The 72,089-nt window shown below is 37.4% G+C and overlaps 1 protein-coding gene and 1 long non-coding RNA gene across 2 annotated transcripts; both read left to right on the top strand.

The window, feature by feature from the left end:
- Positions 1 to 33,835: 33,835 nt before the first annotated feature.
- On the top strand, positions 33,836 to 41,531 carry LOC103428267 (type I inositol polyphosphate 5-phosphatase 5). Its single transcript, XM_008366362.4, has 10 exons — positions 33,836 to 34,129; positions 34,245 to 34,341; positions 34,434 to 34,508; positions 36,994 to 37,081; positions 37,233 to 37,337; positions 37,504 to 38,095; positions 38,477 to 38,670; positions 39,888 to 39,996; positions 40,606 to 40,754; positions 40,998 to 41,531. Exons 1-10 carry the CDS (start codon positions 34,034 to 34,036, stop codon positions 41,218 to 41,220), a joined length of 1,728 nt encoding a protein of 575 aa, XP_008364584.1. The 5' UTR covers positions 33,836 to 34,033; the 3' UTR covers positions 41,221 to 41,531.
- Positions 41,532 to 67,269: 25,738 nt separating this feature from the next.
- On the top strand, positions 67,270 to 69,773 carry LOC139192084 (uncharacterized). The gene is made up of 5 exons (XR_011575888.1): positions 67,270 to 67,473; positions 67,557 to 67,716; positions 67,822 to 67,890; positions 68,589 to 68,647; positions 69,586 to 69,773. It is a non-coding gene; the product is annotated as an uncharacterized lncRNA (long non-coding RNA).
- The last annotated feature ends 2,316 nt before the right edge of the window (positions 69,774 to 72,089 follow it).

Genomic DNA, 72,089 nt, shown 5'->3' with positions numbered 1-72,089 from the left:
AGAAGGGAAGCGTGAAGCTCGCAGACGTGGGGAGGGAGAGAGGTCAGGAGGTCAGCTCGCAGAGGCAGGAGAGGAGATAGACACGGGGAGAAGGGAGACTGACGGGCACAGTGAGAAGAAAATTAGAGGCTTCACTCCATTTCTCTCGGTTAAATCTTTTCAAACTTCTATTTTATTTTTGTTTTAATAATGTGTAATTAAATTTATTTTGGCTAGACGTTAATTCAAAGCCATGAATATATTTGTAATATGAATTGATTATCTTCGGTTGTGATTTCATAAGTTGTGATTTCAATTTACTTATCCGTTCGTATAAAAACTGATTTGTGTATGTTGGTTGAGAGTGCACGCTTAATTTACATGCATGAATTTGATGCTAGAATATAAGTGAATTTCACCTAATCGTTATGAACTTATTTTCACAAGTAGTAAAGGTTGCTAGTCACAATCACGTTAAGTAAATTCTTGGCAAGAGTATCATGCTTTTCATAGTTACGAATGCCTCGTCAATGCTTATAGTTTTCACAAAGTTTAATGATCTTTGATTGTATCTCTATTGTGCTTTTCACGTAGGGGACTTTTGAAGAATGTTTTGAATTGTTGTATGCGTTTTTCCGTCCAATTCAATAATTTAAGGAAAACTTGAAGATTAAAAAAGTGCTGTTCACGGTTAATCTGGAGTATTGAGATTCACAATTTATTGAAAGAACAACTGAAAATCAATTTAGGTTGCATATGTGTCATGTGTGGAGAAGAACCCTTTAGCCAGTCCGTCATTTATCATTTTACCTTAATTTTATGTTTTTGTCAATTCTGTAATTTAGTTAAGTTTAATTTACTTTTCATCAAAACCAAACACCCATCCATTATTAAATTATATTATTTAGTTAGTTTTCTTTATTGTTAGTCTTTTAATTTAATTTCCGTCCATTTCAGTTCCTAGTGTTTAATTTAATTGTTTTCATTATTTTGAGTCATTCTAAGTGTGTTTCGGGTTATTAGAGTTTTTAGCCTAGTTTTGTGTCCTTGAGTCTTATTTAATATATTTAAATTAATTGAGAATAGATTAGCAATCCCTCCTAATCCCCGGCCTAGAACGATACCCTACTTACATCTATACTACAATTGTCAAAAAGAGGGTTTAATTTGTGTGCTTATATATTTCGCATCAGCCGTGCACTCCTTATTGAAGTCAAATGCCACATCTTTTTGAAGGAGACGGTAAAGAGGTTGGGAAACCTTTGAGAAATCTTTGATAAATCTTCGATAGAAACCTCCATGTCCAAGAAAAGAACGAACCTCTCTAACCGAAGTAGGAGAGGGTAAGTGATGTACAAGATCGATCTTTGATTTATCAACCTCCATTCCTTTTTCAGAGATGATATGTCCTAAAACTATGCCTTGTTTAACCATGAAATGACATTTTTCCCAATTAAGAACAAGGTTAGTTTGAACACATCGTTTTAAGATCAAACTGAGATTATGCAAACAACCATCAAATGAATCACCAAAAACGCTGAAATCATCCATAAAAACTTCAATAATTTTCTCAACATAATCAGAAAATATGCTCATCATGCATCTTTGAAATGTAGCAGGTGCATTACATAAACCAAATGGCATGCGGCGATAAGCAAATGTACCAAAGGGGCATGTGAAAGTGGTTTTTTCTTGGTCATCGGGTGTTATGACAATTTGATTATAACCAGAATAACCATCAAGAATACAATAGAAAGCATAACTCGCTAACCTCTCAAGCATTTGATCAATGAATGGCAAAGGGAAGTGGTCTTTCCTAGTGGTGGCGTTTAACTTCCTGTAATCGATACACACCCTCCAAACTGTTTGGATTCGAGTAGGCACAAGCTTATTTTCAGCATTTGTCACCACAGTTACTCTGGATTTCTTTGGGACACATTGAACAGGCGAAACCCAACGACTATCGGAAATAGGATAGATCACTCTACAATCTAAAAGCTTGATTATGCTTCTTCACAACTTCCATCATCGGAGGGTTGAGTCGGCGTTCAGCTTCTCGAGATGTTTTAGACCCCTCATCTAAAAGTATGTGATGCATGCAAGTGGTGGGACTGATTCCTTTTATGTCGGCCAATGTCCACCCAATTGCTGTTTTGTACTCCCTTAGCACCCTTACCAACTTGTCCTCCTCTTGTGTCGTGAGTGTGCTTGAGATGATGACGGGCAACGTCTCATCATCGCCCAAGAAAACATACTTTAAATGGCTTGGCAATGGCTTAAGTTCAAGTGTAGGTGGCTGCACAATTGAAGGAAGTAACTTATTAGTCAGAACTGAAATGGATATTGGGTCCAAAAACTTACCAGATTATAGTGGCAATGATTCGAGGGCAGCCACCATCTCAATCACGTCTTCATTAGGGGGCATGGCAAGGGAAAAATCATTCATGCCGTAGGGATGTTTGGTTACTGCTTCATTGTTTTGAATGTCCATTCCTCGTGCAATGACCAATTCAAGTGCATCGTCATTCAATTGTTCAAAATGGTCCTGCGCCAAAGAAGCAAATACATCAATAGAAAAACATGAGTGATCCTCACTAGGATACTTGATAGAATCAGAAAGATTGAAATTGATAACTTCCCCATCAAATCCATCGTCAAAGTTCCATTAAACACATCAATCTTAGTACGGGCAATTTTCATGTATGGCCGTCCAAGAAGGATGGGTAATGTAGGGGAGTGGTCCGACTCGTCCATTTCAAGCACGTAGAAATCCGCCGGAAAGATTAAGTGATTGACCTGCACTAAAACATCTTCCAAAACTCCCTTTGGATAGGCATTAGATTTATCGGCCAATTGTATAATCACACCATCCTTTTTCAATTTGCCTAAGTGCATAGATGGATAGATTGAATAAGGCATGACATTTATAGATGCACCTAAGTCTAACATGGCAGATTCAAAACGAGTATTCCCAATTACACAAGGAATGGTAAAACTACCCGGATCTTTGCATTTAGTGGGCAGTTTACGCTGTAAAACAGCTGAGACATTTTCACTTACCTTGACAACCTCCTTGCTTGAAATTCTCTTCCTAGTTGTGCAAAGTTCTTTCAAAAACTTGGCATACCTTGGAACTTGCTTAATTGCATCCAAAAGTGGTATATTGACTTGAACTTTTCTAAACATTTCCAAAATATCCTTTTTAGCCTCCTCCTTCTTTGATTGCGTAAACCTACGAGGAAAGGGTACATTTGGAGGAACAACGTTAGAATTAATCAAAATTGGAACTTTTTACCTTTGTTGGCCAATTTGGATGGTTTAGGAGCTTTTGGGGCCTGCGGCAAAGATGTTTCCACCCTTTCCGTGGGGGTGCTTTGCTCCTCCTCTTCAATTATCAACTTTTCAACCTCGTTAGAACCTGAATTAAGTTGGGGATCAGATCCAACTTGTTTTCCACTTCACAAACTCATGGCTTTTGCAGATTCAAATCCTCCATTCGGGTTAACAACGGTCGAACTAGGCAACTTACCTTGCTCTTTGAATTGTCCTACAAACTCCGTAATCTGCCCAATTTGCTTCTCCATTTGGTCCACCATTTTGTCTTGGTTTTGCATTGCTTTGGCTTGATTTTCTTGCCCCTAAGACAAATTGGTGAGTAACTTAAGAAGTGTCTCATTATCTAAAGATGTACCTGAGGTGTTTTGGGCAGGTTGTTGTGGGGCTTGTGTTGGTGCGTATTGCTTGGTATAGAAGCCCGGAGGTTGCTGCCTAAAGCCTCCTTGTTGTTGGGGTTGTTGGGGCTCCCTCCACTTGAAATTTGGATGGTCTCTCCAACCTGGATTATATGTATTAGAATATGGATCGTTCTTTGGATCGTTCCTTATACGTATTAGAATATGGATCTTTCCCATCCACCATTTTCAATCAATTGAGGGCACTTTTCAGCGGCATGTCCTTGGATAGAACACACCACATACACTTGGTTCTTTCATCCTCATTCCTTCGGCCATCTGAGACACAATGGAAGTAAGATTAGCTAATTGCGATTAAATGTCGGATGTGGAACTTACCTCATTCACTTGCTACTGTGGGGTGTCCCTTTGACCAACGCCTTCATATTGTTGAGCATTCAACGCTCGGTTAGCAATTAAGGTCTTGGCAGCCATGGGTGTTTTGTCCACCAAAGCTCCTCCCGCTGAGGCGTCTAACATTTGGCGTTCAATTGGTAGAAGCCCTTCGTAGAAATATTGAAGAAGAAGCTCCTCATTCATCTGGTGCTGTGGACATGAAGCAACAAGGGTTTTAAAACGCTCATAGTAAGTGGGAAATGATTCACCTTGGTTTTGTTGAATGCTACTAATCCTTTTGTGTAATAGAATGACTCGAGAAGTTGGAAAAACTTCTCCAAAAATGCCCGTTTCATACTCTCCCATGATGTGACAGTTCTAGGGGCTAGCTCATACAACCAATCTTTAGCCTTTTCTAAGAGAGAAAAAGGAAAAGCCTTCATTTTCAGAATGTTCCCATCCCGTGGAACTTAGGAATGTGATGCAACAAACTTGATTTCAATTCGAACTCGTCCGTCTTCCCTAGGGTAGCCGGGGGTATTGGATGCATAGGGGAGCAGCATTGTCCAATCCTGAAGTGGAAAGCTCCTTGATTGTTCGATTGTCCGCTGCCATGTTGGGATCTTCCTCTACAACTTGTGCCGTGGGCTCATCTTGCTCTTCTACTTTGTCTTCTCCAAGATTTGGTGTAGGTTGAGATGGTTGCGGTTCTTGTTGATTCCTTGCTCGTCTCAAAGTTCGTTCAAAATCGTCGTCAAAGTCATGGATGTGCTTATGAATAGGTTGTGAACTTCGAGTCATAAACCACCTAAAACAAGAAAACAAGTAAAGTCAGCAACTAGGAACAAAAACACATGAAAATAAACAAAAAGAAATAACAAGGGATTAGCAAGCTTGCTAATCACCGGCAACGGCGCCAAAAATTTGATGCGAAAATTATCTTAACACACAAATTAAACCCTCTTGTTGTCAATTGTAGTAAAGAATGTAAGTAGGGATCGTTCTAGGCCAGGGATTATGAGAGATTGCTAAAACACTTGAAACTGACTTAAAAATGTAAAATTAAGTTTAAAACACCAAACTAGACTCAAAAGATGCAATACAAACTAAAAAGACTCAAAACTAGTTTAAAAGACTCAAAACTGCTTAAAACAATGAATTAGACTCTAAACTGACTCTAGGGATGGTTTTGGACGAAATTAGGTTCTAACTTGACTCAAGATAAAAAACACAAATCAAAACAGATTTTTACTAATAAAACACTTTAAAGTAAAGGGGGATTTGATTTTGACGAATTTGAAAACAAAACAAATAGATTGTAAACTAAAACAGATTTTGGACGAATTTGGGTAAACTATGGATGATGGGCTAGCTAGAGGGTTCTTCTCCACACATGACACACTTGCACATAAACCAATTTTCAGTTGTTCTTTCGATAAATCATGAAACTCAACACCCCAGGTTAATTAAGTCCACTTAAATTAACCTTCAAGTTCTCCTTAAGTTATTGAATTGGATGGGAAAGCGCATACAACAATTCAAGCATTCTTCAAAAGTCCTTTACATGAACATCACAATAAAGATACAATCAAAGATCATTAAGCATTATGAAAACTATAAGTATTCATGAGGCATTCGTTACTATGATGAGCATGAAACTTATGCCAATAATTCATTTAACACGATCGTTTATAAGCGACCTCCACTACTTGTGAATATAAGTTTGTAACTATTAGGTGAAACTCCCTTATACTCTAGCATTATATTCATGCATGCAAACTAAGTGTGCACTCTTAATAAACATACACGAATAAGTTATCAATCAAGCAGTTACCTTTCATCACCTTTCATCACCTGGTTGGTGACACCAGGGTGAGTTCCTTTATTACCTTTCATCACATTTCATCACCTGGTTGGTGACACAAGGATGAGTTCCTTCTTCCCCTGGTTGGTGGCATGAATGGCAAGTTGCCAAATGATATTAGAGTACGAGTTATACATTTCATCACCTGGTTGGTGGCATGAAGGAGAGTACAGGTTGTACATTTCATCACCTGGTTGGTGGCATGAAAATGAGTTCTTTCTTCACCTGGTTGGTGGCATGAGTGGCAAGTTGCCAAATGATATTAGAGTACGAGTTGTATATTTCATCACCTAGTTGGTGGCATGAATGAGAGTACGGGTTGTACATTTCATCATCTGGTTGGTGGCATGAATGGCAAGTTGCCAAATGATATTAAAGTACGGGTTGTACATTTCATCACCTGGTTGGTGGCATGAAGGAGAGTACGGGTTGTACATTTCATCACCTGGTTGGTGGCATGAAGATGAGTTCCTTCTTCACATTTCATCACCTGGTTGGTGAGAATAAGGGCAAGGTGTTTAAGCACATTGTAACAAGTGTCGAATGACACAAAATATGTTGAACCCTTTCAAAGCATAGTTGGCTTATGTATGAATGTGTTGGAATGTATGATTGAACGAATATACTGTGAAGCTGTTTGTTTATTTGTATAGTTTTGTTGACATGCACTTAGACTTTGTTTCATGTTGGAAGCATTCATGTTGAAGCTTTGAACCCGAGTGTTTCATTGCTAGGAATGTAAGAGGATTAGGATCAAGTTGTCTAAATCACCTCTTTATTGAATTCATGCCAAATAGTCTTCGTTACATAGGATGCCGAACGGCTGAAGTGTAACACTTGTACAATGTGAGTTTACTTGTAATAGTACTTCAAGTGATCAGCGTTCCATGGATGGCCAAAGGTCTTGCCATCGGAGCTTCTAAGCTTGTAAGAGCCAGGGCGACTGATGCCAACAACTTCAAACGGTCCATCCCAGTTTGGACTAAGTGTTCATTCACTTGGAACTCTGTTGTAGAGTAATCTTTTCTTCAATACCCAGTCCCCCACTTTGAAAGAACGAGGTTTGACCCTTGAGTCATAGTAGTTGGAGATGCGCTGCTTGTAGGCGACATTCCTCAAGTGAGCCTGGTTTCTGTGTTCCTCGACTAGATCTAAGTTGAGGGTAAGTTGTTTGTCATTTTCGCTTTGCACGTAGTTCTGGACTTAGAACGTTGCTTGCTCAAGCTCAACTGGGACAACTGCCTCTGTACCAAAGGCAAGTGAGAATGGGGTTTCTCCTGTTGATGTCCGATACGAAGTACGGTATGACCAAAGAACTTGGGGTACAAATTCTGGCCAACAACCTTTAGCCTTGTCCAAGCTAGTTTTCAAAGTTTGCTTGATTATTTTGTTGATGGCTTCAACTTGTCCATTAGACTGGGGATGAGCTGGGGAGGCAAAACATAAGTTGATGTTGAACTTAGAGCAGAACATCTTGAACTTATTATTGTCAAACTGTCGCTCGTTGTCAGTGACTATCGCATTGGGAATGCCGAATCTGCAAAGGATGTTCTTCCATACGAAGTCTTCTATTTTTGCCTCAGTAATGGTTGCCAAGGGTTCTACTTCGGCCCATTTTGTGAAGTAGTCAACTGCAATGATTGCATAGCGAACATTGCCCTTCCCTGTAGGCATTGGGCCGATCAAATCAAGTCCCCATTAGGCAAAGGGCCAAGGGCTGATCATAGGAGTGAGCGGCTCGGAATGAGAGTGAGGAATAATTGCGTAGCGTTGACACTTATCACATGAGCGGGATATTCTGATGGCATCTTGGTGGAGTGTTGGCCAGTAATATCCTTGGCAAACATAAGCCTGCTAGGAGGGCTTCATATTCGGCCTCATTGTTCGACACCTTGAATTTGAAACGAAGAGCATACTCCATCGCCACTTTGTCAGGGGTCGTAAGGACTAGTCCTGCTCTACAACCCTGTTGGTTGGACGAGCCATCAACATATAGACTCCATGTTGGGGCTATTGGTTCTATTTTCTGAGCTTCTGAGGGTAATGAAACCACTTCTTTAAGCATAGAAACAATGTCAACAGGATATATGAAGTCTGCCACTGCTTGGCCATTTTCAGCTGGCTTTGGTTGGTAGGAGATGTCAAACTCACCCAATGCTATCGCCCATTTGATCATTTGCCCGGAAGTGTCAGGACTTTGGAGTATCTGTCGAAGAGGATGATTGGTAAACACGATGATGTAGTGTGCTTGGAAGTAAGGGCGAAGTTTTCAAGCAAACATGACCAATGCTAGAGCCAATTTCTCAATGTTGGAGTATCGTGTCTCCGCATCTTGTGAGGCCTTGCTAGCGTAGTAGACATGCCGTTCGACATTACCATCCTTTCGAATGAGAATGAAACTTACTGCTGAAGCTGATACTGACAAATAGATAATGAAAGTGTCACCAACCTCAGGTTTGGAGAGCAAAGGGGCTTTACTCATGTAGTCTTTGAGGTTCTTGAATGCCTCAGCACATTCATCAGTCCATGTAATGTACTTTTTACTTCCCTTAAGTGCTTTGAAGAAAAGAGCACATCTGTCGGTGACCTTAGAGATGAACCTAGTTAAGGCTGCCACCTTACCAGTAAGGCTTTGGATGTCTTTTGAAGTTACCGGTTCCTTCATGTTGAGGATTGCTTTGATCTTCTCGGGATTAGCCTCAATGCCTCGTTGGCTTATCATGAAGCCTAAGAATTTGCCAGAGCCTACGTCGAAGGCACATTTGTTGGGGTTCAACCCCATTCGATACCTCTTCAGAATGGTGAAAGTTTCAGATAGGTTGGTGATGTGTTGGTCAGCATGTTTTCTCTTGACTAGCATATCATCAACGTAAACTTCCATGCTCTTCCCAATTTGTTCGGCGAACATTGAATTGACCAGTCTCTGATAAGTCACTCCTGCATTCTTTAGGCCGAAGGGCATGACTTTATAGCAATATAGTCCCATGTCAGTAGTGAAGGCTGTGTGTTCTTGGTCCAGAGGGTTCATAAGGATTTGGTTGTATCCTAAGTAAGCATCCATGAAGCTCAGGAGTTCACACCCTGCCGTAGAGTCTATAAGTCTGTCTATGAGAGAAAGAGGAAAGATATCATTCGGGTATCCTTTGTTTAGGTCGGTGTAATCGACACACATTCTCCACAAGACCTTTTGGAGTAGGAGATTTTCCTTGGTCAGATTCTTCTTAACAAGGACAATATTTGTTACCCACGTTGGATAATTGACTTCGCGGACGAAGCCTATGCCTTTGAGTTTTTCAACTTCTGCCTTAATTGCCTCGTACCGTTCAGCGTCATAAGATCTTCGCTTCTGTCTCACTGGCTTAGTCTTGGGGTCAATACTTAAGCGATGACAGATGATATCGGGAGAGATGCCTGGCATGTCCTCGTATGACCAGGCAAAGACCTCAGTGTTCTCTTGCAAAAATGAGATTAATGCCAACCGAATGGGTGGTGACAAGGTGGTGCCAATCTTCACCATGCGATCTGGATAATCTTTTAATATAGAGACTTTCTCCAACTCTTCAGCGAGTTGTGCTTGCTAGGTGAAAGAGTCATCTCGAGGATCATCGGGTTGACCATTGCCACCGTGAAGATCCAAGTTGGCTTCGTCTGGGTTGGTATTTATGACTTGGTCATGTATAGAAAGGGTTTCCTTGGGCACAGGCAGGTGTTGTTGCTTGACCGAAGTGTTGTAACATGATTGTGCACTAAGTTGATCTCCTCTGATGTAACCATTGCCGTAAGGGTTGGAAATTTCATCAACAACATATGTGTGGATACCATGGCCTTGAGATCATTGATGCATGTGCGTCCGAAGATGACATTGTATGCCGTTGAGCAATCAACCACTAGGAAGTTAGTGGTAATGGTAACTGTGTAAGGGTCTGTACCAATGGTGAAAGGTAAGTGTATGCTCCCCAAAGGTTGCACGATATCACCGGAAAAGCTTATCAGAGGGAAAATCGAGCTATCGAGCAAGTGTTCAGCTACATTAAGTGCCCTGAAATCTTCAGCAAACATGATATTGACCGAAGCCCCTGTGTCTACCAAGATTCGTCGTACTTCAAAGTTGGCTATGTGAGCTTCCACGATCAGTGGGTCATTGTGAGGGTAGATGATACCTCTTTCTTCCTCAGGGTAGAAACATATTGGATCCTGAAGGGAAATTTATGAGATTCATGTGGGATTTCTAATGACTAGCATGCATATACAATTCAAAATTTATATACGAAAGCAATGGAAGCATGTTATCAAATAATATCAAAGCTATAGTCATGCAAATCCCCTTCAAGGTTTATAGGTTTATATATAATGCATCAAAACATTTAAGTAAAGAACAAAGTGTAGGAATAGATCTATACCTCTTGATCTAGATTTTAGACCAAGGATGGACCACCTCCAAGCCCTTTGTTCCTTGAACTCCTTGAGCCTAGCCTCCCTTCTTGCCTCCTCCACTTTGTTAGTATGAGTGATAATTTGGTTCTCCTTTAGTCTCCAAAGTAGAAGACCTCTAAAGATCCACACCCACTAGTGTAGTGAGATGGATGCAGGAATGACCAAAAGGGTGAAAAGATGATAAGCTAAAATCATCCTTAAGGTGGCCGGCCTTTGGTGTTGAAGAGAGAGTAATTTTCTTTTTCTCTTTAGTTGTTTTGAACACACAAAAACCCTAAAGAAAATTATCTCTATAAAGTTCCTTATATAGACAAAAAGAAACCTAGTCAACAACTTGACTTTCACTCTCTCCCTTTCCCTTTAAGTGGCCGGCCTTTAATGTTTGGTTTGGGCTTTGGGCTTTTATTATTTCAAGTCATCCTATGCTTGAATAAAAGCCCAATGGGCCCGATTAACCCTGAACGTTTCTTTAAGCCCAAAACGATCTTATATCGCTTTTATGATTTCATTAGACTTTCTAATTAATCACAACACTTAATTAATCCAATTAATTATTTCCATCATCCATTAGTTGTATCACTACAAGAGTGTATCGGTGTACAATCATTTTAGGTTCTAATTAGCAAGGCAGTGAGGTGATTGGCACCAATCCATTTGATTATATTTAATCCAATCACTTAGTCAATTAAAACTTCCTTTTAATTCACCTTCTTCTTTGACTACTACATTTAATCATCTAGAAGAACTCACAAGCCATGAGTGACATCTAACCATATATCATGGCTACCCAAGCTAATGTAGAATTTGTTCGGAGAACCTATTCAGTTGGAATTACAATGTAATTCGATCATTCTCTAAAACAATACTCTCGATCACATCATTAGGGTATGGATATATTATGTCAAACCCCTAATGTGATTATTCCTTCTTATATGATTCAATTGAGTCGTATAGGAACGCTTTCCTTTATTACGCTCGATACTTCGGCCGAAGATTCCAGAATCATATCTTAGAGTATTCTTCCTCTCTTAACGAAGATTAGAGATTCCTTGTTGCGCATTCACTTGCCTTCATGACTAAGTGGCTTAACCCCAACTATGCCGTGGACACCCGCGAATGGGGTGACTTTGACATAATCAAAGATCAAGTACTTAACCACAAGACAACGACGATGCCTTAGGTCAAAGGACTACTTACATTATTCCAACCATAAGAGTTACTTGCTTGACATGTGAGTAGACCTCCATGCAAGTACTCTCGTTCGATTGTGTTCAGTGAACTCATTCCCTTAATGAGCACCTACATACTTGTCTTAGTGTCACTACACGAATGGGATGAGACTTTCCATCCTTCCAATTGAAGCGGACATAGTACGTACCGGTCTATGCATTGTTAGTTTCCTTCCGACAATCCTATGACCAGGAACCTTTTGGACATGATGATTATGTGAAGAAGGTCTCTGTAGTCTAACATTATTAGATTACTTCTTCAATCGATCCATTGTCCATGGATTCACTATTTAGGACATATATCGTTCATTGAGATAGTCCTAATTAGTATCTTTGCCATTTGATGTATAAGAGTCATCTATACATCCATTCATTTGTCCTGAAAGGTTTCTTCCAAAGATTGACTTTCAGGGCATATTTCCAACAGATCCCAGTTAGGCTTTTGATACTTACCTCCCCTGATGTCTTCCACGTGAAACACTTGGTGGCCAGACCTTAAAACTCGTTCACTATTTTTCATGGCCCTGTTGGAAGATTTAGATATGGGTGTGCCACCACTTATGGAATATATCACATTTACCTAGCGTTGGTTACAATTACCCCTTGAAGGGTGAAGGAGGAATTGATCAATTTTTCCTTCACATGCCAAAGCTTCAATATGATCATGAATGGTAACACACTTCTCACCGTCATGGCCGTTATGCTCATGGTAGCAGGAAAATGTGCCCGTGTTCTTTGTGGGCTAGTAATCCGGGTGCCTCGGCTTTGGCTTCGGTATCAAGTGTGCTATGCTGGGGTAAATGGCCACGCATGTGGTGTTCAAAGGTATGTATGCCTCATACCTCGGGGTAGGGGCTGTCTTAACACGTGCTTGACCCACTGTGTTGACTGCCTGGGGTTGGGGATTATCATGGCGATACCCTTGGTTATCGCGGTAGTGTCCCTTACTCCTTTTACTAAAATGAGACTGGTGAGGATGGAAATCTTTCCTTTTGCCCTGAGATTGATATGTATGTTGACTTGGCAAAGTATTAAGTAAGCCAGGGGGAGGCACCGCTGCCGTTTGGAATGTCGAGGTCTTCTTATTTGGTTGGATCTGGCTTCCACTCCCTACTTGCTGATAAGGGGTGGTTGTGGGGGGTTTCCCTTGATATGTCCTTGCCTCGGCGGAGGCATGGTTGTAAGCATGTGCCATCACCTCAGAGTAAGTCTTCCAAGTGTTGGCATTGATCATGTACTTAAAGAAACAATCACGTAGGCCTACCGTGAAGGCCTTGAAGGCGATCTTGTCATCTGCCTCAGCGCAACGAGAATATTCATGGCTAAAATGACCAGCATACTCTCGTAGTGACTCGTCCGGCTTTTGGCGAATAGTGTACAAGTCATCTGCAGAATGCAAGCAATCGGTCTGGACGATGTGTTGAGAGACAAACAATTTCCTCAGTTCCTCAAATGAGTCTACTGTCTTAGGTGGAAGACGGCAATACCAGTTTAGAGCTCCGCCAGAGAGGGTGGAGGGGAAGAGAAGACATCGTTCTTCGTCAGTGTGCATCTGATATGCCATGGTGGACTCAAAGAGATTAAGGTGTTCAATTAGGTTCTCCCTTCCAATATAGAGTTGTAAACCAAGCTTTTGTTTTGTCTTCGCTTGAAAGGGGGTGTCGATGATCCTCCTTGTGAGAGGGCCAGGCCTGGGTTGGTTCCAGTCAGGTATCTCGGCCTGACGTTCGGCCTTCAACTTGTTTACTTCCTTAAGGAGTTGTAGGACAAGAGGGTCTTGAGTGGAGTCATGAACCACTGGGATTTTCTTTTGTAATTCTCCATCGCCTCTTGGAAGTAGGAAAGTTTGAGCAAGGGCGTGTGATTTTTCCTTGGACTCGCCGTACTGACTTCTAAGGCGAGTCTGTCGGAATACCTCAGAGTCTCCTGTACCTTCATGTTCCTCTAGGACATGTCGTTCCTTCCCTAGATTGGCAGCTGGCTTGGGTCGTGGGAGGGGACCAAGTCTTTCATTAACCCTTGGGTCATTGATCTTCGAGCATATGTGGAAGGGATTCTCTCGACGTTGCTTTAGGAAGTCTCGGCAGTCACGATAAACAACTTTCGATCCTTCCAACCCTTCTGCAATGAGGTGTCTTCCTCCATTTCTCCTGCTTCGGGTCGAAGCAGCTGGGTTGAGAGAAGTCTCATGTTGATCAATGTTTTGATGATTAGCTCGCTCCTCATCAGGGATATCCATGTCGAATGAAGGTGACCCTCCATGTTAGGGGGCACCCAGATGATGGTTGATGTCCATAAGGGCAACAAGCTTGCGTGTTTGAGTACGCATAGTTTCATGGAGCGTCTCAAAGAGCTTCTCATACTGCTCCTGGAGGACCTTATTCTTCATTGCTATCTTGTTGTTTTGAGCTTCTAGCTCATCGACTTTAGCTTAAAGAGCAACCCTCTTTCCTTCATTCTTTCGTTGCTTCGCACTAGGTGCAAGAGGGGTGTCATTCTGTGTGATGTGGCTTCCTTCGCTCCCCATGTTGGTGTTGGAAATGTGCCCTAAAGCCAATCATGTGATGATACTTTACGGACATTTCACATGTTAAACTAATCTAGTTTTACATATAAAGGGCAAAAATTATTGTTTGAGCCGTCTTATATAAATGTTATATGCTTAAACGATAAAGTCCAAGGAATATGTGATTGGGAGAATGTAATCTAATGAAGTTAGATTCATGAGACCATTCTTTCGTAGACACATCCTAAACGTTCCTGATCATAGGATTGCCAATTGGGCATTGACAGTCCGTTAAGATCAGTACGTACTATGTCTTCTCTCAGGGAGAGTGATCAGTCTCGAATCATTGGTGTGTGTGACATCAAGACAAGTACGGTAGGTGCTCAATAGAGAATGAGTTCACTGAACGCGATCAACGAAGAGTTCTCATATTCCATGTCACATGAGAACTCATGGTTGGGATAATGCAAAGTAGTCCTTTGACCTGAGGCATCATAGTTGTCTTGTGGTTAAGTCCTTGATCTTTGATTATGTCAAAGTCACTCCATCAGGAGGGTGTCCACGGCATCGTTGGGGTCAAGCCACTTAGCTATGGAGACAAGTGAATGCGCAACAAGGGATCTCTAACCTTCAAATCGTTTGAGGGAGAATACTCTATGATATGATTTGAATCTCTGGCCAGAGTATGAATGAGATTTGGGAATGCGTTCCTAATCACATTCAAGGTAATCATATAAGCACAAGACACACATTGGATAGTAGACATGAGAAAATAAACTATCAAACCAAACAATGTGGTCAAGAGTATTAGATTAGAGAAAGACCGTATTGCATTTGTAATCCCGAACTGAATAGGTTCTCTAACCTCTTCTGATTAGCTTGGGTAACCATGATATGCTGCTAGGTGTCACTCATGGTTTGTGGAAGCCCTAAACGTGTGTAATCACTAAAGGGAGAATTGAAAATAGTTTCAATTCACAATCGATGTAAAATGGTTTTAATCGCCCACTACCTCGCTAAAAGGAACCTAATGGATCGCACACCATAAAAGGTAGAGATTGGAGATTAAACGGAAATGAGTAAGAATGATTAAATGGTTTAATCATTTATTTATGGCAAGGATTAATTAATATGTTAATTAATCAAACGAATAAGTTCGTTAAATGACTTCGGGATAGTTTTGGACCTTAAGGCCCAATGGGCTTCGAACGTCAAGCCCATTAACTTAAGTTGTATGACAATTTAATGAATAAAGATTCATTAAAGCCCAAAAGCCCAAAAATCCCTAAATGGCCAGCCATATGGAATGAATTAGGGTTTTGGTTATTTAGGTCACTTAAAGAAGTGACTATATAAATGACTTTATAGCCAAATATTCATTAAGGATTAAAAAAGGGTTTATTTTTGGGGAAAATTGGTGAGAATTGTCTCTCCATTTCTCTCTAAAGAGGCCAACACCTTGGAGGGTACATCTAGCAATCCTACTACTCCAAGGTCACTCATTTCTTCTACAATCTAACCTTGGTGAAGAGACTTAGAGGTTCTCAATTTTGGGAACTTAGAGAACCTATTCTTCCATCCAAATCCATGGATCTAAGAAGCAAGGAATGAAGGCCCTATCTCTTTGGGTGATTAGCCTTTGCTTATGCAAAGAGGAATCTACAAAGGTATTAATTTTAACTCACTTTGTTTTGAGTTGATTATTGGTTCACCAATCTACTAGGCTTTGAATTTCATGGTAATGTTTTGTTTTTGAGTGCATACAAGCATGATTCCGCCTTTAATTGTTAATTGCATGCTATATGATGTTGCTCAAATGAACATGTTTTCACAAAATAATTCCTTCAGTTGGAGAGGGATGCCTGGTCAAAAAAGAGTGTACGAATGGTGGAAACTAGCTTGACAAAGTTGAAGAGAGTGGGAATAAGTGTCGTTTCCCACAGACGGCGCCAAATGTTGATGCACAAAATCAGTGAGGACTTTGGTACAACAGAAAATGTTAAGTTTGTGACCTTCGCTAGATTGCTCTGGCCACTAGTGTGAATAAGTATGTAAATGGATAGGGACAGGGAAGCAAACATAAGATGTACGTGGTTCACCCAGATTGGCTACGTCCACGGAGTAGAGAAGTTCTCATTAATTGTGAAGGGTTTACATAAGTACATAGGTTCAAGCTCTCCTTTAGTGAGTACTAGTGAATGATTTAGTACAAATGACATTAGGAAATATTGTGAGAGAATGATCTCTATTTATAGAAGAGAGTTTCTAGTTTCATTCTGACATTGACACGTGTCATGTTGTGATTGGCTTCTGATGTTGACACGTGTCGTGCTATGATTGGTTTCTGATGTCGACACGTGTCGCGCTGTGATTGGCCTCCTGGTTGGAGGGAAACTCTTCTGGGTTCTGAACGGTATAACGTTGACCGGTGTTCAGTAGTTTCGGGATTGGTCAAGTATGGTACAAACAATATGATTTATACAAAGTCATTTACAATATTAACGGTTTCAATGATAAACACGAAGTTTTGTAAATCGGTCATAGAAGTATTTTGAGAAACTCCTCTTCGTCCTTTAAGTAGCCAAGTTAATTCCTTATAAATCTCACTTTGTTATATCGTAAATCTTGCTTTGGAGTGAATGTTTTAGGGAAGTTTTGTACGTACTGCTGGATAAGAAAATATTATCTGAACAGAAGCATAGTGTTAATTAATGTGTTTGGTATGTAGTTTAGTGATCAGTTATGTCAATAACTAATAAGCTAAATGTTACATCTCTCTAGAATCTATGGATGAGTTTTTTCAAACTGAATGGGACACCCTTCAAGCGTATGTGCTTGAAAAACTCTATGTTTACAAAAGCCAAAGCTTTTTCTTTTGATCAAAGAAAGCCAAAGCTTACGCTTGAAAAATAGACAATGTCATGGGAGGTGATTTTCACATATTCATTTCAGTTTCTCACATATCTCTTTTAATTTATGATCATTGAATTAAATATCAAACGAAAGTAATAGACATAATTTAATAGGGCCGTAGGAGAAGTTAAAATGAGTGTGTGTTTTTTGTGGCTTATTTAACTGACAAAGAATAGAGGGGTGCGGCAAAAGAGAGAGAGAGAGTGGGGATTTTTCTACGTGTGATGATCTTGTTGGAAGTTTTGAGACTCTTGTCCCATATTGGTGAAAACAAGATTCCAAAGTACCTTTATATACTTTTTGTCTTCTACAATATTAGTTATGTGTTGGACCACTTGGAATGGGAATTGAGGCTTGGGCCACCATTTCTGTGGATTGGGCTTGATGATTATACCATAATATTAATATTAATTAATCAAGACAAGGGCCTTGGGCCTTGGGGCCTAAGAATTAAAATTAATCTGATCAATTAGTTTTAATTTCGAATTAAGTTTTTAATTAAATTAATTAAAAACGTTTTGATTAAAGATACAACCTTTTGTAAAGAGTTGTAAAGCTTCAGATACATCCAAAAGGTATTTGAAGAGGTATGAAAGAGCCTATATAACTGGAGTCCTCAGTTCATCATCTATAATCCTTTCTTCTTCCTTTTCTTCCGTACAAACTTTCCAGAGAGAGTAAACACACAAAGCAATTCGCTAGAATTCTATAATCCAGTGTGGGTTGTAGGATTAGGTAGTTGTATCCTGGTCGAGCAGACGTTGTAGAACCACAAGCACAAGAGTGGGACAGAATTACTGTTCGAAGGACATAGCTTTTACGCTAGCCTCTACCTTCTGTAATCAAGTTAGTACTTTTGATATTCTCATATTTAATTTTCTGTAGTCGTTGTGTATCATTCTGTATTGCAAGTATTTTTTAGTAATAAAGTATAAATATTTCAAGTTCTGTATTTCTGTTTCTAAATTGTTCTCCAACAATCTTCGAACAGTATGGAACAATCTGGAACTAAACCTATTTCTGAGAAGCCTGAGAAATTTAAGGGCGGAGACTTCAAACGATGGCAGCAGAAAATGCTGTTTTATCTGACAACCTTAAATTTGGCTAATGTTATGCACCAGACTGAACCTACTGCAGATGGAGAAAATATTTTTTCTGCAGAAACTTTGACGGCTATAGATGCCTGGAAACATAATGATTTCCTCTGCAGAAACTATATTCTTAATGCATTAGATGATTCATTGTATGATGTCTACGTGGTGTGCAAAACAGCCAAGGAACTGTGGGAATCACTTGAGAAAAAATATAAAACCGAGGATGCTGGTTCAAAGAAATTTGTCGTGGGCAAATTTTTGGACTACAAAATGGTGGATTCCAAGTCCGTTGTCTCTCAAACTGAAGATCTCCAGAAAATCATCCATGACATTCATGTTGAAGGGATGGTAATCAATGAGTCTTTCCAAGTGGCGTCCATTATCGAAAAACTGCCACCTTCTTGGAAAGAGTTCAAGAGTTATCTCAAGCACAAACGAAAGGAGATGACCCTTGAGGATCTCATTGTAAGGCTGAGAATTGAGGAAGATAACAGAAAGAATGAGAAGGGCCTGGTTTCGAGTATGAAAGCCAAGGCGAATGTTGTTGAAGGAAGTTCATCAAAGCAAAGGCCAAAATTCCAGAAAACTAAGAAGAAGGAAAGCCACTTTATCCCTGGTGCGAAAGGCAAAGACTTCAAGAAAATCAAGGGAAGTTGCTGGGTTTGTGGAAAGCAAGGCCATAGGGCTCAAGAATGTCGCCATCGAAGGGATCAAGGTCCTGGAAATCAAGGCAACAACAACCGCGCAAACCTGATTCAAAACAATGTGGATGCCCTGGGTGCAATGATTTCTGAAATCAACCTTGTATCTGACCATGCTGATTGGTGGATAAATACCGGTGCAACTCGCCATGTTTGTGGTGACAGAAATATGTTCTCTTCGTACCAGAAAATAGAGGGAAACGAGCAGCTGTTTATGGGAAATGCATCCTCATCTGTTGTGGCTGGAATAGGGAAGTGTGTTCTGAAATTCACTTCTGGAAAGGAATTGACCCTTCTTGACGTACTGCATGTCCCCGATATAAGGAAGAATCTTGTTTCTGGTCCTATCCTTAGTAATAAAGGATTCAAACTAGTTTTTGAGTCCAATAAGTTTGTATTAACGAAAGGGGGAATGTTTGTGGGAAAGGGTTACCTTGCTGATGGATTATTCAAACTCAATGTACTTGCTAATGCTATGAATGAAATAAATAATGCTTCTGCTTATATTGTTGATTCGTCTAATTTATGGCACTCTAGGTTAGGACATGTAAATTTTCGTTCTCTTTTTAGAATGCATAATTTAGGTTTGCTGCCCAAAATTGATTATCTAGATAATGCTAAATGTGAAACTTGTACAGAATCGAAATTTGCAAGTCAAAGCTTTAAATCGGTGCATGAAAAATCCAATGATTTGTTAGATTTAATTCATAGTGACTTGTGTGATTTTAGATCATATCCAACTCGTGGTGGAAAGAATTATTATGTAACATTTATAGATGATTTTAGTAAGTATTGTTATGTTTATTTACTTCATAGCAAAGATGAGACCTTGGATATGTTTAAGACATATAAGGCAGAAGTTGAAAATCAACTTAACAAGAAGATTAAAGTCTTAAGGTCCGATAGGGGAGGAGAATATGAGTCTCATGCTTTTGCTGAATTTTGTGCCACACATGGCATAATTCATCAAACAACAGCCCCCTATACACCACAACAAAACGGTGTTGCCGAAAGGAAAAATAGGACTTTTAAAGACATGATTGTTGGAAATATGCCCTGAAAGTCAATGTTTGGAAGAAATCTTTCAGGACAAATGAATCGATGTATGGATGATTCTTATACATCAAATGGCAAAGACACGAATTAGGACTATCTCAATTAACGATATATGTCCTAAATAGTGTATCCATGGACAATGGATCGATTGAAGAAGTAATCTAATGATGTTAGACTACAGAGACCTTCTTCACATAACCATTGTGTCCAAAAGGTTCCTGGTCGTTGGATTGTCAGAGGGATACTGACAATGCGTAGACCGGTACATACTATGTCTGCTTCAATTCGAAGGATGGAAAGTCTCATCCCATTCGTGTTGTGACACTAAGACAAGTATGTAGGTGCTCATTAGGGGAATGAGTTCACTGAACACAATCGAACGAGAGTACTTGCATGGAGGTCTACTCACATGTCAAGCAAGTAACTCTAATGGTTGGAAAGATGTAAGTAATCCTTAGACCTGAGGCATCGTCGTTGTCTTGTGGTTAAGTACTTAATCTTTGATTATGTCAAAGTCTCCCCATTCGAGGGTGTCCACGGCATAATTGGGGTTAAGCCACTTAGTCATGAAGGCAAGTGTATGCGTAACAAGGAATCTCTAATCCTCGATAAGAGAGGAAGAATACTCTAAGATATGATTCGGGAATCTTCGGCCGAAGTATCGAGCGTATTGAATGGAAAGCGTTCCTATACGACTCAAATGAATCATATATGAAGGAATAATCACATTAGGGGTTTGACATGATATATCCATACCCTAATGATGTGATTGAGAGTATTGTATTAGAGAATGATTGAATTACATTGTAATTCCAACTGACTAGGTTCTTCGAATAAACTTCTACATTAGCTTGGGTAGCTATGACATATGGTTAGATGTCACTCATAGCTTGTGAGTTCTTCTAGATGATTAAATGTAGTCGTCAAAGAAGAAAGGTGAATTAAAATGAAGTTTTAATTCACTAAGTGATTGAATTAAATATAAGCAATTGGATTGATGCCAATCACCTCACTGCCTTGCTAATTAGAACCTAAAAGATTGTTCACCAAAACACTATTGTGGTGAGTAACTAATGGATGATGGAAACAATTAATTGGATTAATTATGTGTTGTGATTAATTTAGAAAAGTCTAAAGAAATCATAAAAGCGATAAAGATCGTTTTGGGCTTAAAGAAACGTTCGGGTTTAATTGGGCCCATTGGGCTTTTATTCAAGCATTGGATGACTTGAAATAAATGAAAGCCCAAAGCCCAAACAACACAAAGAGGGCCGGCCATATTATGTGGGGAAGGAGAGATATTTAGTCAAGTGTTGACTAGGTTTTCTTTTGTCTATATAAGGAACTTTATAGTGATAAAGTTCATTAGGGTTTTTGAAGTGTTTAAACAACAAAGAGGCAAAAGAAAAAGCTCTCTAACACATCAAAAGGCCGGCCACCATTGGGGTGTTTTAGCTAACAATCTTTCACCCTTTTGGTTATTCCTTCATCCTTCTCACTACACTAGTGGGTGAGGATCTTTAGAGGTTTCCTACTTTGGAAACTTGAAGAGAACCTAGGAGCACTCATTCTTTCAAAGTGGAGGAGACAAGGAGGGAAGCTAGGCTCAAGGATTTCAAGGAGCAAAGGGATTGGAGGTGGTCCATCCTTGGTCTCAAGTCTAGATCAAGAGGTATAAGACTAACCTTCACTTTGTTCTTAATTATATAATTTGTTTTGATGCATTATATATAAACCTATGAACCTTGAAGGGGATTTGCATGACTATAGCTTTGATAATATGTTATAAATGCTTCCGCTGCTTTCGTATATCATAATTGTTTTGGATATGCATGATAGTCATTTAGAAATCCCATACATGAATCTCATAGATTTCCCTTCAATGATCAATTCTATGTTGAATAGTTCTGGACTTCCACACAATTTGTGGGGTGAAGCTTTACTTACTGCAAATAAAATTTTGAATCGAATTCCACCTAAAACGAGAAAGGAGTCACCATATGAATTATGGAAAGGAAGAACCCCTACGTTTAAATTGCTTAAAGTGTGGGGTTGTCTGGCAAAAGTACAAGTCCCATTGCCAAAGAGAACAAAATTAGGGCCTAAAACTATAGATTGTGTTTTTATTGGTTTTGCATCTAATAGTTCAGCTTATAGATTCTTAGTTTTTCATTCCGAAGTAAGTGATATACATGTTAATACTATTATAGAATCTATAAATGCAATATTTTTTGAGGATGTTTTTCCATACAAAATAGGCAAGTCTAATTTATTGAAAAAGAGAATACATGATGATGTATCTGAGGTTATAAATGAACCTAGAGAACATGATGATGGTTCAACTTCGTCTAGAGTTCAAGAAGAAGAAGAACTTGAACCTAGAAGAAGTAAAAGGACAAAAATCCGAAAGGACTTTGGGCCTGATTTTGTGACTTTATTAACCGAGACAGAACCTTAATCATTCAAGGAGGCCATGTCCACTCCTGAAGCTCCATTTTGGAAGGATGCAGTTAACAGTGAGATAGATTCCATTATGCAAAATCATACATGGGAATTAGTCGATTTGCCCCCTGGCAATAAGCCAATTGGGTACAAATGGATCTTTAAGAAGAAATTAAAACCAGATGGTACAATTGACAAATATAAGGCTCGTTTGGTAGCTAAAGGATACCGTCAAAAACATGGTTTGGATTTCTTTGATACATACTCACCTGTAACGAGAATTACTTCAATAAGATTATTGATTGCTATAGCTGCACTCCATAACATGGAAATACATCAAATGGATGTAAAAACTGCATTCTTAAATGGAAACTTAGATGAGGAAATATATATGGAACAACCCGAGGGGTTTGTAGTTAAAGGTAAAGAACACAAAGTGTGTAAACTTGTGAAATCGCTATATGGGCTTAAACAAGCTCCAAAGCAATGGCATGAAAAATTTGACCATGTTCTGATCACACACGGTTTTAAGATAAATGAGTGTGATAAGTGTGTCTACACAAAAACTCAAAATAATGCTTGCGTTATGTTGTGTTTATATGTAGATGATATGCTTATAATGGGAACTAACAAAGAGATAATACATTGGACCAAGAAGATATTGAAATCAAGTTTCGATATGAAAGATCTTGGTCTAGCTGATGTGATTCTTGGTATAAAAATCAAAAGAAACCAAGAAGGTTATATTCTTACGCAATCCCATTATATAGAAGCAACACTTAGAAAGTATGGTCATTTGGAAAGTAAAGATGCAATTACTCCTTATGATGCCAATAGCAAACTAAAGAAAAATAGTGGTGATGCTATATCTCAACGTGAATATTCACAAGTCATTGGAAGCCTTATGTACATTATGAATTGTACAAGGCCTGATATAGCTTACTCAGTAAGTAGACTGAGTAGATATACATGCAATCCTGGGCATGATCATTGGGAAGCTTTAATTCGAGTATTGAGATACTTAAAGCATACAATAAATTATGGATTGCATTATACAAGGTATCCTCCTGTGCTTGAAGGATTTACTGATGCGAATTGGATATCGGATAGCAGTGATACGAAATCCACAAGTGGATATGTATTTACTTTAGGAGGAGCAGCAATATCTTGGAAATCCTCCAAACAAACGTGCATAGCCCGATCAACAATGGAATCGGAATTTATAGCCCTCGATATGGCTGGAGGAGAAGCTGAGTGGCTAAGAGATTTTTTGGAAGATGTTCCCATATGGCCTAAACCTGTAACGGCAATATGTATACACTGTGATAGTTTAGCTGCACAATATCGAGCTAAAAATAGTGTATACAATGGGAAGTCTAGACAAATTAGACGAAGACATAACACAATAAAGCAATGGCTCTCTAGTGGTGTAATTTCTATTGACTATGTCAAGTCAAAAGATAATATTGCGGATCCGCTTACTAAAGGCTTATCTAGAGAGCAAGTTAAGCATACATCGAGGGGAATGGGTTTAAAGCCAATAGAGTAAAATGAAACTGCCAAATGGAAACCTAACCTAGTTGATTGGAGATCCCATGGTCTAGGTTCAATAGGCCAACTGGTTTGGCTAGATTCAAGAAGAAACACACTTACATACCCATTCCTATGATGGAAGAAGTGTGGTGACTGCTGATGAGTATAGGATACATTAGTTTAATGATATTGATACTTGTAAGTCAAGTGGAATAGTAGCAGCCTATTCTTAATCAATATCACCTATATGAGAGAAAATGTGGGGTCGCATTTATGAGAATTATATGGCTACATTCTCTAAAGCTCTCATGAATCCAGGATTTGTTCAGGACCAAAATGAACACAAACGTATGAATTTGCGATGTGTTGGTGTGGCATATGTTTTGCTTATTGTCTTAGTTTACTGGGGAGATGAACAGTTCAAGATTTTATATTCACTGCGTCATCTAGTAAATCCGATAAGTATATACTAAGGTAGATTCAAGTCCAAAAGACACCTTTCCTGATGTATGTCACATCTATTGTTTACTCTCGTATCTTAGTTTCTCTAAGACTAAATAGTCGTCTCAAAATGTGGGGTATTGTTGGAAGTTTTGAGACTCTTGTCCCACATTGGTGAAAACAAGATTCCAAAGTACCTTTATATACTTTTTGTCTTCTACAATATTAGTTATGTGTTGGACCACTTGGAATGGGAATTGAGGCTTGGGCCACCATTTCTGTGGATTGGGCTTGATGATTATACCATAATATTAATATTAATTAATATTAATTAATCAAGACAAGGGCCTTGGGCCTTGGGGCCTAAGAATTAAAATTAATCTGATCAATTAGTTTTAATTTCGAATTAAGTTTTTAATTAAATTAATTAAAAACGTTTTGATTAAAGATACAACCTTTTGTAAAGAGTTGTAAAGCTTCAGATACATCCAAAAGGTATTTGAAGAGGTATGAAAGAGCCTATATAACTGGAGTCCTCAGTTCATCATCTATAATCCTTTCTTCTTCCTTTTCTTCCGTACAAACTTTCCAGAGAGAGTAAACACACAAAGCAATTCGCTAGAATTCTATAATCCAGTGCAGGTTGTAGGATTAGGTAGTTGTTTCCTGGTCGAGCAGACGTTATAGAACCACAAGCACAAGAGTGGGACGGAATTACTGTTCGAAGGACATAGCTTTTACGCTAGCCTCTACCTTCTGTAATCAAGTTAGTACTTTTGATATTCTCATATTTAATTTTCTGTAGTCGTTGTGTATCATTCTGTATTGCAAGTATTTTTGAGTAATAAAGTATAAATATTTCAAGTTCTGTATTTCTGTTATTTCTGTTTCTAAATTGTTCTCCAACAGATCTCCCTACACAGGCTAAATGCAAGACATTGTTGTAGTGCACAGGCTTAGAAAAGCGAGAAAAAACAGATCATATGTATACCGTTGAAGCTTGAAATTTGTATGTTCGAATGTGGGCGTGTTGAAGGGGTTACAAAGGACATGTTATTGCTGCTATTTCTTAAGTTTTAATCAGTGTTAGGAAGTGGTTGACAAACATTTGAATCGCCTGGGAACCTTGGTTGAATGGCATGATTATCCACCATGGCCTCATTGGGTTGAAGGTTGAACGTCGTAACTCGTAATCTATTTTTTTGAGTTCAGATGTTTAATTTCCAGAAGTCGAAGAGGAGCAATTTTCGTTTTATGTACTTATCTTTTGTATTGTCAAAATGGTAGCAGCAATTTATATTTTAGTTCCTTCCACTCTTCAGTTCCTTTAATGTAGATAATATCGTTTAGTGTACGTTTTATGTACAATATTGCAAACTTATTATGAGGTTAAGCCTACCCACTTACTTTAGTGTAAATAATATCGTTTGTTTCAAAAAAAAAAAAAATACACAACTACCTTATCTGTTTTTTAAGTGCTACTTTATAAACAGAAAAATGAACCACCGAATCAATGTAAGAGTTTCTCCTCAATGAGGCCCAAGTAGGCGCCTGTCTTTATCGACCCCATGAAGAAAATTATTAGATCCGCCATTGGCCTCTAGTTACCTTATAATTACCATTGATTATCAATAAGCAAATCAGGCTTCTAATCGTCTCTTGGACAATGAGGGTGGAGCTTTGAGAATTGGGTTTCTAAATAGAATAATGCTGCTACTCATGCTTGACGAGGAGCTCATCCTCAAAACATTTTATACCCGATGCACAAAACTTTTGTTTATAATCGGAATCAGTCATGATTTAATCGCTTTAAAATATTAATTGTGCAAAAAAAAAAAAATCAATTAAAACTAAGATTTTTTTTTTTTGTAACAAATAGATGTACGGTTTGTAATGCTTTTGATGAGTAGATTTTATATTATATATTTTACCCTAATCTTAGTATATTTTGGTTAATATTTTGGAAGAATTTTGATACTTTGAATTGTATTTTCAATATAGGACTTTCGATTTCCTCTGGAGCAAAACAGGATCAAATGGATGAATTTTGGAGTAATTCTAGTTGGAGGACGTTCGTGAGTCACTTAGCTTGATCGTATCAAAATTTGGGATTTTTCCACCAAGCGGTTATTTTCTGACGATAAAATAAATGAGCGATATGCGGTGCTGGAAAATGACGTTTCTGGGCTTAAATTGCGCTTTTGGAGCCCAAGATGACCTCAGATGGGTTTGTGGCCTTCTGGAGAAGTGTTCAGAATATTCTAAACATTAAATCCACCTATATTGGGCCAGTTTTAGAGCAGCTTATGGGTCCAAAATGTGGCTGTTTAGATTTTAGGCGAATTTTACCATTTAATTTAGGATTATGTTTCCTATTTTATTTGATTATTAATTTTAGTTTCCTAGGGGAATAAAGGACCTGTTTTTAGGGTTTGTGTGGGGGCTTGACAGATTTATTGCTTGGCCATCTACCATATTTCTCTACGCTTTATTTTATGCAATTTTGGAGACAGAGAAAATTATTAGGGTTTTGGAGATTTTCTACTTGAATATGTTTTCAATCATTTTCTTAATAATATTTTCTATGATTTCAATTATAAATATGCGTAACTAATTTCTTTTGCTAGGGTGAAGCCTTGAGCCTTAGCATGAATATGTGATTTTTATTTAATTGCTTATGATTGATTGCATGCATACTTTGAATTGTTAATCACCGGGATAAAAACTATATAATTATCTTAATGCCTGATCACCATTAGGATCTTTAGAAAAGTAATTTGATGCAATTTTGGTGGAAGGTTCCCTGAAATTGACGCTGGCTTCTTGTGATTAATAATTGTAATTTCACTTAGGATGAACATCACGTCTTAAGGGTTGCATGGTTTTTCAGGGTTTTCATAAAGCATAATGAGTCTTTCATGTTCAGATTTGATCCGAACGTCCGGACGGGCTGCATGTTAGATATACGTTATATGTTGGAGGTTCCAAGTAGATTATAAATTAGGAAAACCTAACCTTCAAAGTAGCATGTGTAGATCATAAGTAATTGGTAAAAGTTCATAGGATTGCTAGGTGATGGTGGAACCCTAGTGCTTTCTTAATTTGATTTCTCCCAAAACTGTTTTCTTTTCCCTCTAGTTTTAATATTGCAGATTGTCTTATCTTTAATAGTTAAATTCGTTTTTAATTTAAGTAGGTTATAAAATTAATCATCTCAATTTCTACTTTACAATAATTAATTGGAATTTGATATGTTTTGAATTATTTAATAATCCCTGTGGAGAACGACCTTGCGAGATTTGTTTATACTACAACAACCTTGTGATTCTTGCAAGTATAATAGGAGTTTTTAGCCCGTTCACATGAGTAGTAAAATCCGTATCAGCTTTTATCGAATCCGTCCATTTGTTTTTATACAATTAAAAAACTAAATGATCTCACTGATATGATCTATTCAAAGTGATTTACATTATTAATGATTTCAATGATAAATACAAAATTTCGTAAATCGATCTCCTGTTTAGATCATATCCAAAGTTAATTCCTTGTAAATAAACTCCCACTCCCTCACTTTTTTATATCTTAAATCTTGCTTTGGAGTGAATGTTTTAGAGAAGTTTTGTCCGTACGGTTTGATAAGAAAACAATATGTGAACAGAAGCATAGTGTTAATTTTATACGTGTTTAATTAATGTGTTTGGCATATAGTTTAGTTATCAGTCATGTCAATAACTAACAATCTATGGATGAGTTTTTTCAAACCGAATGGGACGCCCTCCAAGCGTAAGTGCTTGAAAAAACTATATTTTTACTAGGGCCAGGGCCGGCCCAGGCCCAGTGCAGAAGGGGCGACCGTCCAGGGCCCAAAAAAATTAGGGGCATCAAAATTATTAGGACGATATATTTATATATGTTTTTATAAGAGTATAAATTTATAAAATTTGATTCAAAGACAGAGAAATTTAACTAGAAGTGGTGGTTTGTCATTTGAAAATAATAAGGAGGTCATGTGTTCAAAACACCATGTGTGCTTATTTACTTTCTTTTTTTTCACAAATTTCGTTTTATAAGAGTATAAATTTAGAAAATTTGGTTAAAGGATAAAGAAGTTTAATTAGAAACAATGATTTTTGTTGTTTAAAATTAACAAGAGGTCCTAAGTTCGAAATGCTATGTGCATGTTTATTCTTTTCAATTTTTACAAATTTTTGTTTGGTTGGTAATTTATTTTTAGTTACTATCTAGTAACTATGTGGGTTGTTATTTTTAAATATTCGTTTTAATTCAAGTCTAATATTCAACAAAGAATAATACGTAGACCAAATTTGCAAATTATATGACGTGTCATCAAAATGTTTAATTTAGTAAAACTCGAAAACATCATTATTTTTTAGTCCCATATTGACAAGGTTAGTAAATAAGAAAAAAACAATTTATTCAAAAACACATTCAAAGTTCAAATGGAAAACAAAACTCATCATCTATCTTCTTGTAAGCCCGAAGTTTTTTTGTTTCCCTCTCTCAATACAAAATAAATTAGTTTTTCTATGTTTCTAAATTATTGAGTTTGAAGTGTTTTTCTAAGTATAATTTTTTCGATGTCTTATGTGTGAAAATAAATAATTTTCTTACATGAAGTTAGGGTACTTTTTTTTACGTCGTCCCGGGCCTCAAAAGTCTCTAGACCGACCCTGACTAGGGCCAAAGCTTAATGTTTGAAAAATAGACAATGTTCCCTGAAGGTGAAGGGTGATTTTCACACATTTATTTTTTGGTTTTCACACATTTTTTTTTTTTAAATTTATGATCATTGAATTGAATAAATCTAATGAAGTTAGACATAATTAAACAGGAGTGTGTGAAAAGCTAAAATGAGTTTTTTGTGGCCTATTTTACTGACAAGGAATAGAGGGGTGTGGCAAAAGAGAGATTGGAGAAAGTGTAGATATTTATGTGTGTAATATTCTCTTACACAGTGCTTTTATTTATAGTAGTAAACAGGAGAGCAACTACTTATCCTCCAAGTAAATACAATCCTATAGAGAAAGAATAATTATTAACCAAATCTATTAGGATGTACACAATCACTGACACACCCCGACCCAGGATGTCCACTAGGATTCCAAATCAAGTTGTGTTGGCCGACACCTGGAAGGAAACGAAGCCATAAAGTATGATTATGTGGAAAAATGTGAATACATTTAAACCTAAGAGTGCCTAAAAACCAGAGTGCGCTGGTGAGCGGGAATGAACCAATTTCACATGTGATGTTAGAGCATAAGTAAGTACAGTAGAGTGGTTTAAGAATCATACCCTCGAAAGAAGTCTCCAATACTAAGATTTGTCACGAATCCTCGACGATAAGAAAGCTCAGCTAATAAAACCTGGAGGGTGAAAACAAAACAAGGGTGAGCGGCCCTAGAAATAAATTTTAATAGAAGCCTTCTAAAACGTTATAACCCCATAATGCAACACCTGTATAGTTTCCAGAAAATCATATCACGTATCAATGTGAAATAAAAAATATATCAACAGTAATTCCACGAATATACCACGACACAGCAACTCATCAATAATATAAATAATCATGTGCTCAATAATCTATATTAGCATGCAAGTCGGAGTCACCTAATGTGACCTGTACGACTGCACCCATATCTCATCAATCAACGCTAGCACATAAGTTGGAGTCACCTATAGTGACCTGTAAGACTTATCCATATCTCATCAATCAACGCTAGCACATAAGTCGGAGTCACCTATAGTGACTTGTACGACTTATCCATATCTCATCAGTCAATATCCCAGTAATGGGTCAGCCAGATCCACTTCTTATGGTTTGTACGGCTAAACCCATAGCTCGTTACATATCCCTGCACACGAGTCGGAACCACCTTTTGTGGTCTGTACGATAGGCTGGGTGTAAATAATTACACTCAAGTGCTACGATCACGTGAAGGTTATGAGAAATATCGCAAGTCACCTACGAGTCGGAACCACCTAATATGGTTTGTACGACAAGTTGGCACCTACCTTGAATCCAAGGTGAGCGTATGGTGCGGGAGGTGAACAATCATGTGAAGGCTAGGCCATGTCCTCGGGCGAGAACACTAACACCGGGGTGCAGGGTTATGAGCTCTAAATGTATCTAATATGGCATGTACTACTTATAGACAACCTGTACGACAATGTCGGAGTTGCTTAAAACATAAATATAGACATGCCATCACTAAATCATTCCAAATAAAATGTAATCATAACCATGCATCCCACATTTCACAACATATACTCACCTGAACTTATCTGTGCATCATGCGTTCACCTTCGTACTTTGAAGCATTCACAATAATTATGCTCAATAATATACTTATGGACATGCCCTGATGCAATCCAAAACTTAACCATATTGTAGTGCTTCCAAATATATATATTTATATCTATATATAAATATCAATAACGTGGCGTAAAACGCACAATCTATAACACCCTACTCCCAAACTATTAATTGTCGGGAATAATTATCGGTGACAAGCTCAACTAAACACTAATTTGACTAACTATCAATACTTATGATTCTTTACTTCAATTTCTTGATCCTTCACACAATGATTTATGATCAACATCCAATCACCAAGTCATAAGGTTAAATCTCACATTTTCCACCAATGTCCCTCGCATTGCACAATTTCCCAAACAAGGCTATTGTCTCAATTATTTAGTCTCATTTATGGTATGGCTGCATCTAACGTCTCGTTAGACTTCCTACGTATCCTCAACAGGGATCAAGCCATTCGTAGTTCGCATTAGTACTTCAAAGCATTCACAATAATTATATGCAATAATCAATTTATAATCGTTTGTGGAATTATCAATCATGTATATATATATATATATACACACACACACACACACATACGATAGAAAGAAAAAGACCCACTCACCTAAGGTCGGCGCTACGACTCCCTAACACGCATATTGAGACATCACAAACCATCGTCGCCTAGAACAATTATCTAATCACATCTCAAAGTTCTTACCAATAGAATACATAATTTACATAAAACATATCCCTACGTAATTCAATTCAGAAGATCTGCATCATAGATTTCTGATCCGTTACTTCCAAAGATCCACATTATACTTCTAGAAACAACATCCTAAAGTTCTATTACGATCCAACGGTCGGATCTCCGTCAATTGCCAAAACCAAGTGGTGGTTAATCTTTTATTTTACGAACTTACAAATGAAATTCAGGAAGATCCGTATATCAGATTCCTGATCAGTAAGTTCCTATTGTCCTCAAATATTACGTACTATAACATATTAAAGTTTGGTGACGGTCCAACGGTCGGATCGTCGATTCATATCTTTACCAAGTAACGTATCCTAATGAGTTTAGGTCCAAACGATCAACCTACGATATACAATTGCCAAAAATGACCTCAAGAAATCTAATTTAGCCTAAGGATAACATCGACGGTCCCCTGACCACGCGCCGCCGCGGGTGGTGATCGGCCGCCCCAACTCGCCGGAAAATCCAACTATTTCAAAAAATTATCAAAATTTACAGGAATAAAGATCTCAATAAGTAGAGTAACTTTTATACCTATGAACAAGGCCAAATAGGCCGGGAAGAGCTTCAATTTTATTAAAACCCGTCTGAAACCCTATACTTATGTGCGCTCGATTCGACCTCCAAACTTGCTCCGACGCCTCTACCACTGCCTGGGCTTTGTTCCTGGGTTCTAGGAGAGTGCTCTAGTGGTGGTAATTGGCTGAGTTAGCTTCACGTTTTGTAGATTGCCGTTGTACACCTACACCCACCACCGGTGCATTTTTCCTAAATTTACCACCAAATCCCTTCTAATTTTGGATGGAAATGGAATATGGAAGTCTAGGAAGTTGTTTCTAGGTGGTGGTTTTCTTTGATTTGCCGGAAAATGACCGAATTTGACTGTGGTGCTTGTCGGGTCGAGCGGGTCAATGGGAAACCCGGTTTTCCCCTTCATTTTCTTCTCCCTCCTTCCCTCCTTTCCCCATTCTCTGGTTGGTTACCTTCAATTTGGGACGGGTTGTCACAATCACTCTTCAATATAATATCTACAATGTATTTATCATTTCATATATTCATTCATAAAGAATAATTATTAACCAAATCTATTAGGATGTTCACAATCACGCTTTAATATAATATCTACAATATATTTATCATTTCATATATTCATTCATAAAGAATTATTATTAACCAAATCTATTAGGATGTTCACAATCACGCTTTAATATAATATCTACAATATATATATCATTTTTCATATATTCATTTATTTTTGTAATCGTACATGTGTCCTCATTAAAACTTGAAGACCAATTTCTTTCCCTACGGAGATAGAGTACTTTTAGTGGGAAAGAGATCCTCTCCAGATCTCTTTCATCAAGGCCACTAGATCAAGTGATTCGGACCTTTGAAATTTGATCTAACGGCTAAAAACAGGGGCCCCCTTTAAAATGTATAATAACTTTAGTCATTGGATCAAATTTCAAAGGCCCGGATCACTTGATCCGGTGGCCTTAGTGGAAGCGATCCAGAAATGATCTCTTTCCCTTTTAGTGGGACCTTTGTGGTGAAATTGTTAATTAAAGACCTATGATGAACCCCATCGAGAGTTTTTTATTTTTTGAATTTTTTTTTGAATTTTTTTAAATTTCCGTTAATCCTATGTTAAAAAGGGGTTAAAATTGTTATTTTAAACAATTGATTTAACTCGAAACCGCAAACATGAGGATCGTTTCCATCGGCATGATCACAACTAAGGAGCTTTTGAATTGTATAGACTTGTTTCTATGCTCCAGAGCAAGTGTTTGCATTAGACATGGCAATTTCTTTCATAACCAGCCCAATACGAAAATAACATCAACACGTTAACTAATCGGATCGTTATCGGATCACCCGTTTAGTCTCCGTTCTTGTAAGAAACAAGCCAAACCTATTCGAGCTCAAAAAAAATTTAACAAATCAAACTTGAGCACAATGATAATCAGTTGAACTCAAATCATTTTCAGCCCTAAGTGTGTTCGACAAAATGTGCAATATCAATAAAACCACCCGTAGTCTAGACTCTAGACACACACATGTATTTTTTTAAGGAGGCTGATTGTATGCCCTCCTTTTACCATGCCCTTCCCATCATTTCTTATTTGTGTGGTTACAGTTAAGTCACGTCAACATGTCTTATTATCTCTATAAAAAAATCAATATAGAATGTTGATGTGACTTAACCATGACTGCACAATGTAGAAGGGGATGGAAACGGTATGGTAATGGGAGGGCAGACAATCTGCCTCCTTTTTTAAAACAATATTGTAGATAAAGTCATTAAAGAGAAAATTTGGATGAAATGATGACAACGACAGCGTGTTGTGTACAGTTGGTAGGGTGTGGGATTAAAGTGCACTGTGACTAACGGTTTCTCCTCTTTACCGTCCTAAGTTCTCCGAAAGCTTTGCCGCCAAATTCTCATCCTTCCAAACAGAACGGAGAGGAAAAAAAAGGGAAGAAAATCATGAATCATTAATCACATTAAGCAAACTCATAAACACCCAAAAAAAAAAAAAAAAAAACATTACAGCCACATTATTGATGAAGAGAGCAAATCCAGAAAATAAATTTCAGCAGTATAACATCGGAGATGAGATAATTACAAATTAACTAGATACTTACTGAAAGTGCATGTCTAACAAAATTATTTGATATTTAAGAGAACATCAACGGATGAATGTCTTCCTCTGTTGGAGATGCCAACCTCGAAATGACCAAAGACGACGCGGATTCCGCCTCCGATAACTCTACCAAGAATGAAAAGAAGAAGAAGGTATACATTTTTCGTTTTCTGGTTAAACTTTTATTTCTGTTCCTACTTTCATTCATTTAGCTTTTCCTAAAATTATTTTAATTTTAATTTTAACCATGTATGTTCTGGGATGAAGTCTATCATTCCTAGGATTTTTGGTTCAAAGAGAAGTGGGAGGGACGGCTCAGATGAAGATATATACAAATCAGATGGGGATGGGATAATTGATCTTGGTATCTCCATCTCTCAAATATATATAATGATATCTGTCTGCCTATTTGTTATTGATCTTTTCAAATAATTATTGCTTTTTTTTTTTTAATAGAATTTGAGAAAAAGATTGCTGCAAGGAGAAAAGCTTTCATGGAGGCAACTCCTTTCATTAGAAAGAATTTTTCAGGTATGCTGTTTAAGCATATAATTGAAGATTATAGTGCATTATAATCACGTTATGGATGAAATTAATCAAGCTTAGAATGTTCTTTTATCTATGTATTTAATTGATGGGTGATGGGTCAGACTTAGATTGAATCTAAACGAAAGAGACAGGCCACTTACCACAAACGGAGGGACTCAATTTCCCTTATCTCTTCTTGTCCCAGTTTGGTAGCTTACCTAACAAAAATCTGTTTTGATTACCAATTGAAAATATTTTTGTATTTAGAGGGAGTAATAGTACATACACCAAATGTCAAAGTTATAGTATTTGGATGGCAAAATAAATTTGTTATGTCAGGTAGGAAAAATGCATTCAAACGGAGGTAGCAACTCAATAGCAAATTAAAGAACTAGTAACTCACTTTTTTTTTTCAAATTTACAAATTGGGTTCCGCAGCATATTTAATTCAAAATTATTGTTTAGTAAAAAGTTTGAAAATAAAATTTGAGCCCCACAAGATAAAGTTATTAATTTTTCAAAGTGAAAGATAAAATTTGAACAAGTTGATTTGAAGAGTGGTTAGGAGTGACAAATTTTTATGGTAGCATAACAGTGGGAAATGGGTCAGAAGTTAGCAAATGATACTTTTAAAGAACGCTTTTGCTAATTCATTTGGAAATGTTCTAAGGAATGCAATAAAGGTGTATTTTCTGGAGACTAGAATAGGCGAGAAATTGTAAAGAATTGTGAGCATTAAGTGCTCATTGGAAAGTGCTTTTGACTTAAAATGCTATTTGTGAAAGTGCTTCTGGATTTTAAAATGCACTTGAAGTGCATTTTAGAAAAAGCAACAGTTATGTGTTTCTTGCATAAAAAAACTTCAGATACTTTTTTAGGAATTATTTATATTTTTACTAAGAATAGATTCCAAATACATTTTCATCAAAAGCTATCCGGTCATTTTAAAAATACTTTTAACATACTTTAAGTAGTGTTAGTAGGCAATGAAATTCAGACCAGGATCCTCTCCTGAGCAGATGGAGAGGATCCTCCTGACCAGGCCCATCGGGCCGTTCATTTTTTATCCAACGGTTACAAACAGGGAGCCCCTCTAAAAGTTATAATAATTATAACCGTTGGATAAAAAATGAACGGCCCGATGGGCCTGGTCAGGAGGATCCTCTCCATCTGCTCAGGAGAGGATCCTGATCCATGAAATTCGTGATTGAATATCTTCGTCTCATCATGAAAAGACTTCCAACCAAGCAAAGAATTTGTCTTGAAACTAAGAGAACCAATTTAGCAAAAACTATTACACATACAATTAAATTTGATGTAGAGAAGAAATGGTAAAAAATCTATGAAATATTTTTGGGATCAGTTGAGATAACTTGCGTGAAACCCATTGTTTTTTTATTCAAAATGTTCTTTAAAATTAGCATAATTCTTCACTTTAATTACTGACAATGAAGATTTATAGAAGTGGTCCCTAAATTTGTCCACTGTAAATTATTTCGATCATTCTGTAAAAAAATAATGTCAATATCCTCGTTAAATTGTCACATGAACGATCAAGTGACCCACCTTTTAAGGTATTTTTGTCAAACCAACTCCTTCACTGAATGAGGATATAGATAGATTTTTCACGGAAGAATCAAAATGATTTACGCTGAACAAATTTAATGACCACTTCTATAGATTTTGATTTTCATTGTCAGAGACCAATTAAGTGAGGAGTTATGTGAAGGACTATTTTGGCTAAAAAGCCAAACCCATCTCTTTGAGCGACTCGGAAGCTAGTTTCCTATTTGATTGACAAAATTTCCTTGCCAAATCGGCTTATATAGGAAAAAAAAATTAGGCCTTATTTACTAAATAAATTAGGAAAATAATAACTACATATCTTTTTTTTTTTGCACACCTCTATTTATTTACATCCGGCTTTGCAGATGGTGGAGCAATAATGCTTACACACTCTGGTGTGGATTCGATCTCTACGGATCCCCTCCCCCTTGTCATTTAACAATTTAACACATTAACACTATCGTTTGTCAAAAAATAAAAATCATGTCCCACCTTTAATTTATTTAGTCCAAAGAGTTCATAAATAAACTAAGGCCGGTGTGAGGGGTGCCAGAATCATCTTCTATAAATTGTAGTATCATTGGGCGTATTCTGACCTGAAAGGGAGAAAAAAAAAGTTTGATTTTTGGCACAACACGCTAAAGTCAGGATGAATAATTTAAATAATTCAGATATTAGTAAACGCATTAAAGTCAAAGATCAAATAATTCTAATATCAATTTCATATAAGGAAACATGTCTTAAGTATTATTATTTCGTGAATGAGAAAGTTGATTTAAGTAGACTTTGTGGTTCATTGCTCTATTTCGACCTTAGACCTTTGCCATATAGGAAAACTTGGTTATAACTAGACTCCGTGAGATTTGAGCAAATTGAAAATTGTAAAGAGTAAAGATGGTGTTCCTTTCTTATCTACTCTCAGAAAGACAGACTAGTCCGGGGATTGAAAGCCTAAACCTATCAAACTTCGAACTCTCTATGGCGCCAGCAACTGAGACGAAAGAATTCCGGTAAGACATCATCTTCTAGCTATATATGAGACTAAGACATGAGGTTGTATAAATAAATAAATAAAAATATGAATATCCTATATATATAGGATTTGTTAATTTATTTGTTGCTTTCAATGAATATTGAAAATTGTGGTTCATTGCGTCGCAGTATATTTGTTGCGACATGGAACGTGGGAGGAAAGTCACCCAACAATGGCCTGAACCTCCAAGATTTCTTGCAGGTGGAGGGGTCTTCCGACATCTATGTTTTAGGGTACGTAAGAAAACCACCATCACTTGTTTTTTATCAATTAAAAAAAAACACAGAAAATTACTGAGATTTTGAAAAGAATAATTAATCATGTAAAAACACAGAAAATTAACCTTGTGGGCGGCTAATTAATTAACAGTACTGTATTTTTCTTCTTATATATCATAAGGTTTCAGGAAATTGTTCCTTTGAGTGCCGGAAACGTTTTAGTGATCGAGGACAATGAACCAGCAGCAAAATGGCTAGCCCTCATAAGCCAAGCACTTAATAAACCGCAAAATGCGTCCTACAATATGCATTCTTCCTCCGATTCATCAGGCCATGGTTCCAACAACTCATCGAATAACAACAAGGAATCCAAGTCCCCAGGCAGTCTCAACATCTTCCAGAAGCCTTCTCTCAAAGCTCTTAGCAAAAGCTTCAAGGCAAATAGTAGCCTTCTCAAGTCTTGCAACTGCCCCGTGGAATTTCCATCCCACGAAAGGCGGCGAATAAGAAAGCTCAGTGATCCTACTAGTAAATTAGGCTCAATTTCTCCTCGGCTTACTTCTGGAAGCGACACTAGTGTAGATGAATTTCTTGCAATTGCTGGGATTCAGTCCCCATCTTCCTCAAGTGACATGAATTACCGCCTTATAACAAGCAAGAAGATGGTAGGTATTTTCGTATCGGTTTGGGTGCGAAAGGAGTTAGTACCTCACATTGGCCATCTCAGAGTCTCCACGGTTGGAAGAGGAATAATGGGCTGCCTCGGAAACAAGGTTAGTAAGACTTTTGATAAAAATTTATATGCAATGTCAACTTATATCATTTAGTGTAACATCTCATTTCGCTAATAGAGATATGAGCTACACATTTGAGTCTCCTTATGTGGCTCCCATCAGTATACAAAACTTTAGTGTCACTTTTGTCTATCGGTCTGAAATACAACTTTTCGAATTACAAATCTTGATTATAATATATATAGTTGGGTTTCAGTTCTATTCGGAGATGTCATTAGTCTGCAATGTAATGAGCAAATATGATACAAATATATAATCCTTGTTTATAGTAATGAAAAGGATGGCAACAAATCATGATTCATCATTTTATTCCTATGGTAAATGTAGCTTTGATTGTTAAATTGTCGCATTAATTTGCAGGGATGTATATCAATAAGCATGACATTGCACCAAACGAGCTTTTGCTTCGTGTGCAGTCACTTGGCTTCCGGGGAGAAGGAAGGCGATGAGCTGAAAAGGAATGCCGACGTGATTGAGATCCTTAAAAGCGCACAATTTCCCAAGGTTTGCAAGAATCCATACCGTCGCCCTTGCGAAAGAATAACCGATCATGAGTACGTACATATTACTCTATAGGAAGATGGTTGCAGGATAATTGATGTTGTTTTGCTTTTCTTTTGCGTTCAATTCAAGTTTTCAAAAAGCTATTATTTACACTCCAAAAAAATCTGATTTATTTATGAGAAAATTAGGTTCACATCCTTCTTTTTGTTACTCCATTGATTAAAATCCTATTCATTTTCAATTTATGATCAAGGTCTTTGGGTATTAATAACATAATTAATTATTTGAATAATAAAATATTTTTATTTTTAAATATATTCCTTTAATGATAAAAATGTTACAATTAGTATATTTATATTTACGGCTAAAATTTTTATCATTTATTTTTATTTTTAGTTTGTACCTATTTTTAATTTGCTAATATTTTTTAATTTGTACCAATTTTCTTTTCATTTTTAATTTGTACCTATATATTAGTTTCTTTTTGTGCCCAAATTTTTTAAAGTTTTATTTGTGTTTGTACCCATGTGTATACCGTCACTTGACATTTAATCAATGATAGAAAAATTACATATGGTATATTTATGTTTTATGCCTAAACTTTGTATCATATATTTATATTTTTAGTTTGTACCCACTTTTAATTTGCAACATTTTTTTTTAATTTGTAGTATTTTCTTTTTAGTTTTATTTTGTACCCATGCATAAATTTCTTTTAGCGCCTATATTTTTAAAAATTCATTTGTATTCATAATTTTTAATCTTTTATCTGTATCCTAATTTATTTCTAATGTACCCATTCTTCTTTATTAATGTACCACTTTGTTATATGTGAAATGTACCAATTTGTTTGTAAAATATACCAATTTTTTTAACACTATGGATACATTATTTTGCCATTTATTATTTATTATTTTTACATAGTTTTTATCCATTTATTCAATCAAAATGTTTGAATTTTTTTATTATAACCATTTCTAATAGTATTATAATGAGGGATTTTAAATTTATAGGATTATAAATCTCATAAAATATCAAACAATTAATGTCAAAACTATAAATATTAATAGTAATATAATGAGGTGTACAAAGTCAAGGGACTTTGATCAAACTTTGAATATTATTAAGATTTTAATCAAAGAATGTTAAGAATTAGGGATCGCATCCAAAGTATCCCTTTATTTATTCATTCATTGAATTGATAGTATGTGTTCAGCTTGGTTCTGATCAATAGTTTGTGTTCCTCTGATTATATATAATTTTGCAGAAGGATAATATGGCTTGGAGATTTGAATTATCGAGTGGCTTTGAGCTATGAAGAAACAAGAGTTTTGTTGGAGGATAATGATTGGGACACCCTTTTAGAAAAAGATCAGGTTTGTTTTAGTGCCCCATTCTAGATGAGTATGTTAGCCTAGGTCACATCTATAAATGACATTTAAAACCACATTACTCATAAAATAAATTATTCTTCTCGTCGTGTATACCCTTGTCTTATTTTGGTGCTCAAGTAATTAAAAAGGGTATATACAAAGTTTTCTTTCATTAGGTAGAAGTCAAATTCAGAAACACACGTGGCTCTACCTATATATGGATGCGCACACGTGTGATCTAAATAGTTTATTGCCTAGTGCTTATATATAACTTGAAGCTATTTTTTGGGAATAAAACTATTTCTACGAACTCAAGTAATCATATGTATCATCTCGTTAATAATAAAGATAAGTGCAATCCACTTGTACGAAGAAACCCATTGCATTTAGAGCTTAGAAGACATCGTCAGTTATAATACTCTTATAAAATAGTAGTGCTCAAAACTTCTCATCCAATATTAAATGGTTCACTTAGTTGATTTGCTTTTGTTCAAACACATTTCCTGTGGATTAATTTATTCGCATATGTGAACTACACTGAAGAATGGTCTTAATTAGTTTTCTTATAAATTACGCTTCGTGTGTTTGATTTTGATTAACAAATGCATGTAGTTGAATATGGAAAGAGAAGCTGGGAGGGTATTTAATGGGTTCAAGGAGGGACAAATCTTCTTTGCCCCCACTTACAAGTACTCTCATAACTCAGACTCTTACGCTGGAGAAACTACCAAGTCCAAGAAGAAACGACGGACCCCAGCATGGTATAATCCTCTCCCCTGTTAATTTACTACCAGAAAAAAATTAAGCAGAATAATAATTTGGTGGGAAACGTTCTCTTGTCAGAATGTCTGGATATTTAAGATAATTGGTTCTTGTCAAGCTGTGGATCTAGACTGTAATCTGGCAACATAAATTTGGCAAAAGAACATTAATCCTAATTAATTTGTTCAATTAGCTCAAAATTAGAGCGGTGTGTTGATCTTTGTGAAATGAATTGATTATAGGTGCGATCGGATACTATGGCGCGGGGATGGCTTTGAGCAATTATCTTATATTCGCGGGGAGTCGAGATTCTCCGATCACAGACCCGTGTGTGCTGTGTTTTCAGTGGAAGTGAATGTGCTTAGAAGCAAAAACAACAGATTCAGAAAGGGTTACTCTTGTACTGCTCCAAGACTGGAATTTGACGAATGCATGCCTCAAAGACACAGCTTCTATGAGTACTAGTACAAACACAATATAATATACTACACCACACTTTCTTTTTGTTCATATTTTTTTCTGGTTAGTGAAAGGAGGTTAGTGAAAAAAAAAGGAAAGAGAGAACAAAGAGTAAGCATTGTTGATTACATCTCTCATTTGTAAGTGGATCTCGATTTTGTATGATGTTTGCCAGTGAATCTAGCACAAAAATGTTTAGTTCTAAACCAACTGTACAACTATCTTGGGAATTAAGAAAATCCATGTACTATTGATTACTGAAGTTGTGTTAAACTCATGTTAAATTGGCTACTTAATAGAGTCAAAAAGTTACAATAGCTAGTTAATTTAACTTGACATCTTCGCTATTTTAACAAATACTCCAATATTTTGTTATTTAATAATAATTTAACTTTCTTTATATTTTATTTTATTATAAGTTATCCACCAGTTTTTTTTTTCCTTTGAGACTCTCTCTCATATATCGCTGGAAGCATCCATGTTTCTTTCTACCAAAATTGTTGGGATATCGTAGGACCTTCTGTTGTAATAGATGTGATATGGTTAAAGATTTCTTTGAAAGTTGCTCAAGATTGAGATTAATTAATCATAAGAATATTGGTCTATTTCCTAAATTGGAGAATCTTGAGGCTGTTGCTAATTTTAGACCTATTAGTATATGCAATGTAACCTACAAGATTATTACTAAAATTATGTTAAATAGAATTAAACCTTTACTGGTTGACTGTATTTCTAAGAATTAAGGAGCTTTTGCTCGTGCAAGATCAATTCATGACAACATTCTTATTGCCCATGAAATTTTTTCCTCTTTCAAAGATAAAAAGAGTAGTACTACGGTCTAGTGGTATTTCTCTTCACTTGTAAGTGAGAGGTCTTAGGTTCGATTCTCGCCAAAAGCGAATTTGAACCACATTATTACTAGCCCATTGTGAGGCTTAGCCCACCTCATTCACCTTAGTGTAGATAATATCGTTTGTTCAAAAAACAAAAACAAAAAAGGTAAAAAGGGTTGAATTAGAGCAATGGCTATTAAATTAGACTTAGAAAAAGCCTATAATTTCATTAGTTGGGATGACATTAGGGTTGTTTTACAAAAATTTGGTTTTAATAACCATTGGATTAACTTAATCAGGGAACGTATATAACCTCTACTTCCTTCTCAATTCTTATGAATGGTAAAACTCATGGAGATTTCTATCCCTCTACGGGAATTAGGCAAGGTGACCCATTATCACCTTACATTTTCATTTTATGCGTGTAACCTTTATTCATAATATATTATTTTGGAAAGACCCTATAAATGCTAACGCTAGTACAAAAACACACTTGCGCACGGAAAATTGCACGACGAAGCTTACGTTGCACAAAAATGTTTCACTCAACGTTGACAAAGAAGTGTCACGCAATAACGTTTTGCGCAACGGGCCATTGGGGATGAAGCTTTCTGTTGCGCAAAATGTTTTAACATGACAAAAGTACACATTTGTCACGCAATGTTTGAAAAAAAAAGGTAGTAAAATCTTGATTTGACGCTAGAAAATTGCACAACGGACTATATGCGTCGCGTAAAAGGTTTTTGCGCGACGCGGTTGGTTTGTTGCGCAATAATGATGGTGGTGTCATAAAAGAGAAACTGTCTATTTTTGCCCAAATCACGCGACCCTTCAACGAAACGTGAATTGTTTACCAAAAAGGACATGGAGGTAGCACATCGGTTCATACTCAACAATTGTGATGAGGCTATGCCATACCTTGAAGAGCATGAACAGTTGATGAAGCGGGAACATCCTTCACATTTATATGCCAAGAAGCACTGTGAATTGTTTCCTTGTTGGTCTTGCGAACATTTAAGTTGTCTGTGTTTTTTAGCATATTGAACTTTTTGTTACATGCCAAGAAGCCCGTCTTTAAATTTTGACACACTAACAACTTAACTTTTTGTATATGTTATAATAGATGAACAAATTGAAGGAATTGAATTCACCCTCTTACAAAGAAGAATTATATAACTTGGCAAGAGGACCGCTTCACACTAAATTGTACTCAGGTTGTCATGTCAACGAGATCAAGTTCTTGGGGGCAGCACATGATGACAAGCCATCTACTCAAAATAGTGGTGTCCTTGTCCCGAGTGCAGGCGACAATAAAGACATTGATTTCTATGGCAAACTAACTAGTGTAGTACAATTGCTTTACGAAGACAGGTGTCAAGTGATCCTGTTTAAGTGTCTTTGGTTTGATACGAACCCACATATAATCAAACAAGTGTTAAGCGAGACCACGGTTTACTATCAGTAAACACTACCAGACATTGGTACGATGAAGACACATACATTTTGGCAACTATTGCGAAACAAATATTCTATCTAGACGACATGGTCCGAAAGTTGTTTAGAAGATTGATAAAAGAGGGCTATATGATATTCCGAAACTAGAACGTGATGACAACGACGTCGCTGACAAACATATATCATCTTCGATAGAAATTGGTGAAGAAACACTCTGGGATACTAATGTTGTCCAAGAACTGTTTCAAGTACCTGGAGTTCCCGAAATCGAAATACCAATGGAGTCCATTATTGCGAGGGCTCGTAGGTTGGGGGGACAATACAATCTCTGTTGCAGAGTGTCTTGCGCTACGTGATGGTCTGTGTATGGCTAGGAGTAAGGGCTTCAAAAGGGTCAATGTCGAGGGAGTACTCCAAATTAGTGATTGAATCCATCCGTGGTTTTTTCAACGTGCCCGGGAGATTAAAGACCATTACCGAAGGCATAAGGAAACTGGCTGCTCACTTTGAGAAAATTACCTAGAAGCATGTGTTCCGTGAAGCGTGGATATTGTCACTAATTATGGCTTTTCTTATATGATTTGCATGTGTGGGATAGATCTCCTCCCCCTCTGCTTATCATCGTATTTGTTTGATTGTACTCAAACTAGATGCTTAAGGGGCTAGTCCCCTTGATTGAAGTTATTTTTTATTAAAATAATAATCTCTACTAATTAATGAAATCCTCTTTGTCAATTAAAATAGGGTGAAAAGATAAATTAGTCTTCTATCACAAAAAAAAAAAATGATGGGCATTAATATAATTTCACAGGTTCAAATTTTACTGTTTTTTACTGAAGCCTCATCTACATGTGATGTTAAAATACATTCAATATAAAAATAAAAAAATAAATAAAAAACCAAAAACAAAACCTCTCACTCCCCCACATTCGCTATCTCTCCCCTTCTCCTTCTCATTTTCTAAAAAAAAATATGTTCATACACACAAAGTGTATAGGCAAATGCTAGTAATAATGATAATAATCCTTTACTCTCTCTCATCTTCTTTTTTTTTCCCTCCGCCCGATCCTTTGAGGCTTTCTCTCTCGTCTGTTAAAGATCAACACAAGCTCATTAAACCCAGCATATCATGAAACTTTTTTTGGTGTTCTCAAGATAAATGCCAGAAGATTCTATCATCATGATATGCATTTTAAATATGGAAATTTTCCAGAAAATTCTAGCAAGGATATTGTTATTCACACACCCATTTTTACCTCCAACACACACTTATTAATTTTTTTGCCCTTAATCTTTTCAATTCATTCGATCCAACGGCCGAAATTGAGAGAGGTGTGTGAGAAGTCAAAATATTTTTGTGGATAGCACTGCCTTCTAGCAAAGAATGTTTGTGAAATTAGCTAGATATTTCCAGCATGGTGTTTCCATGTTTCTCCAAAGTTCCATCCATACGTATAAAAGGAGAAGGCATCCACCCTGTTTGAATCAACCAAGAAGCGAGTTCTACTCTAAGTGTGAGAGTGAGATATAAGGTCTTTGTGAAGAGTGTGAGTATTCTAGAGAGAGTAAGAGAATGTCATAGTTTCTAAAATTGTGTCTTTGAGAGTTTGTGTGTTGTAATATCTGAGTGTAATACAACTGGTAGACAATTGGTATCAGAGCGGTACAATCAAGGATCCGCTCTGGAGAAGCTTCCATGAATTGTGAAAAGTTTAGTACTTCACAATATTGCTAACTAATCTTATTCAACATATTGAAATTATGCCGGCATGATGGGTGATATTCAAGTAATTCGAGGAATCAAGAAACTTAAAAAAACAAAAACAAAAAGAAAAAAAAAGATATATATATATATATATATCTATTATAACACGTGGGCAACATGCATGGAGTCTTATCTACAAAGACAAGGTCTTTGGAAGGTCGTTCACGGTAATAAAGTTACTCAGATGGAAGAAGACACCAATAACACTTTGCATATGTGGAAGATCAAAGCAGATAATGTCATGTTTGCCCTAAAGACCACAAATGAAGAGGATATGTTGGAGCACATACGAAAAGCCACAATGAAAGAAGCATAGGACACATTTGCAACACTCTTTTCAAAATCGAACAACATAGGCTACAACTTTTCGAGAATGAGTTGTTGTCAGTGGCATAATGGGACATGATATGATTGCTTAGTACTTCCACAAAGTAAAGTCCATATGCCATGAAATTTCTAAATTAGACAGCTATTGTAGAATCCATGATAAAGAGAATAATTATCCATTGTTGAGAGTCGAATATCGAGGTTTCGTTGTCGTTGTACTAGGATGGCCGACTCAACCATCACTTCTTGAGTTTGAAAATTTGCTTGTTCATCAAGAATCTATGGTTAAGCAAATAAAAGGGGTCTCGTCAAAAGGTGGGAAGGAAGAAGAATTAGCTCTAAAAGTAGTGATAAAGAGAAGTCGCAATATTTTTTTGAATACAAGGGAAGTCACATGATAGTGATAGTCAATAATACAAACTTACCGATAGCCTATGTCAGTAAGGCTATGTCATGTACGGTCCTTGAGATTGGAGGGACAAAGATTGGAGTCAGTCTATGTACTGTCAGCAAAAACTATATACATAGACAAGACAAGGAAGAACGAGATAGTATATTTATGGCACATGAGATTAGGTCACTGATGAATCAATATTACATTATATATTTTGTCATATTCTTAGTATTAATTTATTGGTTATTTTGTGAGAATTTTAATACTTTGATTTATATTTCTAATGTAGGACATTCGACTTCCTTTGGAGCAAAAAGTGGTCAAACGGACGAATTTTGGAGTGATTACAGTTGGAGGATGTTCATGAGTCTCTCAACTTGTCTGTATCAAAGTTTCAAGTTTTTCTACCAAACGGATAATTTATGGTGGAGAAAATAAAGGAGCAGCGTGCAGTGCTGCCAAAGTGACATTTTCCGCTTATGTGGGCTTTTTGGCATCCAAGATGATGTCTTTTGGGTTCGAGACCTTCTGCAAATATGTTCGGGACATCTCAAGCTAATATTAGCCATTTTGGGCATGTTTTGGAGCCCTGAAGATCTAGGATCATGGGATTCTTTGTGGCTGGACATATTTCCCAAAGTTATAATAGGAATGTATTTCCTAATTATCTTATTCTATTATTGTTTGTACCATACTCGACCAATCCCGAAACTACCGAGCCCCGGTCAACGTTATACCGTCAAGGACCCAGAAGAGTTTCCCTCCAACCAGGAGGCCAATCACAGCGCGACACATGTCGACATCAGAAACCAATCATAGCGCGACACGTGTCGATATCGGAAACCAATCACAACATGACACATGTCAATGTTAGAACAAAGCTAGAAACTCTCTTTTATAAAAAGAGATCATTCTCCCACAATATTTCCTAATGTCATTTGTACTAAATCATTCACTAGTACTCACTAAATGAGAGCTTGAACCCATGTACTTGTGTAAACCCTTCACAATTAATGAGAACTCCTATACTCTGTGGACGTAGCCAATCTGGGTGAACCACGTACATCTTGTGTTTGCTTCCCTGTCCATATCCATTTACATACTTATCCATACTAGTGACCGGAACAATCTAGCAAAGGTCACAAACTTAACACTTTCTGTTGTACTAAAGTCCTCGTTGATTTTGTGCATCAACATTTGGCGCCGTCTGTGGGAACGACACTTACTCCCACTCTCTTCAGCTTTGCCAAGCTGGTTTCCACCATTTGTACACTCTTTTTTTACCAGGCATCCCTCTCCAACATGGGGAGCGAAGGAAGCCACAGCACACAGAATGACACCCCTCTTGCACCTAGTGCGAAGCAAGGAAAGAAGGAAGGAAAGAAGGTTGCTCTTCAAGCTAAAGTCGATGAGCTAGAAGCTCAAAACAACAAGATAGCAATGAACAATGAGGTCATCCAGGAGCAGTATGAGAAATTCTTTAAGACGCTCCACGAAACTAGGCGTACTCAAACACGCGAGCTCGTTGCCCCTGTGGACATCAACCATAATCTGGGTGCCCTCCAACTCGGAGGGTCACCTCCTTTTGACATGGTTATCCCTGATGAGGAGCAAGTTAATCATCAAAACATCGATCAACATGAGACTTCTCTCAACCCAGATGCTTCGACCCGAAGCAGACGAAGTGAAGGAAGACACCTCATTGCAGAAGGGTTGGAAGGATTGAAAGCCGTTTATCATGACTGCACAGACTTCCTAAAGCAACGTCGAGAGAATCCTCTCCACATATGCTTAAAGATCAATGACTTAAGGGTTTCTGAAAGACTCGGTCCCCTCTCACGACGCAGGCTAGCTGCCAATTTAGGGAAGGAACGACAGGTCCTAGAGGAACATGAAGGTACAGGGGACTCTGAGGTATTTCGACAGACTCACCCTAGAAGTTAGTAGGCGAGTCCAAGAAAAAACCACACGTCCTTGCTCAAACTTTCCTACTTCCAAGAGGCGATAGAGACTTACGAAAGAAAATTCCAGTGGTATATGATTCCATTCAGGACCCTCTTGTCCTACAGCTCCTTGAGGAAGGTCGAACGTCAGGCCGAGATACCTGACTGGAATTAACCCAGACCTGGCCCTCTCACAAGAAGGATCATTGACACCCACATTCAAGTGAAGAAAAAACGAAAGCTTGGTTTACAACTCTATACTGGAAGGGATGACCCAATTGAACACCTTAACCTCTTTAAGTCCACCATGGTAAATCGGATGCCCACCGACGAAGAGCGATGTCTTTCTCTTCCCCTCCACCCTCTCTAGCGGAACTCTAAACTGGTATTGCCGTCTTCCACCTGAGACAGTGATGTGAAAATTTTGTTGACACACAAATTAACCCTCTTTTTATCAATTGTAGCAAAGTATGTAAGTAGGGATCGTTCTAAGGGATCGTTCTAAACCGGGGATTAGGAGGGATTGCAAAATCACTTGAAAACAGACTCAAATACGTAAAAACAAGTTTAAACACTAAACTAGACTCAAAGAATGCAAAACTAAACTTTAAAACACCAAAACAAACCAAAAGACTCAAAACAGCCCAGAAACACTCAAAACTGCCTTAAAACCACAATCTGGGCAGTTTTGAACACTAGACACAAACTTGGACGAAAATTGGTTTTAACTTGACCTAAGACACTTAAAAACACAAACTAAAGTGATTTCTAACTACTATGACTCAACCAAGTAAATGGGAATTGATTTTGGACAAATTTAACTTTTAAAACAAGAACTTTGAAAACAAACTTTAATGAAAACGATTTTGATGAAATAGAATGGGGAAAGGCTAGTTAGAGGGTTCCTTCTCCACACATGAAACATATGCATACGACTCGATTTCCAATTACTCTTTCAATAAACCATGAATGACAATGCCCCAAATTAACTAGATTGACCAATTAATTCTCAGATTTCCCTAGATTCATTGAATTGAATGGGATACGCATTACAACCAAATTATTCTTATCAAGGACCCTAACTATGGAATACGCATGATAGAGACACATATCAAAGATCATTAAGTTCAATGGAAATCATAAGCATTGACGAGGCATTCATAACTATGGGATACGCATGTTACTCTTGCCAAGGATTTACACAATCGTGACTAGCGACTTTTACTACTTATGAATATAAGTTAATAACGATTAGGTGAAATTCCCTTATACTCTAGCATCAAATTCATGCATGCGAACTAAGTATGCATCCTTAATTAACATACATAAACATGTTATCAATCAAATAGATAAGTAAACCACATTCACGATTCATGAAATCATAATTGGAAGAAATCAAGTCATATAAAACATATGATCATGGCTTTGAATTCCCCTCTAACTATAAAGAAATTAGTTCCTCATGTTCGCAAATAAACAAAGATAAACAAATTTAAACATTAAAACAAAGTTAGGAAACACCTAGAAACGCTCCGACAATCCAACGTCTTGAATAGCATGCACGGCTCCAAGTTGTCTTCCTTCTTCTTCTTGCAAACTCACGGCACAATGAGGTATGTTTGAGTGAATGGTGTAGTGAAAATATGGTAGAGGATGGTCAATGAAAGGGTGCGGCAAGGCCTTGTATTTATAGGCTGAAAATCCCCTCTCCTAGGTAGCCAAGGACAAGGTTTTAAAGGCCTAATCTGCATAGGATAATAACATACAATCCTATAAGGAAAACAAGTCAAAAACCCAAAGGGATTGGGAGATAAGGTGCGGCACAAAGATAGGGGATGATAAGGCTTCTAGAAATCTGAAATTCCAAGGGAAATAAGGTATAGGGTGCGGCACTTATCTAGGAAGGGATAAGGCTTCTAGAAATCCCATTTTAAGCATCCTAATCTAATTAGAAACCCTCCTAAGTGGCTGAAATGTGGATAGTTTAGGATAAGGATAAGATAGGATAGGATAAGGTTTGATTGGATAAGATAAGCTAAGATAAGGTTATGGATGAGGTTTTGGATAAGATCCTTCTCTTGAGCTGATTCTTTGACTTTACTCTTCTTCTTCACATAGGAAGCCTTGCTTGAGTAGGAAACTTCATTTGTCTAGGAATCCATCTTCAATTAGGACTCCTACATTGATTAGGAATCCTTCTTCATTTAGGAATCCTTCATTCAAGCCATTTCCTTCTTCAACTAGGAAACTTTGTATCTTCAATTCTTCAACTTTGAAACGCCTTCCTAGCTTCATCAATTCCTCAAATTTGTCCATCCCTTGTGCTTCATGTGCATGAACTTCATTCTAGCCCAATTTTGCTCCAAAATGCTCCAAATTGCATCCTTTTGCTCACTTTGTCTCTAAAACCTGAAAACACATGAAAATAACTTAAAAGACTAACTTAACTAAGAAAACACAACATAAATGCATAAGAACTAGCTAACTAAGGCGCATAAATATGCTCCTATCAGACAGTAGACTCATTTAAGGAACTGAGGAAACTGTTTGTCTCTCAACACATCTTCCAAACCGATTGCTTACATTCTGCAGATGACTTGTACACTATTCACCAGAAGCTAGACGAGTCACTACAAGAGTATGCTGGTCGTTTCAGCCATGAGTATTCTCGCTGCGCTGAGGTAGATGACAAGACTGCCCTCAAGGCCTTCACGGTAGGCCTATGTGATTGTTTCTTCAAGTACATGATCAATGCCAACACTTGGAAGACTTACTCTGAGGTGATGGCACAGGCTTACAACCACTCATCCGTCGAAGCAAGGACATACCAAGGGAACCCCTATATGGTTAACCCCAATCAACAAGTGGGAAGTGGAAGTCAAGTTCTACCAAGTGATGAGATATTGGCCATTTAGACACCCATTGCATCATCTCCTGCCTCATCTAGCTACTTTCTAAGTCACCAAACATATCTGTCTCTTGGTAAGAGGAAGGATTTTTACTCTCAGCAAGCCTATCACAACAAGAGGGATAAAAGTTTGTATCAAGACAACCAAGGGTGAACGTACCGTCGACTATTATGACTATGGGGCCAAGCCTCACTCTTTCAAAGTGGAAGTCTAGGTATTGAAGGAAATGCTATTTTAAGAAGGCATACACATTACAAATGTTTTGACTCTCAACCGCTTGAGATCTTTTGTCACACAAGCCATTCGGCAAATATTTAAAGAATAGGGAACTCAGACAACTTATTTTGAATCTTTTGCGTTCCTAGCACTGGAACACTTGGTCTACGCTGACCTACCCTTACACTCAAACTCAGAGCTTCAACATACGTACTTTGACATAAAGTATGTGATACTAAGTGTTACAACCAACATGCTTCACATATCAAAAGCATGGATCCCTTCATGCATAGCAAAACATTCATAAACATCACTCATATCAATCAACATAAACATCATACATTCCAACACGTTCATATATAAACATCATACATTCCAACACATTCATACATAAACATCATACATTCCAACACATCCATACATAAGCCAACTATGCTTCGAAAGGGTTCAACATACTTTGTCTTCGACACTTGCTACAATGTGCCTCGACACCTTGCCCTTATTCTCACCAACCAGGTGATGAATTGTGAAGAAGGAACTCATCTTCATGTCACCAACCAGGTGATGAAATGTACAACCCGTACTCTCCTGCATACTACCAACCAGGTGATGAAATGTACAACCCATACTCTAATATCATTTGGCAACTTGCCACTCATGCCACCAACCAGGTGAAGAAGAAACTCATCTTCATGCCATTAACTAGGTGATGAAATGTACAACCCGTACTCTAATATCATTTGGCAACTTGCCACTCATGCCACCAACCAGGTGATGAAATGTACAACCCGTACTATTCTTCATGCCACCAACCAAGGGATGAAATGTACAACCCGTACTCTAATATCATTTGGCAACTTGCCACTCATGCCACCAACCAGGTGATGAAATGTACAATCCGTACTATAATATCATTTGGCAACTTGCCACTCATGCCACCAACTAGGTGAAAAAGGAACTCATCTTCATGCCACCACCCAGGTGATGAAATGTACAATCCATACTCTCCTTCATGCCACCAACCAGGTGATGAAATGTACAACCCGTACTCTAATATCATTTGGCAACGTGCCACTCATGCCACCAACCAGGTGAAGAAGGAACTCATCTTTGTGCCACCAACCAGGTGATGAAATGTGATCAAAGGTGATGAAGGAACTCACATTCGTACCACCAACCAAGTGATGAAAGCAACTCACCATTCATTCCACCAACCAGAAAACGAGTGGTACAACTTGTACATGTGAACTCTTAGCATTCACAAATAATAAAAAACCCTCAAGTTTTACAACTCAACTTGGGAATCACTTATGCCCAATAAGAGTTATAGTCACCAACAAAGTTTTATTGCAAGTCAACAACAACTTCAGTGAATGGCATACGAAGATCAAGCTATTCAGCCCTCTTGCATTCACTTCAGACATTTCTCCTTTGTAACAATGCAAACACTACAACTCATAGAAAGCTTCACGCACTCTTGATCAAGACAGTGTGAAGCAAAACCAATTTATGGTGCCAACAAGAGCTTCATCAATGGAGGGCAACCACAATTATCAAAAGCTTCACACACTCTTGATCAAGATAGTGTGAAGCAAAACCAATTTATGGTGCCAACAAAAGCTTCATCAATGAAGGGCAACTACAACTCGTAGAAAGCTTCACACACTCTTAATCAAGATTGTTCGAAGCAAATTCAATTTATATGGTTCATCCAAACCCTCGACTATTACAAGGTGTGGCTTGCATCACAATCTCTTGCTCAACAGTGTGGAAGCAAATTTGTATATGTTGTCTCTCCCACATTTTCAAATTTCCAATTTTCCAAAAAAAAAAAAAGGAAATTGGGAAATTCAACAAAATTCTAGTTTTCCCAAAAAAAAAAAAACAAAGTGAAATTCAACAAAGCTTCATCAATGGAAGACAATCACAAATTCTCAAAAGCTTCACATTATCTTCACATTATCTTGATCAAGATAGTGTGAAGCAAAACCAATTCATGGTACCCAACAAAAGCTTCATTAATGGAGGACAACTACAAATTCTCAAAAGCTTCACACTATCTTGATTAAGATAGTGTGAAGCAAAATCATTTCATGGTACCCAACAAAGCTTCACCACAAAAGCTTCATCAATGGAGGACAACTACAAATTCTCAAAAGCGATCAAGATAGTGTGAAGCAAAATCAATTCATGGTACCCAACAAAGCTTCACCACAAAAGCTTCACCAACAAAAGCTTCATCAATGGAGGACAACTACAAATTCTCTAATGTTTCACACTATCTTGATCAAGATAGTATGAAGCAAAATCAATTCATGATACCCTACAAAAGCTTGACCCACAAAAGCTTCACCCACCATAATAGCTTCACCTACAAAAGCTTCACCCATAAAAGCTTCACCAAAAAAAGCTTCACCCACAAAAGCTTCACCCACCACAAAAACTTGACCCACAAAAGCTTCACCCATAAAAGCTTCACCAACAAAAGCTTGACCCACAAAAGCTTCACCCATAAAAGCTTGACCCACCACAAAAGCTTGACCCACAAAAGCTTCACCCATAAATGCTTCACCAACAAAAGCTTCACCCACCACAAAAGCTTCATCCACCACAAAAGCTTCACCTACAAAAGCTTCACCAACAAAAGCTTCACCCACAAAAGCTTTACCCACCACAAAAGCTTCACCAACAAAAGCTTTACCCACCACAAAAGCTTCATCCACCCCAAAAGCTTCACCTACAAAGGCTTCACCAACAAAAGCTTCACCCACAAAAGCTTCATCCACCACAAAAGCTTCACCTACAAAAGCTTCACCCACAAAAGATTCACCAACAAAAGCTTTACCCACCATAAAAGCTTCACCAACAAAAGCTTTACCCACCACAAAAGCTTCACCCACAAAAGCTTCACCTACAAAGCTTCAACACAAAAGCTTCACATACAAAAGCTTCACACTATCTTGATCAAGATAGTGTGAAGCAAAATCAATTCATGATACCCAACAAAGCTTCAACCTCAAAGCTTAACCTACAAAGCTTCAACACCAAAGCTTCATCTATAAAGCTTAAAAAAATATATATATATATATATTTTCGGAAATTCAAAAATTCAAAAATTCGAAAATTTGGAAATTCGAAAATTTGAAAATTCAAAAAAAAAAAAATGCCTAGGCCACCTCTTCTTTGGGCCTAACAACTTTCATAACAAATATATATATGAAGGAGGAGTTTTAGGCTACCACTTAGAAAGGAAAATTGTGAAGTTTTGTTACTTTGGAAACTTGGCTACTTAAGACACCTCATTCGTCAACTCCCTCGACCGGAGACTTGGAGGACTCCTATCATATGCTACTACACCTTGATACTCGGAAGTCTCACGACCACTTAGTGACTTGGATTTTTTCAAGTCTCCAACCGAGAAGTGTTCCTCACTCGGGAAATTAAAGAAGCATTACCTCAACCTATATGCTTCACTCACAAAGCTTCAACATACAAGCTTCAACAAAAGGAAAAATTCAAAGAACTTAGTGAAGAAGGCCTTGGTGTATTTAACACAATATGTTGAAATGAAGCAAAGCTTGTTTATTGATATCTCTGACTTGTTTATTGATATCTCCGATAAGTTACAAATATGTACATATACATGAATCAAAATAAACAAACAAGAGGGAGCCTTCACAAAGGTTGCTCAGGAGAAGTCTCAACAGTCGGCAGAGCCCCAGAAAGAAGAGGCACCAGAGGCTGATTATTCGGAGCCTCAGTACTAGGCAGAACCCCAGAAGGAGAAGGCACCGAAGGTTGATCATTTGGAGCTTCATTACGTGGTACAGCCCCAGAAGATGAAGGCAATAAATGCCTTTGGAACAAACCCACAAACCTCTAATGATCAAGTAAAATCTAACCATCAGATTCCTGCAGCTGGTCGAGCTTCCTCTTCATGTTTGTAACATAGTCATGTGCGAGCATGTGCAACTGTTTATTCTCATGCTTGAGCCCTCTGATCTCCTATTTGAGACTTATCACTTCAGCGGCCAATGATTTAACTTGGCGGGTTCGAGCAAATAGGTGTTGGGCCATATTAGACACGAAACCTGCACACTGAACACTAAGAGCCAGAGAATCCTTAACAGCCAACTCATCAGACCGTTTGGAAAGTAGTTTGTTATCTTTGGGAGTGAGAAGGTTCCTGGCCACCACCACAGCGGTCATATCATTCTTCTAAAGGAAAATTTTTTGTCCTAGCTAAGAACAAGTAAGAACATTTGAATACATATGCAAACTATTAACACTTTAAAGTAGGCATGCATTAAAAAACAATTCATAAAACCCATGACCTTCAAAGCCTAGTATATGGTGAACCAATAAACTCTTTAACAACATTAAAGAGAAGTAAAGATTTAGAGTTTCTTTACCCTTGAAGCTCATCCTTGTTTACACAAGGGATTCACCCAAGTGGAGGGCCTTCAAGTCACCTCCAAGCTCCTTGGATATTCCTTGTGATTTTCCTCCTTTTAGTGCTCCTTTGCTTCTTTGAGGATTTAAAGATTTGTTCTCCAAAACACCAAAAGTTTGATGTCTCTAAGTCTCTTCACCAAGGATGTATCTTGTGTAGATGATATGGATGACTTAGGGAAGAAGAGATTGCTAGATGTCCCTCCCCTAAGTGGCCGGCCTCTTTAGAGAAAAAGGAGAGAAAATGTTTCACCCAATTTCTTCAAGAAAACCCTTTAAATGAAAATAAAGCTATAAAGTTGCTTTTATACTTCATTACAAGTGAGTGGCAAACTTGTAATTAATCCAAGTTTGCATCATCCACCCTAATGGCCGGCCATATTAATGTTATTGGGCTATTTGCCCATTTTGTTTTAGTTGTCATACAACTTAAACATAATAGGCCTTGTGGACCAAAACGCTTTTGGGCCCCGAAACCCAAAACCAACATATAAGCCCAATACGAACATTTCGTATAATTAATTAACTAATTAATTAACCTTGACCATTCTTCAATTAAACCATTTAATTGCTTATCCATTTCATTTAATTTTTTCACATACATCCTTACTCGGTGTACGATCCATTAGGTTCCAATTAGCAAGGTAGTGGGCGATTGTTACTCTTAATGATCGATTGTGAATTGAAACCACATTTCAATTCTACTTAATGATTAGTGTTTGCTAATCATTAGGGCTTCCACAAACCATGAGTGACACCTAGCAGTATGTCATGGTTACCCAAGCTAAGTAGAAGTGGTTGGAGAACCTATCCAATTACAACTACAATGCAATACGGTCCTTCTCTAATACAATACTCTTAATCACATTGTTTAAGTGATAGTTTGTTTCATGTCTACTATCCAATGTGATACTTATCTATATGATTCCCTTGAATATGATTTGGAACAAACTTCCTAAGTCATATTCATATGCTTTGGCCAAAGACTTTAGAATCATATCTTAGAGTATTCTCCTTCCACCATGGAAGGTTAGAGATCCCTTGTTGTGCATTCATATGCCTACATGACTAGATAGCTTGACCCCAACAATGTCGTGGACACTCCGATGGAATGCCGTTGACATGATCAAAGATCAAGGACCTAACCATTAGACATCTATGATGCCTCAGGTCAAAGGACTACTTTGCATATTGCAACTTTCGAGTTCTTAAATGACATGTATGTTCGAACTCTCTTTTGATCGTTGTTCAGTGTACTCGATTACTCTTTCAAGCACCTATGTATTTGTCTTAGTGTTCAACACCAAATGACTTGAGACTAGTCATACTTAAGCTTGAGTTGACATAACACATACTAACCTTAGCGGACTGTCAAAACCCAATTGGCAATCCTATGGCTAGGAACGTTTTAGGAATGAACATAAGAGAATGGTCTCGATAATCTAACTCACTTAGATCACTTGTCTCTTAGATCAAATACATCCCTAGGATTCCCTTATTGCTTAAACACATGATACAATAAATAGTGATTAACAATAAGCTTTGCCCTTCATTAAACATATAAAAGTTTAATACATTAAGTATTCCACAAAGCTATTACATCAAATGAGTGGCTTTGTGGCCATACTTCCAACATCTTCATCACAGAGTCCTCAATGGTAAGATGACCAGTAAGGGATAAGAATGATGGGCGCCATATGTTGTCTTGAGAAGGCATGGCTGCCTCTTCACAAAAGTTCAAGTCAAAACGACGGTCGGATGGGCCAAACATTCTCAGAAATGATGAAGGAGAAATAAGGTGCAATAAATCTCTGAAGTAAGGGGAAAATTCCTACAAGCAATAACTCTTTGAATGTACTTCTTGCACACAATTGGTGCCCTTATAAAAGAAAAGGCAACATGGTCGTTGGTTCAAAAATTGAAGAGGCACCACTCTCTGAATTCCGAAGAGGCACGACTTTTCACACGCAACATCAACTTCTCGGGTACCACGAATAACTTTGCCAAATATCTCTGACAAAGTTTAGACACATAAAATTTGAAGGTCCAGCTACCCTACTATTACCCATAAGGGTAAAGGAACAGCACCACTGCTTGATAACTAGAAAGTCCCAATGTGTGTCAACCTCCGTGCTCTCCGTGGCAAGGCAAACTGGTAAAAATGCCCAACCTTTACTCACATTCGAGAAAACACTCCCAACAAGATTGCTTGCTCAAAAATCGAAGAGGCATCGCTCTCCAAATCTAGAAAGCCAGACTCCCAACAAGATTACGTGCTAAAAAATCGAAGAGGCACCGCCCTCCAAATCTCGAGAGCTAAACTCCCAACAAGATTACTTTATCAAAAATCGAAGAGACACTGCTCTCTGAATCTCAAGAGTCAAACTCCCAACAGGATTGCTTTCTCAAAAATCGAAGAGGCACCGTTCTCCGAATCTCAAGAGCCAGATCCCCGACAAGATTGCTTGTTTGAAAACCAAAGAGGCACCGCTCTCCGAACTTTGAGAGTCATATTTCCTTGGATAAAGCTTGTCTGCAATCTTCACATGCAACATCAGCTTTCCAGATACCACAGACCACTTTTTCAAAGTTCTCTGACAAAGTTAAAACACGTGAAGCATGCAGCTCCCACTACATTGCTATGAACAAGAAGGGTAAAGGAATAGCATTACTACTTGTTGTTAGGGAGACTCCTATATATATATCGACCTCCATCCTCCACAGCCAGGCAGACCTGTAAATTAAAAAAATGCTCAACTTTTCTTCACATCTGAGAGGGCATTTTTAGCAGAGTCTCTCGAAATACTCAGCTTCTTTTTCCCCCAATAATACCTCTGCAAACAAGCCACACCAGAGCAAGAGTATCTCAAATCATCAGGGTTAAAAGCAAGAGTGTCCCATATCATGCTTTTTCCCTGTCTTTTCCTTTGGCCTTGTTCTTACTTGCAAGACAATAAGAAAGAAAGCAATCAGTCAACACTTGGAATCAAGCTTCTAGTCAGAAACTGACTGCCTGGAACCCCTTGCCTGATTACTTACCTAGCATTGCTCTCAAGTACTCATCTTCAACATCTTATGCTTCCAGAGAAGATACCACATATGCCTGAGGAACAGATAGGGCAAGTGAGAAGGATACAAGGAAGCATGTGGAGACAAGCGTAACAGAACATGTGCCGATACATCCACTACTTTGTCAACAGCAAAACTATCCCATATCATCAAGGTCGAACGTACTCTAGATTTGATGGACTTGTTTTAACCCTCAAATTCTTGAGTCGGCTTTATACTCTGGAGGAAACCAGAAAACCCTACAGCCCAGTTCAAGAATAAGTCTGTGGAAAGTTACTTCTTCAAAAGCAAAAGTATCTCATATCATCTCTTTTCCATTTACTTCACCTTATCCTTGTTGCTGTTTGCGACACAATGAGAAGGAGAACAATCAACCTGAAGCCGAAGTCGAACCTTTGATCCAGGTTGCTTGCTTGGAAGTTTGATTGCTTACCTTGTTTGTTACCTTCTTCGGCAAATCTCCTAGCTCGGCGACTTGGGGGACTCCTACTACATGGTTTGTATCACACTTGACCAAGCCTGAAATTACAAGTAAGCTTCAAGTGAAATTGATATGTTACTTTGTGCATCTCCACCGGTTAAAGATACCACCCATGGATGGAAGAAAAGTACTTCCAAAGAAGATGCCACATCTACCTATGAGACAGATAAGGCAACTGAAGACGATACCACACTTCGGTACTTAGAAGTTTCGTGCTTACTCAGTAGCTTAGATCTTGCAAGTCCTCAACCGATGAGTTTCTCTCACTCAGGAACTTAGGGTACCATACTTGACCAATCCCAAACTACTGAGCACTGGTCAACGTTATACCATCAAAGACCCAGAAGAGTTTCCCTCCAACTAGGAGGCCAATCACAGCGCGATACGTGTCGACATCAAAAGCTAATCATAGCACGACACGTGTCGACATCGGAAACCAATCACAACACAACATGTGTCAATGTCAGAACAAAGCTAGAAACTCTCTTCTATAAAAAGAGATCATTCTCCCACAATATTTACTAATGTCATTTGTACTAAATCATTCACTAGTACTCACTAAAGAAGAGCTTGAACCCATGTACTTGTGTAAACCCTTCATAATTAATGAAAACTCCTCTACTCCGTGGACGTAGCCAATCTGGGTGAACCACGTACATCTTGTGTTTGCTTTCATGTCCATATCCATTTACATACTTATCCACACTAGTGACCGAAGCAATATAGCAAAGGTCACAAACTTAACACTTTCTATTGTACCAAAGTCCTCGCTGATTTTGTGCATTAACAATTATGTTTCGTAATTTTTAGAAGACCTTTTCTATGAAGGATTTTATTTTCTAGTAGTATAAATAAGGCTTACTAGCTATTAGGGTTAGTGGAAAAAAGGGGAGAACGCACTACTTTGGAGAATTGAAGTTTTTTTATACGGTGTTTTCTATCCATGTTTTTAATAATATTTTGTTTTATGATTATGCGTAACTAATTCTGTTTGCTAGGGTGAGACCACAAGCCTTAGCAAGAATATGTAGTTTCTTTTCAATTTACTTATGATATTATGCGTGTAGATTTTGAATTACTAATCACCATGCTTGAAACTATCTAATTGTCTTGATGAGTGGCCATCATTAGGATATTTAGAAAAGTAATTTGATGCAATTTTGGTTGAGGGCTACCCTGAAATTAACTAAGGCTTCTTGTGGTTAATATGTGTAACTTCTTAGGATGAACGACTTGTCTTAAGGGTTGTATAGTTTCTCAAAAGGTTTTTACAAAACTTAATGAGTCTTGCATGTTTACATTCGATCTGAACACCACGGATGGTTTGCATGTTAGATATACATTTTATGTTGGAGGTTCCAAGTAGGGCATACTTTAGGAAAACCTAACCTTCAAAATATGCATAGGTAATTCAGAACTAATTGGAAGAACTACGTAAGATTGTTAAGGTGACGGCAGAACCCTAGTGCGTAAATAGATTTTCAAAACTATTTTCTTTTGTTTTCTTTACTTTCCCAATTTATTTAATTGTTTTTAGTTAAATTCATTTTTAATATTTTAGGTCATAAAATCAACATTTTCTAAATTATTCATTCAATCCATGTGGAAAACGACCTTGCTAGAGCCGACTATACTACAATTACCTTGTCTTCTTACAAGTATTTTAAGTGTTTTTATTCTTACTTTGGCAAGTGGTAAAAGTCTCATCAGTCACGTTAGCTATCACAAGCTAAATGCGATGATGAAGAAGTCAATGCCTAAGGGATGATATCTCAACTTGATGTGTGAACAGACACGGTTTGTACAGGATGGCAATATGGCAAAGCACATCAACTATCATACGAGGAGTTGAAGTTCTAGGAAAAAAAATCATTAGAGTAGTTCACTCTGATGTGTTTCGGCCAGTCAAGCAATCATTGATAAGTGCAATGTGATACATGGTGACGTTCATTGATGAATTCTCCAGGTATGTGTGGGTTTTCTTTATGAAAGAAAAGTCTAACACATTTTCAAAGTTTAAAAAGTTTAGAGAGACAATCGAAGGAGAAGTGGGAAAGAAGATTTGTTACGTACACATAGGTAATGGAAGAGATTATAACTCAAGAGGGTTTTAGGCTAAAGCCATGAGAAATGCAGCTCATCTGATCAACAAGCCTTCTCAACAAAGGTTAGAATCTATTCTGCATTTTGAGAAATTGGCAAGGAGGGAAGAGTATGAAACCTAAGCTAGCTACTTTCGAGTATTTGGCTGTGTGTGTTGCGTATTTATTCCAAGTCACCCACATAGCTACTTTGGAGTATTTGACTAATTTTCATCTCTAGAAACATTAATTTTACCACACATGTGCCGCAACCCCTAGGGAAACCTTGTGTGGCCTTGCCCCACCTTTCGTTAGCCACTTGGCTTCAGTTCGGTTCACTCCTTATTTATTTAATTAATAAGGTATTTTCTTTCGGACTGGACATTCTTATTTTGTTTTAGTTCATTAACTAACAATGAATAGAAGGCATTATACAACCTAATCATTCTATTGTGTGTGACCTTGAAGGCTCCAATTAAAATTGGCAGTGGATAATTTGATTAATCTAATTTTACATAATTAGAAACCATTATAACTCAACCTTGTAGGATTATTCACAAACTGAATAGTAACATCTAGCAATGACTTTCAGTTATCCGAATTAGTCAATATGTTTAAATTATGCAACAGACATTTAGAACCTTAGTTATGGTTATAATGCAATTCAGTTCCTTTGTGTACTATATTTCGATCATATAATTTAGAGCATGGAAAATTTGCCAAATTTTGTACATGAATATGATCGCCCTGATGTATTTTTATATGCTTCTTTGGCCAAAGACTTCCGAAGATGAATCGTAAAAAGGCTTCCGGAATATCAACCTTCATGATTACCAATAAGTGACAAATTCCTTGTTGTGCATTCATGGATTTCCATATTGATGCACATCATCCTGAACTTCACACTATAAGACATAGCTATTGTTTAAGAGCTTCGAGGTGCGACCGATGATCACATTCGTCAACACGAGATAACTAGTGATGCCTCAAGTCTAAGAACTAGTTGCATCCATAACACAAAAGTGGTACGATTGACAAGTAATCTTGCATTCATACACTTCTATAGTTGGTTAATACTCAGTGAATTTGATGTCCTAGACGAGCACCTTTATGCCTATTCTATGTCACTACCTGTTTAGTCTAAGACATATTACTGAATACGGAATAAACCGGCATTTGCGGGTGGTTAATAGTCCTTTCGATCATCCTATGGCTAGGAACATAATTTAGGACTTAAGATCCATAGGATATATATCCCATGATTGAATATCCTTGCAATCATGTCCCTACTACTTAAGTTAATCTTTGGACTCATGAAAATCATTAACGTGTTGGGTTGTGGACTACTTCAGTACATTTGCGGAAGCATGGCAAGGTGATGTATGTTGGGATTTTGTTGAGTATTTCAAAATACAAAATTCACTATGACATATTATTGTTTTTTGATTTGATATTATGCATGGCCGTTTCATCACTCATAGCCTCATTTTTTACTAGACAACTCATTTCTTTCATATTATAATTGAGAGTTAAATTCTTTATGAGATGCCATATTGATTAACCCATTAGTTGGGCAACTACATAGTCTAACAGTTTTACACCCTTTTGTTTTCTTATAAATATTCTCATTCTTTGTTTTTCTCTAGACCTCTTAAGTTCCGCTTCTATCCATTATTGATTCTTCATTCTTCAAAGTAATATCCTTCAAGTTTTATATATCAAATGAAAGAATCGAGTTGTTAACTCGGTCCAAGTATTGCGAGTGTACGCTTACAAGTCATAAGTTATTGTATCCTGAAGGTAGGGCGCTATAATCTGCTACACCGAGACATTGTCTTAGAGGGCGAATTCTACTCTTAAGTACAGTGATTACACGCCTCAACCTACAAAGTTGTTCTAATCAAGGATCGACGAAGAGTATTCTCTACCTATAAAAGATAAGTATTTTATCTTATTCGGTTTATTTTATTTAACAAATTGTGGTGATAAAATTGTGATATACTGAAATTAATTTTAAGTGATTTGTTGTAGGAGAAGTAGCATCTATATCGTCGAGTATTTCCAACAATGTAAGCATATATAATCCAATTTACATGCACGGTTACCAGAACTTCGGATTTCGCATAATCTTATTAAATTAATCCACGTCAGCTAGTTTAATCGACATGCTTGTGTTCAATTTTAAGAACACATGCATAAACATAAATTAAGTTTAGAATCTCAATCTCTAGATTTCATATGAAACTGAATTTGTTGTTGAGGCTCCCAAGCATTAGCCATCTGCTAGTATTCACACAAATGAATCTCCGGTTGGTAAAGTAGGAAGACAATAAACTACTAGGTCATTTTCCTCCAATAAGTGCAGCGACAACGGTAGAGCAATGTGATGTCTTGTCTTTCTCTAAATTGGAAAACCTAATTCTCATCTCTCTAAATTTGATTTCACAATATGTAAAATTCTCTCTTGGTCCAAAAACCCTTTAGCATTATATATAGAATGATTTCATAAGCAAGTAGGATTACAATTTAATTTTCATTTTTCACATATGTGCCGCAAGCCCTAAGGAATCCTTCCTTGGGCTTGCCACACCTTTCCGTTTGCCACTGAGCTTCAGCCCGATTCACTCCTTAGTTTATTTATTTAGTTAATCTGATATTTCCTTTCAGATTGTGCTTCCTTATTCTATTTTAGTTTATTAACCAACAATAAATAGAAAAGCCCAAACCAATTATCCAAAAAATAAATTTATTTATATAAACCATTTTTGTTAAATTCAATCTTCACCGATTTTATCCTTTAATATCATTCTACTGAGTGTGACCTTGTAGGTTCCAACTAAAGTTGACAATGAATAATTTAATTAATCTAATTAATCTAATTTTACATAATTAGTAACCATTCTAATTCAACCTTGTAAGATTAATCACAAACCAAATAGTAACATCTAGCAATGGCTTTCGGCTATCCAAATTAGTTAGAATATGTTTGAATTCATACAACACATATTTAGAAGCTTAATTATGGTTAAAATGCAATTTAGTTTCTATCTACTATATTCTGATCATATATTTTAGAGCATGGGACATTTGTCAAACTTTATGCATGAATATGATAGCCTTGATGTATCTCCTTATGTTGTTTTGGCCAAAGACTTTTAGAGATAGATTGTCAAGGGACTCCTGGAATATCAACCTTCATGATTACCCAAAAGATGACAGATTCCTTGTTGTGTCTTCACAATCTCCATAATTGATGCCCATGATCCCAAACCTCACACTATAGGGCTTCACTATTGTTGGTCAATGCTCAGTGAACTCGATCTCGTAGACGAGTACCTTTAAGTCTATTTCGTGTCACTACATACTTAGTCTGAGACATACTACTAAATACGATATAAAGCGGCCCTTGCAGATATTCGATAGTCCTTTTGATCGTCATATGACTAGGAACATAATTTAGGACACATGATATGTAGGTTACGTAACCCAAGATTGAAACATCTATGCAATCTTGTCCTTACTACTTAAGTTATTCCTTGAACTCATCATAATCAGTTGAAGGAGATTTAGTGAAAAACATGTTCATTTGAGCAACATCTATGGCATGCAATTAACAATTAAAGGCGGAATCATGCTAGTATGCACTCAAAAACAAAACATTACCCATGAAATTCAAAGCTTAGTAGAAAGGTGAACCAAGACTCAACTCAAGAACAAAGTGAGTTGAGAGATTTTATACCTTCGTTGATTCCTCTTTGCATAAGCAAAGGCTAATCACCCAAGGAGAGGGCCTTCATTCCTTGCTTCTTAGATCCATGGATTTCTTGGATGAGGATGTTTGAAAGGATTATCTAAGTTCCCAAAATTGAGAACCTCTAATTTTTCCACACCAAGGAAGGACTTGAAGAAGAGATGAGTGACCTAGAGGAAGTAAGATTGCTAGCTAAAATCCTCTAGGGTGGCCGGCCTCTTAGAGAGAAAAATGGAGCTTGTGTTCTCATCTTTTCTCTAAAAGAAACCCTAAGGATGAAATGGCTATAAAGTTGCCTTTATACCACCTCACAATGGAGTGGCAAACTTGCAATTAAGCCAAGTTCACTACCCCTCTCTATATGGCCGCTGTTCCCAAGCCTTTGGGCTGTTTTGGGCTCCTTGAATTTTGTTTGTTAAGTTGTCATACAACTTAAGCTAATGGGCTTGACGATTCAAAGCCCAATTTGAGCTTTAAGGCCCAAAACTAACTCAAGGTTTAAAACGAACTTATTCGTTTAATTAATTAACATATTAATTAATTCTTGCCATAAACAATTAAGCCATTTAATTATCCTTACTCATCTCCGTTGTTTCTTCAATCTCTACCTTACACGGTGTATGATCCATTAGGTTCCTTTTAGCGAGGCTATGGGCGATTAGAACTTTTTCAAATCGATTATGAATTGAAACTTACTTTCAATTCTCCCTTTAGTGATTATACACGTTTAGGGCTCCACAAACCATGAGTGACACCTAGCAGTATGTCATGGTTACCCAAGCTGATCAGAAGAGGTGGAGAACCTATTCAGTTTAGGATTACAATGCAATACGGTCTTTCTCTAATACAATACTTTTGACCACATTGTTTGGTTTGATAGTTTATTCATGTCTACTATCCAATGTGATTCTCTTACTTATATGATTACCTTAAATGTGATTTGGAACGACTTCCTAAATCTTATTCATACTCTGGCCAGAGATTCTTAATCATATCATAGAGTATTCTCCCTCAAACAGTTTGAAGGTTAGAGATCCCTTGTTGCGCATTCACTTGCCTCCATGGCTAAGTGACTTAACCCCAACTATGCCGTAGACACCCTCTGACGGAGTGACTTTGACATAGTCAAAGATCAAGGACCTAACCACAAGACAACTATGATGCCTCAGGTCAAATGACTACTTTGCATTATCCCAACCATGAGTTCTCATGTGACATAAGTATGAGAACTCCTCGTTGATCGTGTTCAGTGGACTCATTCTCTATTGAGCACCTTCATGCTTGTCTTGGTGTCAATCACACCAATGACTCGAGACCAGTCACTCTCCCTGAGAGAAGACACAGCACGTACTGTTCTTGACGGACTGTCAATGCCCAATTGGCAATCCTATGATCAGGAACGTTTAGGATATGTATACAAAAGAGAATGGTCTCATGAATCTAACTTCTTTAAATTACATTCTCCTAATTACAAGTTCATTGGACTTATCGTTTAAGCATATAACATTTATATGAGACGGCTTAAAACAATAATCTTTGCCCTTGATATTAAACTAGATTAGTTTAACATGTGAAATGTCCGTAAAGTATCATCATATGATTGATTTTAGGGCACATTTCCAACATCAGTAATGTGTTGGGTTATGGACTACTATAGTTCATGTGTGCACAAGCTGGAAAGGTGACATAAGCATATATAATCCCCTTTACATGCATGGTTAGCAAAATTTTGGATTCCATTTTATCTTATTAATTAATCCACGTGATCTAGTTTAATTGGCGTGCTTGTGTTTATGTAAAACAATTTTAAAAAAACATACGTAAACTTAAATTAAGTTTAGAATTCCAACCTTTAAATTTCATATGAAGATGAATTTGTTGTTGAGGCTCCTGAGTGTTAGCCATGTACTACTATCTACACAAATTAATCTTTGGTTGGTGAAGCAGCAAGACAACAAATTGCTAGGTTGTTCTCCTTCAATAGGCATGGCTACAAAGGTAGAGTAGTGTGGTGTCTTGTTTTCAATTTCTGTATATTGGAAAATCTAATTCCCTTCTCTCTAAATTTTATATCACAATATGTAAAAATCCTTTCTTGGTCCAAAGACCCTTTAGGCTTATATATAGATTAATTCTATTAGCCATAAGGATCACAATTTAATTCCCTTTTTCCACACATGTGTTGTGTCACAGCCCGTTCTGGAATTTTTAATTCCGAGGACGTGAAATTACGAAAATGCCCCTAATACGTGACTAAGGTATAATTTTTACGTTCGTTATATCTAAGCTCTTAAAATTTGGTAAGTATAGTGGAGACTTAGATTTAAATTTAGGTTAGAATTTTGTAGTTGGGGATTGGGTAGGATCCCACACCCCTCAATTCTCTCCCTCTTTCCCGTACCCTGTCTCTCTCTCTCAGTTCACTCTCTCTCTTCCCTCACGACTCTCTCTCACTCTCAGTTCTCTCTCTTCCTCTCCGACGCTCAACCTCACCCAAAACCACCTAAAACATAAACAAACGTCCAAGATAAGACCACATTTGGACTCCTGGAACTTCCACGATCACGTAGACACCAATTTCAGGTAAGTTTTACTTCGGAAAACCTAGATTCTAAACTCCCCGTGGAAGAGCACTGTTCATGATCTTCTAAATGACTACGTTTTAGGCTAAAACAAGATCACAGCGAGCTTAGTGAGGTCCCAAGGAAGCTCGGAGTGCTTCGTTGGAAGTTTTTGGACGTAAGAACACGGAGATCGACAAGCTCAAAGTTTGGCCGGAGCTTTCGAGGCGTTTTCCGGCGAATCCCCGGAGAGTTAGGCGTCGAGGTAGGTATCAATCTCTTCGTCTCGTCAAGTACTACAACTTTCCTTTTTGTTTCACTCAATTTCGTTGAGTATTGAAGAAGTTATACTCATTTGAAAAATATCCAGTTTCCGGCGACCTCCGAGGCTTTCGAGGCAGTTTCCGGCCAAACTACGGCGAACTAGGTGTTGTGAAAGGTACCATTCTCTTTGTCTCTTCAAGGTCTACAACTTTCGTTTTTGAATCACTTGATTTCGTTGAGAAATGACAAAGTTATGGAAATTTGAAAAACTGCCCAGAAAACGGCCGCCGGAAAAACCAGTCCGGCGACCCAAGGAAGAAGAAGGTGCTACAGTAAAAATAAAAAATAAAAATAAAATTATTTTAAAAATATGTCGACGTCCGTGACGTCGAGTAGATCACTGTGGTATATTCATATACCTAAATTGAACACCGTATGAGAAAGTTATTGAAGATTGTTGGTTAGGTGTTCAAATAACGTTTTATAGTTTTCACATTTAGGTGAAAATGTGAATTGATGATCCGACCGTTGGATCGTCACCAAACTTTGATACGTTGTAATACGTAATATTTGAGGATTATTGGAACTTACGGATTGGGAATCCGAGTTACGGATCTTCCGAAATTGGAATTGTAAGTCCATAATATAAAATGTTAACCGTCACTTAGTTTTGGAAATTGACGGAGATCCGACCGTTGGATGGTAATGAAATTTTAGGATGTTGTCCTAGAGGTATAATGTGGACCTCTGGAAGTTATGGATTTAAAATCTGAGTGGCAGATCTTCCGGATCGATCAACGTAGTGACGTATTTTATATAAGTTATATATTCTATCGATATGAATTCTGAGGTTGGATTTGATTACTATTCTAGGCGGCGATCGTCGTGACGTCTTGATGTGTGGTGCTAGGGAGTTGTTGGACGAACTCCAGGTGAGTGGGCAGTTTTGTTTTCCGTATATATATAAACTTAACGTTTTCCCAGAAATTGAAAATGCATGAAATTATGTTTAAAATGAAATGCATATGAGTTATGTGGAAAAACGGGAAGTGAAATACCATGCATAGAATTGATATGAAAAGTATATAGAAATGTGAGTTGAAATGCCATGCATGAATTAATATATGATGCATATGTATGAATTGGTGCGGTGGACGCACAGGTAAGAATTGATTTATGATGCATATGTATGAAATGGTGCGGTGGACGCACAAATGAGTATTTAATTACTGTTATGATGATGATGATATATATTGAGCTCAAATCCTGCACCATGGTTTAGTGCTTATAGTATTCACCGCATCGCACGCTCGCCTTGGATCCAAGTAGATGCTAGTCGTACAGTCCACGCGGAGTGGGTACGACAGACCAGTCGCGAGAGTGTTAGTGAGATTCCGACTGGTGGGTGACCTTAGATTATGTGCACAGATGATTTATGAGAAGCACTAGAGCGTAACTTGTGTGCAGAAGGCCGGACGGGTCACAGAGGTGACTCCGGTAGAGTGATAATGATAGATTTTGAGCTCTAGGTTCAACCGTATAGGGCTATTAGAGGGCCTACGGTTGATTACTTTCTTGCACCTGATATGATTATGTTGATGCATTCATACCTTATTACTGTTGAGATGATGTGGCATGGCATAATTAATATGAGAAATGTTGAGATGACATGGCATGGCATGATTGATAAAGAGATAATGTTGAGATAGTAAAAATGAAGTTTTGAGAATATATATGTATATTTATATTTTACATTTCTGGGAAAGTATACAGGTTTTACGGAGAGGGGTTACAACGTTTTGAGAAATGTTTGGATTTGGAAAAGAATTGTTTTACTGACCCACTCAATTTTGGTTTTGCGCCCCTCCAGGTTCAGGAATCACAAAGGTGTGGTGACTACGAGGAATTCGACGGTGTTCTGACAGATTGGACAAAATTAGGACTCACCTTCGGGTGTATCAATTTAAATTGTATCTTAAAGCTTCCGTACTGTGCAAATGGTTACGTCACTCTCACGTGACGGCCAGCATACCCTCCTTCGGGACGGGGTGTGTCATGTTGTAAGGCCTAGGGAACCCTTGCTTAGGCTTGCCGCACCTTTCCCTTTTCAACTGCGCTTTGGACCGGTTGGCTCTTTATTTTATTTATTTAATTAATTTGGTCTTTCCTTTCAAACAAGGCTTCTGTATTTTATTTTAGCTTATTAACCAACAATAAATAGAAAAGCCCAAACCAATTAATAAAAAAGAAATTATTTAAAATAAACTATTTATATTTAATTCAACCTTCACCAATTTTATCCTTCGATATCATTCTATTATTGTACAACCTTGTAGGTTCAAAAGTTGCCAGTGGATAATTTAATTAATCAAATTAATGTAATTTTACATAATTAGAAACCACTCTAATTCACAATTGGCCATTTATCACAGTGATGGAAAGGTGTTGGTATGACGGTGTGGGTTCGAACTCAGTTCATGGCTAATCTAACATCTAATCTAACAAAATCTATTGTTTGACAACAACAACAAAAAAGCCATTCTAACTCAACTTAGTAGGATTAACCATAAACCAAACAGTAAAATCTAGAAATGCCTTTCGGCTGCCCAGATTAGCCAGAATATGTTTGAATTCATACAACAATATTTGGAACCTTAGTTATGATTACAATGCAATTCGATTCCTTTATCTTCTTTTTCCGATCATATACTTTAGAGCATGGAAGATTTGTTAAACTTTATGCATGAATATGATCGCCCTACTGAATCTCATGTATGTTGTTTTGGCCAAAGACTTTTGGAGATAGATCATAAAGGGGCTTCTAAAATATCAACCTTCATAATTACCTAGAAGGTGACAAAAGAATCATTGAAATGAGGAGACACATAAACTGCTCGAAGTGCGCGAAGTGCCTTTATTTACTAATCTAATTTAGGCCCGCAATGGTAAGGGTACAACCAATCATAAAGGGGCTCCTAAAATATCAACCTTCATAATTACCTAGAAGGTGACAAAAGAATCATTGAAATGAGGAGACACATAAATTGCTCGACGTGCGTGAAGTGCCTTTATTTACTAATCTAATTTAGGCCCGCAATGGTAAGGGTACAACCAATCCTTCTGCATTTGCTCTATTCCTTTTTGTGTATTCATGTATCTCTATATTGATGCATATGATCTTGAACCTTACACAACAGGGCTCCGCTATTGTTTGAGAGCTCTGAGGCTAGATCAAAGATCACATTCATCAACACCAGATAAAAGTGATGCCTCAGGTATAAAACTAGTTGCATTCATAACTTAGAAGTGTGGTACGATTGACAACTAAGTAATCTTCTATTCGTACACTTCTATAGTTGATGAATGTGAATGATGATTTTGTGAAAACATGTTCATTTGAATAACATCTATAGCATGCATTTAACAATTAAAAGGCGGAATCATGCTTGCATGCATTCAAAAACAAAACATTACCCATGAAATTCAAAGCCTAGTAGATTGGTGAACCAAGACTCAACTCAAAACAAAGTGAGTGGAGATTTATACCTTTGTAGATTCTTCTTTGCATAAGAAAGGCTAATCACCCAAAGAGAGGGCCTTCATTCCTTGCATCTTAAATCTATGGATTTGGATGGATGAAAAGGTTTCTCCAAGTTCCCAAAATTGAGAACCTCTAAGTCTCCACACCAAGGAGAGATTGGAGAAGGAATGAGTGACCTTGGAGTAGTGGGATTGCTAGATACACCCTCCAAGGGGGCCGGCCTCCTAGAGAGAAAATGAGAGACAAGTTCTCACCAATTTTCTCTAAAAGAAACCCATAATGAATTTAGGCTATAAAGTCCTTTATATAGTCACTTCAAATAAGTGACCTAAAGAACCAAAAGGTCATTCTCTCTAACATGGCCGGCCATAAGGGTTTTATTGGGCTTTTGGGCCTTTGTGAATTAAGTTGTCATACAACTTAAGTCAATGGGCTTGACGTTCGAAGCCCATTGGGCCTTAGGCCCAAAACTAACCCGTGGTCTTTTAACGAACTTTATTCGTTTGATTAATTAACATATTAATTAATCATTGCCATAAATAATTAAACCATTTAATTATTCTTACTCATCTCCATTGTTTCTTCAATCTCCACCTTACACGGTGTACGATCCATTAGGTTCCTTTTAGCGAGGCAGTGGGCGATTAGAACTCTTTCAAATCGATTGTGAATTGAAACTTACTTTCAATTCTCCCTTTAGTGATTATACATGTTTAGGGCTTCCACAAACCATGAGTGACACCTAGCAGCGTATCATGGTTACCCAAGCTAATCAGAAGAGGTAGATAACCTATTCAGTTTAGGATTACAAATGCAATACGGTCTTTCTCTAA

The sequence above is a fragment of the Malus domestica genome, chromosome 15 (assembly GCF_042453785.1).
Source record: "Malus domestica chromosome 15, GDT2T_hap1".
NCBI lineage: Eukaryota > Viridiplantae > Streptophyta > Magnoliopsida > Rosales > Rosaceae > Malus > Malus domestica.
Note: the sequence above shows the minus strand (reverse complement) of the source record. Positions and strands in the feature narration are given on the sequence as shown.

Coding starts and splice junctions, on each gene's coding strand:
- LOC103428267 (XM_008366362.4), top strand. CDS start 34,034: ATGTCTTCCTCTGTTGGAGATGCCAACCTCGAAATGACCAAAGACGAC. Junction 34,509..36,993: donor CATTAGAAAGAATTTTTCAG/GTATGCTGTTTA, acceptor ATCTACTCTCAG/AAAGACAGACTAGTCCGGGG. Junction 38,096..38,476: donor TGGGCTGCCTCGGAAACAAG/GTTAGTAAGACT, acceptor ATTAATTTGCAG/GGATGTATATCAATAAGCAT.